We start from the raw sequence: 60948 nt of genomic DNA, 5'->3' as shown, positions 1-60948 counted from the left end.
CACACGCGCACCCCCAAGCTGGTGTATCGTCTTGCCTGCAAGGATGGCTTCCCAAAGCTGGAGGGTATATAGACGCATGCAGACATATATATATATATATATATATATATAAAAAGAGAGAAAGAACATAAAATACATACACACTCACGCATGTGTATAGGCTTATAAGCGACTCCGGAGCCGGATGGCAGTGGGAGGGCACCCCCCACCCCCCCCATCCCTCCACCCGCAGCTGAAGGATCCTGCCCAGCCCTTGCTGACCTTCTCCAAAGCCTGGGGAGGGAGGGAGGGAGGGAGGGAGACGAGCGACTGCTTTTTTCATAGCACCAGGGGCTGAGATGCTTTTAGGCAAAGCTTTGGAAAGCACTTGGTTAATTTTTTTTTTTTATTTCCCCCTAGCAATAAACGGCTGGAAAGGCGCCAGCAGCAGTCCTCATGCGTCCTGCCTCTGTGCTTGCAACAGCCATAAGGAAAAATTGGTTGAGCATGAAGGGCGGGGGGGGGGGAAATAGATCTGCAAAATTTGGTCTCTTTGGGGCCATGGGAGGGCTGGCAGTGCCAGCATTGCCCTGGACTCGTGGAGCCCCAAGCACCCAACCTGATACCTGCACTGGGATTTCGGCTCTCTGGGGTAGCCCTGCACCCCAGCCAGGCCCCCCCGGGACAGCCAAGATGTGAATCAGCCCAAAACTCTGACATTAACAACTCCCATTCAAGGCGAGGATGGTAGCAATGGGGAAAAAAAAAATAAATCAGATTTTCCCCCCCCACCCATTTTATCCAATGGATGATACAATTTTATACAATTTTGCAGCACGCCTTCCTCCGGGCTCACAAAGACCGACCCTCTCTCCCCCACCCCCCAGCTGCGTGTCCCACCCCACAGCATCCCTTTAAAACCAGGCTGCAAAATCCTGCATCCCACAATAAATAAGTGGAGGAAAAAGTCTGAGCCCCCCCACCCCGGTCCTCCTCTGCTGCATCCCAGAGGGGTGTGAGCATCGCCCCCCCGGTACCCAGCCGAGCCGTGGAAGTGGGCTAGCACAGAATGGCAGGGGAGGCTAAGCAATATTGGTTTGTTTTTTTTTTTTAAATACTGTATTTTTAATCCTTAAAAAATACTAGGACAGTATTTAACAAACTTCATTACACATCCGGCGGACATATGCTTTCTTTTTTTTTTTTTTTCATCCATAAAATTATTATTAGCATAAATAATTCTATTATGCAAAAAGAAAGATTTTTGTCAAACAGCACCGATCATCCGGTTTCGCGTGACACCGAGTATGTACAATTATAATACACGTGCGGACCCTTCTGGACACAAGCTCTTCCAAACTGCTCAGTTTGTAGAAAACACTCCAAACTGGGTTTTGATTTATTTTTTTTTTTTAAATTTTTTTTGAATGTTTTTTTTTCTCCTTTGCTTAAACAGGTAAATATTTTTAAAATAAGTATGTACAGCTGGACACTGGAGATTTGCATTAAGGTGCTTTAATTTGCTATCATTTGTATTCAGTGCATTAAGAAGGCGGCAAATTAAAATCTCCACCCAATTGCTCCGGTTAACGAATGCAACGCAGTTTGAGAGCCGGGGCCAGCAGAGCCCGGGGGTTTGCTACAGCTCAGCCTTTTTTGTTTGTTTTTTTTTTTTTTTTTTAAAGGATATTATTTTTAAAAGATTTTTGCAGCCCCGTAGTTTGCTCCAAGTTACTTGGGGGATGCTTCGGTGGCCGCTCCGTCCCCGCGCCACGGCCACCTCCTGCAAACCCAGCGTGAAGCTCCTCTCGCTGTGGCACGGGGCCGCGAGGAGGGGGCTGGGGATTTTTTGGTATGTGTAGGGGTATTTTATTTATTTTTTTGTCGTGCGTGTGTGTGTGTGTGTGTGTGTACTCTCAGCTCGATGCAAACCCGAGCTCAGCACCCGAATCCCTTGGCATGGAGGCGAACCTCTGCTCCGTGACGGGCGAGGGGCTGGGAGGGGGTGAGGTTTTGGGGGGGGGATGACCTGGTGGCCCCCCGGCAGCATCACTCCAGCCCCTGGGTGCTCCGCTCCCGCTCCGCCGCTCGCCGGCGGCTCCCGCTTTTAAAAAATCCAAGCTGTAGGGATTAAAGAGAAACATAAGAAAAAATAAAACAACCCCACGCCGTTACTTCGGCTCATTGCTGGGACCTGCCTGTCTTTTAGTGGGATCTTGCCGGGAGGTTTGGACCCTGAATAGAAATAATACGGAAGTGGAGGTTAGAGGAGCTTTTTGTGATGCCTGGTGGTGTTGAGGGGCTCGTGGGGCTGTGGACACGGAGCTGGGGAGGCCGGGGGGGTCTCTCCACACCTGAGGGTCTCCACCGAGCCCCCAACGCGTGTGGCTTAAGGGCTGCTCACCTTCCAGAGCGCGAGGACGAGCAGGGCCAGGAGCAGGAGGCCTCCTAACGTGCTCCCCAGGATGATCCAGATGGGGATCTGCGACTCCTCCGGCTTGGAGATTTCAAACGTTATCTGCAAGGGAAGAGCATCCAAATACGCGGCTGCCGCTGGGTGCAAGAACCAGGTGGGCAGGAGCGGGGGCGGGGGGGCGGCGCGGTGGTGGGGATGCTGAGCATCCCTCTGGGAGGATGCTGGAGCTGCTGGGAAGAACGCCCACCCCACGCACCAGTGATTGGGCTCAGGTTTTCCCTGTGGAATCCGGTGGTGCTGGGCCCAGAGCTGCTTGGCTCCAGCCACAACTGCACCGAGTCGCTCCGGGCTCTGCAGAGCTGGGTGCCTGGGGCAGGATGGTTCTTCTGCGGGCTGCAAGGTTTTTCCCGCTGGGGTCAGAGCAGGGTTTTGCTGCGTCCCCGGAGCTGCCAGGTCCGTGTGTGACCGTCCTGCCTGGGGGCTCACCTGGCGGCTGGGGTCCTCCTCGCGGAAGATGAAGGGGCTCCCAAAGCGTCGCTGGAGTGCGGCGTTCATGGTGAGCTTCAGTGACTTGAACTTCAGCTGCACAAAGAAATGCTGGGTGTGAGTGTCGGCCACAGGAGAGGACCCAGCACCCCGGCTGGGTGTCGTGGCTCCCCCCCAGCTTAGCATCCCTGCTGGGGATGCTGTGTGCTGCATCCGGGGCGGGGGACGGACGGACAATGCAGATCAAACAGGGAACGTGGCTAAATTGCAGCAAAAAGGACTGCTCAAGATGAAATTCCCCTTAATGAGGTGCTGTGCGGGATGTTGGATGCGCACACCAATAGAATATGTGGGATTTGAAAGCAAAAATCACCCCCCACGCCCCCAGGCTTCCTGGGAGGGAAGGCAATCACAGGAGAGGGGAAAAAAAAACCACAAAAACCCAACATGATTTCATGGTGCAAGGGCCTCTTGGGGGTATTTCTCCTCGAAAGCCATGCACCTGCTTCAGGAGGACTTACTGCTTTCAGAGACTTCATCCACAGATTGCCACGCAAGTGAAAGTTCATCTCCTCGTTGGGGGCTAATTTCACATTGCAGTCGATGGAAACGATGTCAGAGTTGCTGTGGTTCTGCAAGGGCAGAAGTTTGTGCTGTGGGAGCATCGCCGCCGAGCAGGGGACAGAAACCCCGGCACTCACTGAGGGCAGTGAGATCCAAACCCTGGTGGAGTGGCCACACATCCTCCCCCGTGGCCGTGGGGCATCCCCATGCCTGGAGCTTTCTCTCTGGTTTGGTGGCTGCCTGGGGCGGCAGGGCTGAGCCCAGGGCCAGGATCAGGCCCACGAAGGCACCTACCAGGTGGGGGGTGCGGGAGAGGTCCTCCTCGGCAGGCGTCCTCCGGTAGTCGGTGGTGTTTCCCCAGATGTTGCAGGTCGTGTTCTCCTGCAGGAGAAGCTGATGGGCTCCGAGCATGGGGACGGGGACCATGGTGGCTGCCTCCCCGCGTCCTGCCCCGTGCTCAGCACCCATCCTGGTGAGTGGAGGGGATGGGGAAGAAGGACAGGGAACTGCTGGAGAGGGGACAGCAAAGGGCCACCAAGATGCTGAGGGGTCTGGGACACCTCTCTGATGAAGAAAGTCTGAGGGATTTGGGTCTCTTCAGTCTGGAAAAAAGACGGCTGAGGGGGGACCTTATCAACGCTTATCAATACTGAAAGGGGGGTGTCAGGAGGATGGGGCCAGGCTCTTCTCAGTGGTGCCCAGCGACAGGACAAGGGGTAACGGGCACAAACTTGCCCATGGGAAGTTCCATCTCAACACGAGGAGGAACTTCTTTGCTGTGAGGGTGGCAGAGCCCTGGCACAGGCTGCCCAGAGAGGTGGGGGAGTCTCCGTCTCTGGAGACATCCCAACCCCACCTGGAGGCGTTCCTGTGCCACCTGCTGTGGGTGACCCTGCTCTGGCAGGGGGTGGGACTGGGTGATCTCCAGAGGGCCCTTCCCACCCCCACCGCTCTGGGATTGTGTGATTCTGGCACCCCCCGGGCTTTGCCGGTGCTGGTGGCTGAGCCTCTCCCCAGCCTGGCAGAGAGCCCTATCCCGGATGCCAGCCACGTGCCCCGGGGTGTCACAGGTGACACAGGGGCTTGGCCAGCGCTGGCAATACAAAATGCCTCCACCGAGGCCAAACCCATCTGTAAACATGCTGGCTCCTGTGCCGGGCTCTTTCTATCACTGGCACGAGAGCCCCGCGGGGCGGCAGGAGGCTCGGGATGCCCCAGGCTCTGCTCCCAGCCCTCTCACCACCCTACGGGCACTCAAGCCTGCGGTTGACCCCAGGCACCGCTAACGCTTTCAAGACCCTCAAGAATTCATTGCATACTGGAGGGAGGTCTGGCTCGGAGAAATACTTGGACTAAACCCTTTGGCCGCTACCATTTATCATGTTTCCAGCCATGCGAATGCAAAAGGCAGAAGTCCAGGCACGAGCCAAGACCGTCCGTGCAGGTGTGAGCACAGGGGGGGGTTTGCAAAAGGATGGGGTGACCCCGCTGTGGGGTGTCCCTCCCTGGTGCAGAAGGGACCCAGACGTGCGTAACGGGGATGAACCCCCCCTCCTACCTGGTCCACCACAAATTCCTTCAGGAGCAGGAGGCGGTTGCCCGCCCGGGTGGCCACAGGGGCGGTGAGCTTGATGGTCAACCCCTCCACGGGGAAGAAGCCCAGATTCTGCAGCTGCGAGGGCAGAGGACAGAGATGTGTCCCAAGGGATGGGGATGAGCAGGGGGATCCTGGCACATCCCATTTCCGGGATGGTGCTTTGGGGGGAAGGTCCCTCGGCCGGTTTAACACCCCCTCCATACCTTGAAGGTGCAATGAAAGGGGGGGCCAATGCTGTCGTATCTCTCCAGGGAGCTGTTGGACCTGATTTCATAGTAGTCCAGGCTCGACGCCCTGTTGCGACAAAGGATGACAAGTCACGAGGTGGGCTCGGCCCAAACAGCCCCTCCGCAGGCAGGTTCCTCAAGGAGAGGACTTGAGGTCTGTCTGGCCCCATTTCGGACAGAAACTATGGCCTGGCTCCACTTTGTGCAAAAAAACCGGGGGATTTTCAGGCTATTCTGCTTCTGCAGCATTTTCCCTTTTGTCGTAGAATTTTTCTTGCTTTTTTAATATAACAGAGCCATCCAAGGCCCCGGTCGGCAGTTTGAATGTCCCGTATGAATCTCGGGAGGTCAATCACATCTCTGTCTCGCAGCTGGGAAGGGAGGGAAGGAGCCAGGACCGTGTGACGGGTGCTCCTGGGACCAGCCGGGAGCGCCTGTGGGGGGGATGCACGCTCGCCACTGTCACGTCATGGGGCACGTGGCCCAAACCCCCCCCAAACTCTTTGAAATGATTTCCCCTTTCTTTCCCACCCCCCCACGGTACCCACATTTTAATTTTTTTTGTGCTGTTGCTTTTCCTCCAAATTCTCCCTTCTCCCGTAAGAGCGGTTCTGATATTGGTTAAATTGAGAATCCCCTGATTCCCATAAATTGTAAGTATTAAAGTGATTTTATTTTCAGTGCCCCACTGCCTTTAGTGTAAAATAAAAAAAAAATAAATGACTGAAGGTCTCAAAAATCTGCTAAGAATTACAGCAAGCAGTGCCAGGGAATGTGTTCTGGGATCCACAGTTTTTTTTTTTTTTTGTAATCAGGTTAATAAATTATCGTCTGTGCCTTAGCTCCCGGCTCTCCTTGGACCGAGGATGCTCTCTGCTTTAGTTACGGTTGATGCCCAAACCCTTCCATGCACATCCCTCAGCCGAGCTTCTGGTGAGACGATTTTTTTTAGTGGGCTGGCTACCAGCCCAGGCACTGGCTAGTAACACATGTTATGAACATTATTACCTACAATAAGTACTTTTTCCCCTTGAAAGAAAAATGGCCCTCACGCCTATTTAATAACACGTGCGCATTTAAACATTGTGCGAGCGCAGCAGCTTGTTGCTTCTCGCTGTTGATTTTTCCAAGGACCCGCTGAGCGGGATGCCCCTGATTTTATGGTTCCTTCAGCCCCTTTTCTAGGTAAATTCCACAAATTAAAGCTCAGTTTGCACTGGGCTCTGTTTGAACACAGCTCTCACGGGGCCAGCACTGGTTTTCCCGAAGGATGCGTGTGTGTGTGGTTCCCCCCCCGCCCCAGCAATGAGTTGCATCCCCTTCGGAAACAGGCACCTGGTGAAGAGCAGGTCGGCTTCGTACTTCAGGTGAAAATTCAGGTGGGCGAAGTTGTCCTCCTTGGTGCTCTCCTTCTCCTCGCTGTCACTGAAATGGGCGAGCAGGGGTGAGGTGGGAGCTGGGTCCCTTCTCATTTTTTTTTTTTTTTGGGGGGGGGATGGGTCGTAGGAAGCAGGTGGGGAAAGGCTGAACTTTCGCTTTTTGGCCAAAGTGTAAAGAAGAAGCAATTTTATTCGGTAACTTTTATTAGCCCAAGGCCATAAAAGTAGCTCATTTGGAGACAGGTTTCACGCCCAGCAGCCGTAAAGCAGTGCAGCAGCCCCGGCAGAGCGAATCCTCGGCTGCGCTAATAATTGATGAAAATGAAAAAAAAAAACAAACCCAAAAAAACCCCCACCAAACCCTAACGAGATTTCCTTCGGCTGTCAGAAAACTTCAGCTGTGCGGGGGCAAGTGGGTGAGGAGAATTTCGCAAAGCTGCCAGGAGATATTTTTCCTGGGAGTGTTTGCAGTTGTGAAGGTGGGTAAGAAAGCGGCGGTGGCCGGAGCCCCTCTCTGCTTGGCGCAGACCCCAGCAGTGGCTGCACGGCCTCCAGATACACAGAAAAAATGATGGATATAAATATATAGATAAATAAAAACAGCCTGGTTTGCGAGTACTGGGCTGCACGCTCTAACAATCCATGGCAATCAGTTTTCCTTGTGGTTATTCCCCGAGTAAAGCCTCTAGCATCACCTATGGCAATGGGAGAAGGAAACCCAACCCAAGCCGGCGGCATCCCGACGACCTCGCAGACACATGCAAGGGAGAAAGCAACCATTAACCTGTTGGCGATCAAGTAGATCTCCATGCTTTGAAGGAAAATCGACTTGCTGAATTCAAAATCCAGACGAAAAGCTACCTGCGGAGGTTGGAAACAGATTGGAGAAAATATTAAGGGAAAAACCCCACAGCTGAGTGCCGGCCAGGAGCTCTGTGGGTGCGAGCATCCCCCTGCTCCCATCGGGAGATGCTGCCGGGCTTTGGGCAGAGCCTCGGCTTTCCAGGGAGAGAAGAGGCCCCGCTGGGGATTTGCAGGGTTTGCTCTCAGCCCCGCACTCTGCATTTTTTTATTATTTTTTTTTTTTGCTCGGAGATTGGGGAAGCAAGCAACCCCCCCCCAGCCTCTGGATGAGAAACCCTCCGGGGGACCTGCAGCGAGAGGCCGCTCGGTCCCATCTGCGGCACGGGGTCGGCTGGCGGGGGAAGGCAGCCGGAGAGAGGCCAACAACAATAAAATGTGATAAATGTCACATCTGCAAGAGCTGTGGCAATGACCTCAAACTGTCTGGGACTGCACAGCTGAGTATAATATTAAAGCTCCTGCTGCTCCCCGGCCAAATTTCCATTTCCAGCTTGTCTTTGTTTTGGCAGGACCTGGACTACCTGATGCCACGCAGATGCATTCTCAGCCCCCATAGGTCATGGGGAGTCAGGCTGCTGCGCTCTCGTGTACAGCCACAGGCATCTGAGAGGGCTTTTTTGGGAGCTTTAAAGCCTTAGAGAGGTGCCTGGAGCTCGTCCGTCATTTTCAAGCTTCTGACAAGGAAAGGCTTCAGACGGATGCGGCGGTTGGAAAGATTTTTCTCTTTAGATCCTGCTTGTCTTGTCCCGTTTTCCCGCGGCGGGGGCAGGACAGGCAGGTGGGATTTCACAAGGTGCCTGCAGAGAGTGGCCCCGGCGAGCAAGCTCCTGCATCTCCTCGCTTTCCCTTAATGCTGCACGTGACGTTTCCAAAGGGTTTTACGGCATTTAAAACACGGTGTTTGCTGGACCTGGGCTTATGCCCAGCGCTGGCAACCTCTGTGAGCTGCGGTCTGCAGGATGCCACCAGCCCGTGGGGGCTTGGGCAGGCTCGGAGGAGGGTCTGGATGGACCCCGGGTGCTCAGAGCATGGAAAATCTCTCAGAAGAGGGTACTTCATCCTGCGAGGAAGGAGCTCGAGGAAGTCACCAGAATGGTTTGAAGCCAACATTAAATTGCTCCAAAGGACTGGAGTCAAATCCTTTGGCTTGGAGGAGCCGGGCGACCTCCGAGCATCAAGGCAGCACGCTAACCATCCCCGGCTCCCAGACAAGCCTTTCAACCACCGGCAGCGGACAGAGAAAGGGAAGAACCCAAAATTTTATCTTTAAAAAAATCCTGTTCTAAGAGGGACGGCTGCGGCCCTGCGGCCGTGCTGGGGGCAGGGGCCTCCTGTCCCGTGGGTGAAGCCTCACTGGGGCAGGAGGGAATAGCTTTACCTTGGCCTTGGCTCGGAAGAAGGGGTAGCTCACATTGCACACTTTCTTGTTGGGGTGCTTGTCTTCAGTCATGCAGTCAATGTTGATGTCCGTGTCATCCTAAAATGGGACGCGAAGTGTCCATGGCACCGGGCACGAGCCCTGTGACCTGGCTCTTTATGAAAGCAGCAAACACACACACACACACACACACACACACACACACACACACGGCTCAAAACAGGCTTTAACTTTTGGAAAAAACCAACCAACCCAACCAACCAACCCACCCACCCCGGTTGTTGCAGGCTGGTAATCCTTCCCAAGCAGCAGAATTTCTAGGGTCGTTCCTGGAGAGGGCATTTCCAGCAAGCAACTTCCAGCTTTCCGATTTAAATCCCCTTAAGAAATTTAACTACAGCAGTGAATGAATGAACCCGAATATTCTTGGCACTGTAATTGGGAAGAAGAATATTTTCCTGTGTTGGAGTCACAGGGAAGCATCAAGAGATAATACGAGCTGTTGTTCTGCATGGCCACCAGCTAAGCAGTAATATTCAACTCCCCCATCCCGACGACCAGGTTCCTGCTGCTCACCCCCAGGCGGGCGAAGCTCCTGCCCATCGCAAAGCCCAAGCACAGGCTGGGGTGGGATGGGATGGGACACCAGAAGAGGTTGTAGCCTAGTTGCATGCAGGTGTCTGTCCCCACCGTGAGACAATGAGCTCTTCCAGTTTTCGGCACTGTGTTAGACCCCGTAAGGGTCTTGGTTTGAGCTCCGGCCAGTAGACAAGTCCTAGCCAGGAGCTGAAGCTACAAGGAAAATGCCTTGACAGCCATCAGCAACGGCCTGGAGCTTTCTCTCACTCATCTGCTGAGATTATAGACTTTCTGGGGGCCACAGATACTTTTTATTTGTGTCTCTATACAGCCCCTGACGCAAACATTCAGCCCCTCTGGTTGGCAATTTGCTTATTTAAAAGCAGCAGCTGGCAATTTGCTTATTTATAAGCAGCAGCAAGGAGCCCGTTAGCGGACTGATGCTACAAATATTTCCTGCAACCGCCGCTGCGTGCTGCTTTCCGTTACCGGGCATCGCAGGGTTCCCCCCTGCCACCTCACTTAATTTGTAGTAATCTCTCCGAAAAAATGCGTTCGTCTTATTTTGTGGGCAGCCTGCCCCACAATTTTCCCTTGGCACGGCTCATAGAAAAACAGAGGCCGGACATGGGATCTGCGGGCGGGTATGAAGTCACTGGTGGTGGTGGTGGGGGGGGTGAGCGAGGAGGGCTCAGCAGCATCAGCAAATTTCCCAAACCTCGCGGGGGAAAAGGGAGGAGTCGCACTGAGATGAGCATGTGGCGGGGGTGGAATATTGGGGAGGGCACCCAGGGCCTGGGGATGGGCTCACCCAGGGGACGAGCCGTAGAGAAGTGGCATCGCCCGGCTCGATGCTGAGCTCGCGTTATCAGCCCGTATTTCCAGGAGTTATATCTCAGCTGCAAAAATTCATCCCTGACGGGACCTTGGCCACGCGCAGCAAGTATTTTTAAACTATTGGAGCAGAAAAATAAAGAGGGAAATAATTTCATCTGCCTTTGACCTTCTTTCAGGCTCTTAAAATTCAAACGTTTTTGTATTTCCAAAATAAAGAGCTGAAAGGGCTGTAAGTGCTTAGAAACGACGCCAATAAACACGTCTGATTTATGAGGAATGGAGACGTTTTTGGGCTCTGGTTTAGGACACAGCTTTCTCATCCGGCCGGGATTAGGAGCGCCTCTGGAAAGCCCCGGATATCCCCCGGCAGCCTCACCTTGGGGATTAAGCTGGCGAACTGGAGGTTCCTGGAGAAGGAGATGTTGAGGACTGTGCTGTAGGCGTTTTCGCCTCGGTTCTCCAGCGCCGCCTCCACGGCCACCCTCCTCCTGCCGCTCTCGATGACGAAGATGGAGGCGTCGAAGGAGAGGCTGAAGGCCGAGCAGTCCGGCGGTGCCCTCCGCAGAGCCCGCCGGCAGAACTCCCTGCGAGAGGAGGGCAGCGCTGCGGGCAAGGCCTGCCGAGCACCCCCCGGGGACCCGGCCCCAGGAATTCCATGTGCACGGCGTGTAGGATAGTGCAAGGAAATCCCCGCTCTTCCTCTGTTGTGCTGCTACGGAAAGAGGAATCACGAATTCCTCCCACGGGCCATCATTTTGCTGGTGATTTTTGGCTAATGCTGCCTCGCTCTCTCAGATGCTGAGGGCACTGGGACACCTCTCTGATGAAGAAAGTCTGAGGGATTTGGGTCTCTTCAGTCTGGAAAAAAGACGGCTGAGGGGGGATCTTATCAACGCTTATCAACACTGAAAGGGGGGGTGTCAGGAGGATGGGGCCAGGCTCTTCTCAGTGGTGCCCAGCGACAGGACAAGGGGTAACGGGCACAAACTTGCCCATGGGAAGTTCCATCTCAACACGAGGAGGAACTTCTTTGCTGTGAGGGTGGCAGAGCCCTGGCACAGGCTGCCCAGAGAGGTGGGGGAGTCTCCGTCTCTGGAGACATCCCAACCCCGCCTGGAGGCGTTCCTGTGCCACCTGCTGTGGGTGACCCTGCTCTGGCAGGGGGTGGGACTGGGTCATCTCCAGAGGGCCCTTCCCACCCCCACCGCTCTGGGATTCTCTGTGACCCAGTTAGGAGCTTTGAGTGCCGTTGGGATGTAAAGAAAAAAATAAATCCCACACCATTAGCAAAGGGTAGGGCTGGCACCGAGTTTCAGGCTGGCTGAGCTCTACCTCCCAGTAAGATTACTGGCACAAACTGCAATGGCAGCGTCTGCTTTTACAGACTTGGCGGGTGTTTGCGCATTGATTTTCTTTACGCAGAATAAGAAAAGGAAAAGAAAATATAGGATGGTGCCACCTTCAGAGCCCCACGGCGGGGCAGCGAGGGTGCCAGTTTGAAGGAATAGCTCTATTCCAACAAGACACCTCAAAAGTGGTTTTCTCAGCAGAAATCACCTCCGCACCGGCTGCTCTTGCAGGGCACGATCCAGCGCCCGCTGATGCCGTTGGGAAAACTCCACAGGCTTCAGGAGGAACCGGACTAGAGGTCTTGCACCCTGGTAGACCATGGTGTTTGCCCATGGTTATTCGTAGGACTCCAGCCGCTAAATTCCGGAAATCATCCCCTTCCCGCAGCTCGCTGCAACCTCCCGCAGCACAGCCCAGCCAGAACCAGTCATGCCCTGGGTCGCAGCCCCAGGGACCGAGAGCTTTACGGAGCTTTACAATAAATGCTGAATTATGGGATACAAGTAATCCCCAGGTAGCGGTGCTGGCCAGGAGCTTGGTCCAGAGCCCGCTGCCATCGATGGGAGGTGGAGGTTTGGACTCCTGTGCTCCTAGATAACCTTTAAAGCTCTTTAAGTGATCAGATGTAGTGTATAATTATTTCTGCTGCGTGAGTCAAGCCTGTAATTGCCAAGTGGGTAATGCCAGCCTTGCACTTATTCCCCCCTATTATTTTCTGATTTGTCTCCCTGGGGCTCATCACCATGGCATCAAATATTAGTTGTTTTGTGGATTCCCTGAAAAACCACTGATTCGTTCCAGGCAGGGAGCAGGCAGAGTCTCAGAGACCCACTGCGAGCCGAGGTGCCGAGGAGAACCTCGTGGTGGTGCTGGAGGAACCTTATGGTGGTGTTGGATGAAGGACCAGCTGCGATGGCAGAATCTAGGGAGCATGGGTTGGGGGGGCGCCTTTTGGACCCCCTCCAGTTTGTGATACTGGTTGGGAGGATGCTCTGAGCGACCTACTCACATGGCACTGGGCACATCGCTTCTGGCATCCAGGACCAGGTCAGGGACGCAGTGCTCATCTTCATTGCACCCGTTCCAGAAAGGGACCTGAGAGGGATGACAAGAGCAGCTTGGTGACACTTTGAGCCCCAGTTTGTGCTCCAAGGAGAAGGGACACAGGCAGCGATCCCAGGCTGCAAACACATTCCTATCACGGGAGGGAGCAACCCGAAGATAAAGAAGCAAATGTTCCATTGGGCAACAAATCTGCTGACCAAGCACCCAATAAGAGGCACCCTGGGAGGTCGGTGCTGCTACCTACCGAGACCTTGAGCGAGGTGGGCCAGCTATCGTCCAGCATGGGGCCGTTCTCAGGGTGCTCCAGCTCGTAGTCGATGGAGAACGTCACCGGCTTCACGTAGTCAGCTGTGTCCTGCGGCGGACAGAAAGCATCCTTGAGAAGGACAGGGCTCCTGCTCGTGGAGGGGCAGCATCAGAGAGCGAGGTAAGGCAGAACTGCAGGCAGGTGTGATTATTTTATGAAATAAAAGCTTTGCAATCTTGTATGCTTGGTGTGTAATCATCCTGCCTCTCCAGCTAGCCCCTACCGAGGGACAGGGACAACCCGAGCTCGGCGGTGCTACTCAACACCCATCTGACGGTGCGGGAAATGCTGCACCCTGGGGACGCTGCCTCCAAAAGACGGATGCTCTGGGATCACTGACCCTGAGCCAGGCTCCCAGGGGACGCAGGACTGTCCTACAACCCTGACCTGGGCCTTCTCCGGCCGGTAGCGACGCTGCACTTTTCCTGCAGCTCTGTGAGCTTTTCCCATGCATTGCCCTGGCCGCACGGGGTGCAGTTAGATGCTCTGAAGCGAGATGCTTCTTGGGCTAAATCACAAGCTCCATCTCGAGCTCCAGACTCAAATTTCCCAGAAGTTCACGGCAGTTCAGGCCAGGGCTTGGGGCCGGGCCAGTCTGGCAGCTCGACCCTCCCTGGCCTCGGCAATGTTCTCATCATTCACTGGGAATGTTTGATTTTGGCCAGGTTTGTGCATCAGCTGTTCCCCACCAGCAATGCAGAGGGTTTCGGTGGCTCCTGCACCCAGGGAGGGGGACCCTGATGGCCAGAGGGGTGCAGAGGGTGAGAGCACTGGGGACTGTCAGGGAGGCATTTGGTTCCCTAACGGAAAAAAAAGAGTTTTCTCTGATTTTGGAGCAGGGGGACCAGCCTGACCTGCGCATCATGAGTGCACGCCCTCCCTGAGGGCACGGCTAGCGGCTCGTGGACAGCGCGAGCTGGGGCTGCAATGAAGTCAGTGCTTGGGGACCCCGCGGCAGCTGCGTGCCAGCAGCTCCATCCCTGACCACATCAAACCCAGCGAAGAAATCCAGGATGGAGGATGAGGCTGGTTTCCAGCCATTATGGCTCCTCCAACCACGTCCCAGCACATCGTTGCTTTGCACATGGTGGAGAGCATCTTTGCCGGGGCGGCTGCCTCTCCTCCGGGGGCTGGCCAAGGAGGAGACCCCAGCCTTGTCCCCTTTTGCACTCACCAGGACGTGGAACTGGAGCCTGTCACAGTGCTCCTGCCCAGCGAGCAGCACCAGCCCCTTCTGCGTGTGCCGCTCTCCGCTCTCATCCAGGTGAGCCCGTGGCGTGTACCTGCGCTCGTCGATGGTGGCGTTGTACCGCAGCGCTGGAAGGAGAGCAGCGCCGTCAGGGCTTCTCCCCGGGGTTACCACCCTCACTATACAGTGACGCCGGGGCAAAAATGGGCTTTTGCACACTCAAGCCCCTGTCACCCCACTGGGAGGAGCGTGGCAGGGAGCGCGCTAAGGGAAAACTGGGAAAGTTGGGCTAGAGTTGTTATTGCCTGCTTCTAACAGACGTTTCTTTTGGGCAAAGCATCCGCTCTCCAGGTCAAATAAGGAACTTGAAAAATGCATTATCCAAAGACGCTGTGTAAAATCTGCGCGGGATATACACTTATTTGCCTCTTATAAATGCACATGCTGGCCTGTACCAGTTCTGGAGCTATTGTACCCCAGAGCACTCTCCTCTCCCAGATGCTTCACTGGAAGATCAGTTGCTTCCTGCAGCGCTGTCGAAAAGAAACCGAAGGTCCTCGACCCGGTGCCAAGCCAGGGTGGGGGTGGGGTGCACAAAACGTGGGTAAGCAAAGAGCAGCCATCAGCCCCCAGCACACACCGTCCACCAAGTGGCTCTTCTGGGTAGAAATCAGTGTAAAGGTAAATAAATGAAGGAAACCCCACTCAGTTTTTTTTTTTGTCCTGCAAGCTCTGCAATGATAGCCGTTAGGAGGAAAACACTGGATTTAATAGTGCAACTCAAAATTCTTGCTCTAGGGGATGGGAGCTTTTCCTTTGGCTTTACTCGGGACCCAGGTTCCCTCTGACAGCGTTTGCTGCCGGGTTGCAGGGGACGGAGCCTCCACCGATTCCCCCGGCTCCAGCTGAGTCACTGGCATCCGCCGGGCAGGCTCGGGGTCACAGCGACATGCGAGGGTTTAAAAGCAGAGCTGGCCAATAACTTCACGGAGGTTCCCCGGGATATTAGGGAAACGTGCACATATGGTCAGCAGCTGCGTCCTGCCGCGGCAGCGGGGAGGATGAATGAACTCCACGGGACACGGTCCGGGCACGTCCTCTCCTGTCCCGCTGCCCGGTGAGGCGGTGGTGACACACCCGTCGCACGCACCGCAGCAAGGCAAGCTGCGGGAGAGCTTGGCGCCAGGGCGTAGGTGAGAGAAAAGGCTAAACACTGGCAGGGTGGAGTTCTTGGGGTGTTTCTTGGCACTGCTTAACGGCAGAGCCACCGTCCCTGCTGCACCGGCCAGCACAGGGACAAATTTGTGGGTAAAAAGGGATGTGGCAGATGGCAACGCGCACTCCTCCAGACATGCCAAGCTCCTGGACGGTTTCCCTTGGCAGAAGCCAAGTGCTCCTTCGGGGCTGGAAACCTAAACGACGCATGAATTGGGTTTTTTGTCGCGCGAGCAGCCGTGCCGCTTACCCAGGCTGGCCGTCTGGAAGTGAGCCGAGAGGAAGACAGCGGTGAAGCAGACGAAGGCCGACATGCAGGTGGCATCCTTCCCGTTCCGCTTGCAGTCCTTGGTGAAGATGTTGATTTTGGAGGGCTCGAAGCGGATGCTGGCGTTGATCTGGACCACGCTGCGGGACCTGTGGGGCGAGCAAGGGACGGGAGATGTGCTGGGGCACGGGACACCCGCAGACATCTGCAGCAGCTTCCAAAAGCCTCCAGATTCATCCTTTTCACACTTTTTCACCCCTTTTCCCAACATCGAGAAAGTGCTGAGGAAGACGAAAGGCCACCACAGTGTGCCGATCTTCTCTCAGCTCATCTATGCAGGATTTGAAGAATAAAATCTCTTGCACGTATTTGCCTCCCTGCTTATGACAGTGAAGCGGCTCAGCACCGAGAGCAGGATTTGGCACGCAGCACTTCCAAAGGCAGACCTCAGGGTGGCCCATCTCTGCTGGGCACAGCTACCCTCCATCCTAACAGCTTCAAGGGACTTTCCAAACATTAATCTATCTTTGCAAATATTAAATTCTTCTTATTCAATAAGAGCAGAGGGAGCCTGGGCAAATCACCGCAAATGGTTTGAAACTTTTGGGGACCTAATAACGAAATTCAATGCAAAACCAACTCTGATGTCCTTCAAGGGTCCAAGCGCATTGAAATGCCATGGCCCTCCTGGGCGGGGGGTCATTATTGTAGAAAGACGGGTCAGATTTTTGGGGCATCCGTTTCCCCCCCCTCCAAATGTCAATATATTGCAATGAGCTTTGGGCCGAGGAGAGTGCCAAATGAGATGCAGCTAACCACAGCAGCACGGCGTTCCCCAGAGAGCCGACGGCCAAGTCAACGAGCCCGTCTTCGTTCAGGTCCAGCTGTCCGTGGATGCTGCATCCAAAATACATCAGGCCTGGCGCGAGGTCCGCAGCTGCTATCCGCTGAAAAGCAAAGGGGAGAATCCAGGCTGGTTTCCAGCCGGAGCATCCCTGCCTGCGAAGGAGGGGTTTGCCACGCCGACCTCTCCACCTTGCTACTGAAGATGCCCCTTTCCAAACGATTGCACCAAACATAATTTTCCAGGGAATGACACCATCCAGAGATTTCTACTGATTTACTCTGCATGTTTACTGTGTCTCTCACAAGTGTGAGAAATATTTTATCTATAGTAATCCATTGCACAGATTGCTAAGCATTGCCCCTAATTTCAAGCATGTTTTCCATCCCCTACGTTTGCTTTGTCTTGGACCCCTCACAAGAGAAAATATCCAGCAATAATAATGAACAACACGGTACTGCATGTGACTTGATTGTGCTCTATCAGTCTTTAAAATGGGCACAAATGACATTTATTCTGATGAAGGATGGGCACGACGGAAGCACCCGAGGGCTGTACCTGCTTGTACTTCTTCAGGACGGTGTCTTTGAAGCCGAGGAAGATGTATATGGCTCCTTGGTGCTCGTCCTCCAAAGGCGCCCCGACGACAAGGTCGTTGTAGGAGTCCTGGTTGAGGTCGGGCACGGCGGCAATGCAGGAGCCGAAGCGGGAATTCTGGTAGCTCTGCAGATCTACAAGGGCACCGCTGGAAACGAAGCGGTTCTGCCGGGCCAGCCAAAGAGAAAAGGCAAAAAAAACCCCAACCCCAAACCCATCAGCAGCAAGCCTGGCAAGAGGAGAAAGTCCTCAACGGCAAGCAAATATGATGCAATTTCTCTAAGGAAGGAGGTTAGAGCCCTCCTGGCGCTGTGGGACTTTCTGCTCAGCATGTCCTTGGGGACAGACGAGCCCCATGCCAGCCCCACGCCTGCTTTGCCTTTCTTTTATAGCAACCTGCATAAATAGTTGCATAAAAAAATTGTGCCTTAGATACGGGGACTCCCGCTGCTCTGGGCAGGCTCTGCAGCCTTGGATACCGAGCGTGACCTGCTCGCTGCCCCAGATGCCCCCGGAGCCTGATGGATTTGGCTCTGAAACTGCATTTTGAGCCAGCTTTGAAGGCAGCAGGAAAGCTGGTCCTGCCCCAGAGCGCTGGTGCGTGCCAGGGAAGGGGACAGGGGTGGCACATGTCCTGCCTGTGCCCTGAAGCGACGGTGGAGGGACCGACCTTGCTCCCAGCCATGACCCTGGGCAGGAGGGTGCGCTTGGAGGGAACGGTTTTGGGGGAGGCAAAGTGGATGGAGACTGTTTGTCCAGAGAGACACCCACGTCGCAAAGACCCCACCACGCACCCCGTGCATCGCCTCCTCAGGGCCGGGGAACTCGCCTGGCCGGGAGCAGCGAAGCCTCGAGACGAGGTGGCTCCACTCCAGCAGAGGCTGGACGCCCTTCGCTGGCAGCGAACAAACCCCCCGAGACTGTTTATAAACAAGGAAAACAAGACAAATCCTCCCCGAGCCTCGCGGCAGCCACAACAGCGAGGCGCTGCCAAGCTCCACTGCCTTCGCACCGTGCCGCCGTGCCCTGCGAGGTTTGGTGGGAGCTGGCGGGTGCGCGCTGCCCAGAGCCACCCCGGGGAGGTGACACGAGGGGACACAGTTCCCGTGTTAATGCCTTGTCCCCTGCAATGTCCCCATCTCGCCCTGTGGTGCTGCCACGTACCTCCCGCAGGGTGTAGACATAGACCTTCCCCCTCTCCCTGCCCTCGCTGAAGTACATGGGGGCTCCCACCAGCAAAACATCGGTGACGCCGTCGCCGTTGACGTCGAGGGAATTGATCTCGCTGCCGTAGTAGGAGCCGATCTGGAGGAGACAGAGGAGGGGATGGGAGCAGTGCTCCTGGTGGCTAGGGGCACTGCCACCCCCCCGGTGGGGACCGCAGGGACGTTCTGAGCCCCATCCCTGCTACAGCCACGTGGTTTGGAGCTGTGGGTACAGAGACAGCCAGGACGTCCCCAGCTGCCCATGGACGCATTACACTGCTGAGCCGTTTAAACAGAACTATTTGCAAAATGAAGGCGGGGGGGAGGATTTATGGAGGAGCCTGCGTGCCAGGTGGAAAAACCTGCGCAGCATCCTTGGCAGCGTGCGCCCCGACGTTACCTGCTCGCCCTTCAGCGCCTGGTGGATGGTGAGGTTTCGGTTGTTGTGCATGCTGAAAATGATGACTTTCCCGGTGTGGTTGAACCTGGGTGCTCCCGCGACGTAAATCCGCTCGTGGTCGGTGGATATGACGGAGGAGACGGTGTAACCTGGAAGGGGGGCGGGCGGGGGGTGAGGATCTGCCTGCCTGCTCCCAGCCGCTGCCCGGTGATCTGCTTTCCATTAGCCCCCAGCTGCTGACATAACTCTGGCTGCCTCCCAGATCGGGAAGCTGGAAACCCAGATTACTTCAAAGATAAAGTCATTCAAACAAAACCCAGCGCCCTGACCCTGGGCTTTGAGCCGCCTGCTCGGGTCCTACCTACACCCCGGGCAGCGCAGCTGCACCAAGAGTTTTGGCACCGCTGAACACAGCCGGTGAACCCCGTGAAAAATCCTTCTCTCATCGAAGTCAAGTCCAATTCCCGACCTGATTAAGTGTTTTATTTCATGGCTTGCATCAAGTTAAAGAAATGCTAGCAAGGTGTGTGCACGCTGGGAGCCTGCGGCACCCGCTGCACGGAGTCTTCGAGACCCTGGCAGCTCCGCATCTGAAACCAGGCGTGAAAGACTTTGCTGATGCTTGACATTAACATTCACAGTCCAATAAAAGCCACGAAGCCATTGAGACCGATGCTCACAAGTCCTTATGGAAATAACCCTGTGCGAGCGAATGACCCCGAGCAATCCCCCTTTCCCACCCAGGAGGGTTATTTTCTGTGCCAGGATAACTGACCCCACACATCGCATGCCGGGCTGCGGCACTTACTATAGAATTATAGAATCAGAGAATCTTCATGGTTGAAAGGAACCTTTGAGATCATCGAGTCCAACCATACACACACAAAAAAACCCTACAATCTCTGTCACTAGAGCATGCCCTGAAGTGCCACATCTAGACGTTTCTTAAACACCCCTAGGGATGGTGCCTCAGCCCCCTCCCTGGGCAGGCTGGTCCAGTGCCTGACCACTCTGTCAGTAAAGTCATTCTTTCTAATAGCTAATCTAAACCTCCCCTGCCGCAGCTTCAGACCGTTTCCTCTGGTCCTGTCATTATTCCTGTGGGAGAAGAGGCCAACACCCACCTCTCTACACCCTCCTTTCAGGGAGATGTAGAGGGCACCACTTCCCCATGTGCGTGGCACTCAAAGCATGGCCAACCATGAAGCTGGAGAAGATCACTTGGGGTCACATCCTATTGAATTTTTGAGTGTCTCCAGGGATTATCAGGGTTTATGGACCCCTTTCCCTGGGTACTGGCCTTACCTGGGGTCTCTGTCTACCTAAATATTCCCTTCCTGGGGGGATGTTCCTAAACCAAGGTTGATGGTTGGACTAGATGATCTGAAAGGTCCCTTCCAACCTGGGCAATTCTATGACTCTATCAGCTTGGAAAGCCCCAGGTCCTGGCGCTGGGTGAGCTGGGCTGCTCTGCAGCAGGAGGGACTGGCATTTCCTTAATATTTCTGGATTTCTTACTCCAGAAAACAGGAAAGAAAGATCCTAGCCGAGCTCCCACGTGCGGTCACGGGTACCCCTTGCACAGCCACAGCCGTCCCCGCTCCAGGTGCCTGCAGCCGAGCCCCGGGGACACTCTGCTGTCGCCCCAAGAGATAAGCCGCGTGTCCCAGGGCCTGCTTGTGTCCCCAGCGGAGGGAAGAGCCCCGACACGCCGGCGAGCAGCCCCACAGCATCCCGCCCCGCTCCCTGCCACGGGGCAGCCCGGCCTGGCACGCACCCCTCTGAAGAGAGGCTTCATTTTGCAAACCAGGCTGATGTTTTTACTCCAGGCCTTCAACAGCCGCACATGGAACGGATTAACCCAGCAGGTATTTCCTCCCTTAGGCATGAGATTTCATCAGTGCTTTTTTAAACCATTCCCGTAAGCGCTGTAGGTGACCTGGGCTGGCCGGTGTCTGAGATACTTTGGCATTTAAATGGCTTTTGTGCTGCATGCCGTGGTGGACGCTGGAGTCTTCCCAGGCGAGGATGCTCACACACGCTGCATCCCTGAGCGAGGGGCAAGACAGGTCTCACGCCAACCGGAGCTCGCAAACAGCCCGGCATGGCACCACCTACGCTGGGAGCGCTGGCTGCTATTACTCATTGGAGAAATACGTTGTGCTTCCTATCGTTAAGTGTAAAATCATGAATTCGGCCCTGGCAGGAGAGCCTCATTCAGTTTTCTTACCTAGATACGCTCCGTGATTTTTCAGCTCCTCCGGGAACTCCTGGAGATAAGATTCCCGCAGGGGGATGACCTTCCCGCTGCTGGTTTCCTTCAGGACGGCTCCATTCCAGTCGTAGGCACCCACTGCCCCCAGCAAGATCCCGTCCTGTGGGAGAGCAGGAGTAGTTTGAGGGTATTTCTTGCCAAGTGGAGGCAATTCTCCCCCACGCTGCCCATACGGGCAAAGCCGATTCACGCTGAGATGGATGAGGGGACCTGATGGGAGAACACGTAGGGGGGTCCCTCAGAGCCCAAATCCTTGACTGTATACTTATTGGAGGCTGCAGAGTGCAGAAAAGAAAACCAGAAAACAGTCCCTCCCAGAAACTGCATGTTTTACAGAAAAGGGGAGAAATCTCACCAATGGAAAAGAAAAAAAAATCAATACAAATAATAATAATAATAATAAAAAAAACCCAAGCAAACCATTCTCCAAAGCACACCTGGAAAGATGGAGATATTTAAACACGCCGCAATGACATTTCACACCCTCTTCTTATCTTTTCAGCGTGCTCTTCCTCCCCGGGAAAAGCCCAAGCAGAAATTCCTCCTGGCTTTTCGCTCGGACCCGCCAGCCCACAGAGCCCGGGGGTGGGAAGGACCATCCCCTGCATCCCACCACCGACACGCGCCTTCCCCCGTGGGGGGACCCTGCCGCAGGCTGGTCCTAAGGCAGGCACTGGTCTCCCAGCAGCTCCCTTCCCCACGGGATAAACCAGCAGCAACAGCGTTTTCTTCCCGTTCTTCACGTTAGCAATTTAGCTTCGTGATTAATAACTTGCCCAAAGCACCCGTCTCCCCACCTGCAGCTGCCAGCGATGATAAAAAGCACAGGGCCCCCTCTTGCACAGGCAGGAGCCAAAAAAAAAAAAGCCCCACGTTTACTCTCTTACTTCCACAACGTGTGATGAAAATCCAGTCTGGGACATTTCCAGTCCAAAGGAGATTTCATTCTTGTTGGTTCCTTAAAAAAAAAAAAAAAAAAAAAAAAAGGAATTTGTATTTGATGAAGAGCTTTGCTTTCCTGGAGGGGCTGAGCCTCGGTGGGTCGGGGTGGGATGAGCGCCCACCTCCACCCCACCTGGGGCACAAAGGGCCTCGGTTGCCATAAATGTGCTTTTCTCCCTAAATCACCACAATTACACAAACTTGTGGTGTTAATAGGTACTGGGAGCTCTGCCCCGGTGCAGTTCTCTCCTTCTGAGACCCACAAAAATGTGGGTTTAGAGGATTTTGCTTCATAAGTGCAACTGGGTGAAGCTTCTCACCCCAGGGAAGCTTTCTTCCACTGAGAAGCATCGGGCTGGCCGGACCGGCATAACTGGCAAACTGGTGGGGAGTTTTTGAGCTGGTTTGACCAAAATTCCCCCAAACCCCAAGATGTTTAATTTCCAGTGAAAGCCCTCCATCTTCTGTCTCAATTGTTCGTCCTGGGATGTGCTTTTCCTGTGAAATTTAGACAAATTTAGTTTTGGAGACTGACAAACTTGTCACAAGGCGGACAGAAGCGCCGTCACTTTGAACAAAAATATTTCTTGATATTTAATTTCAGCCAATAAAACCCAAACCTCACATTATTCCCATAACCCCGCAATGCCTAACATTCCAGGGAGTCCCTGGCCATCGGTGTGTGGGGTTTTTTGCCCGCTTATAGCCCAGCTGGGTTTGAATGGAATTTGATGGGTGAGAAAGACACTGACACCAGACACTGACACCCAGATGACCCGCCCTGTGCCAAATTTCAAAGGTTTGCTGTAAATGACAGGGCCATCACAGCTCTGCGAATAACTGTTGCAAGAATGAGGGGGTCACCTTTTGAGGAGAAGCCGTCTGTGCTCCTGATGTTTTGAGGGATGCAAACCACTCCAAATAGAGACATCAAGGCCAGGCTGGGTGAAGCTTTGAGCAGCCTGGGCTGGTGGGAGGTGTCCCTGCCCAGGGCAGGGGGTGGAATGAGATGATCTTTAAGGTCCCTTCCAACCCCAACCGTTCTTTCTATGATTCTATGATATAAGAAGATATTCAAAGTGTGACTTTAGGTTCTGGATCAAAGCCTGGCAGGGAGGACTGGTGTGGGTGGGAGAGAAGAACCGGCAACGCCACGGCCAGCGTGGGCAGGATCTCGGGAGCAAGGACCACACGCTTCTCCAGCCAGGTTTTGTGAGGGCTGACGCTGCCTCGGGGCAGGGGGCTGCGCTAGACGCTCCTCCAGCGGCTGTTTTCTGCAAGTGGTTGTACTGATTCTGGGCAGTGGAAATTCACGTTTCCACGAGGTCACCAGAAAGGCGCCTGTTTTAAAATGTTTGCATCTCTCCTCATTAGTTCTCTTACTTATACGCGAGAAGAAGAAAAACAAAGTGAAGGAAAAAAGTCACTTTCTCCCTCCAAAAGGGCTTTCTCTAAGTGGGGCCAGACAAAATCTCTTTGGTCGCCCCTGTTAGTAGAATGTCCCCCCGTTGCCCTCAGCCGAAGCTGCTGCTGCTGCATTTTCATGCATTTGGGATGTCTGTATGTCATCCCAAACATGGTGATGCGCTGAGGATACTAAACCAGGGAAAAAGGGACAGCCTGTCCCTTGGAAAGCAGAGCCCTGAGAGGTGGGCAGCGCAACCTGAGCAATCAGGCTAGACTTTCCTAAACACGCTCCAGGAGCTAGCCCGGGATGGGGACTACTGGGGGGTTGGATGCAGCCACCTAATTCTGAAGGGTGGGAGAACGAGGCTCAATATCACCTATTTTACTAGTCAAGGTGCTCAGAGAGCTCCGAAAGTCTAAGTGCTCAAAGTGGGGGCTGGTGGGTTGGTTATTATGCATGAGCATCTTGCAGGAGCAACGGTACATTGCATTGAATAAGCTTTTAATCTGCTAAAGGAATGGAGATGGGGAGGTTCAGATGGTAAATTAGGCTACTCATTCTTAACAGGGAAGAGAAAAACATGGCCAGACCATGAAAACATCGTCTGGAAGCAATGAGCTGCCCGGCTTTCACAGCAGCAGTATAGGGAAGCAGCTCTGGGGGCAGTTGGAAGAGGACAGGTGCCTTCATCCCTCTTGGTGGTTGCAGATCAAAGCCAGAGTCACCTCTGCAGCAGACACCTTAACAGAAAAATGTCTGATTCAGTGTGAACTGGATAAAACGCAGCGGGAGTGGGTGCTGCTGCAGAGGGAGGCCGTGCCCTAACAGGCTGCCCAGGGAAGCGGCAGAATCGTCATCCCTGGAGGGATTTAAAAGATGGGTAGACAGAGTGCTTAGCGACAGGGTCTAGTGATGGTTTTGTCAGTGTTGGGTTGATGGTTGGACTCGATGATCTGAAAGGTCCCTTCCAACCCAGGCAGTTCTATGATTCTATGATTCTATCAAACAGATATCAGGGAAACCATGGCACAAATTCAGCAAACCGAGGACCGACAGCACATCTGAAGTAACCTGCTGCAGCCCGACCGGCCGGGATGTGTCAGGGAGCAGCAGCACTCACCTTCCAAGCTAAATATCCTCTCCCCCAGCGCGTCCACTATGTCTTTGAGTGCTGCTTCATCTGTGACATTAAAGAAATGCTTGTCATCTGGGTCGCTCGCTATAAATTTTATCTCGTTCAAAAAGGCTTCGGGATTGATTCCTCTTCTGTTATAATAACCCAAGACCTACGTTTGAAAGAGAAATGCAAGACTCAGGGGTTTTCATGCGATGGGTAGAGCCATCCCAAAGCACCTGAGGGGTGTCCATATGGAAGGAGCCTGACAGTCTTGGCATCTCCCATTGTCGGAGCAAACCAGGATTTGCTGTAATTCCTCCAGGCAGCTCCACCTGTGCTCCCCTCATGGAACTGGGGTGCCCGGTGCAATGCAGGGTCCTGCCTGTCCCCGGCCACAGCTCCTGCTACAGAGCTGAGCATCCCACCACCTCCTGCAAAAGCAGGACCAGCAGCAAGGAGCCCTGCGACCGCGCTGGGAGCGGCGGAGGTGGGCTGCACTGCCGGCCCTGGCGCACTGGGGTGCATGGGGCACCGCCGAGCTCTGCACGGCTTCTGCAGCCGTTCAGCGCCGAAAGGTCCCCCCTCCACCACTTACCGCCACCGCGTATCTGGTGACATTGTCCTTCTCGCTGTCCTCAATCACCTTCTCCAGGTCTGGGCTGTCGTGCGACTCTCCATCTGTGATTACAATCATTACTCTCTTTGCCCCTTTCCGGCCACCTTTCTGAAACGCTTCCGAGCTGCAAGTGAAGAGATGCCCTGGGCTGCTCAGCCTCGCCAGGGGGGTCCCGGCCCGGCTCCCACCGCCGTGTGTCCTCCCAAACCCCCCCGGCTCCCACCGCCACGCACCCACCGAAACCCCCGTCTCCCACTGCGGCACACCCCATTGCCCGCACCGTACGGCACCGAGCGGCGTCGGGTGGGCTGCCAGCCCCTGTGGAGGTGCAACGGGATGCAGAACCCTGGGGAAACATTTTAGGACTTTAAAAGGGGATTTTTCCACCAAGGGAGCTGGCTTCTTGCAGGAGAGGAGCCTTGAATTCAGCAAAATGCCCTAAATCCGCAGCAGGTCGGGCTGCTGTAAAAATGCACGGGAGCAGGGATTTGTCCCAGATAAGGGAGGAGCTGGAGGTGTGGGTCGGGGCTTTCTGAGCTCCCTGGGCTGTGGCAGCCTGGGGTAGGTGGCATTTGGGGTGGCTTTTGGGGCCTGAGAGCTCTTCCAGAATGAAGATTCATTTTCCGAGCCTGTCTCTGTGCCCTCCTTCTGGTCCGGCTGTGGCCAAGGACTAAGCGGTTTTGCAAAGCATCGTTTGTAAAGCATCAGTTAAAGACCAAGCGGTTTTGCAAAAGCATTTTTAGCCTGGCGGTATCCCCTGCTTTCTAAGCAGCGAGGAAAAGTGAAGGGGGAGAGAGGGAAGGGAAAAAAAAACCCCAGTGATTTTAAACTTGTTATCGAGAGGAACAGGAAGGTGAGGGATTTTTACCGAGCAAACTCTATCCCATAGGCAGTCCTGGTTTCTGTACCTCCTCTTTGCTCTATGTGACTGGCAGCCGCTACCACGTCTTTTACAGACCTGTAGTCATTTAAATGAAACTCATGGACGACGTCTTCTCCATACTGAACAACTCCGACCTAGGGATTAAAGAAATATCACCAAGGACACCAACAACCCGCTGCATGGTGAGTGCCTGCGACACAACTAGCACGTTTCGCCGATCGCATGAAATAGCATCATTAAAAATCAATCACTCTGTCCCAATTTGCTCCAGTTTTCCCAATTGCTCCCAAACGCTCAATTTTGATTCTATTTTCACCCCTGCGTGGCTGCCCCTGCCCTCCTATAAAGGTTTTGGGGTGATGCCGATGTGCTGTATCCACAGCATCTCTGGATGGGACCCAGTGGGAGATATTTGTGCAAATTGTTGAGGATATCTCTGCCCAAATCCATGCCCAAATCAGCCCACGATCGCTAACAGGGAGAGGATGGAAAGCTCTTCACAGCTGCAACAAGCTGCTTCGGAAGAGGGCAATACTTCCACATTTCCACATGATTTCATCCTCCCCATGCCCGGTCAGGGTGTGGGATGCCGCTCTCTCCATCGCTCATTTAGGGACATTAATGTGAGCGTTGTTTCCATGGGCTCAGCTTTAAAAATCCATACATTGGAAGTTTATTATGAAAAAGCGTGGTGCCAAATTACAGCGTATTGGCAGAAAAGGGACGTTGAAAACGGCCTCGTGAGTGTGGCCAGGAGACTCTGCCCGACACGGGGGGATGCAGGGGCTTACTTGTATCTGGCCGGGGCCAATATAAAATTTTTTCAAGATGTTTATCAGGAATTGCTGAACTTCAACCCAAGGATATATGCTGTTTGATCCATCCAGAACTATGATTATGTCCATGTACGTCTGGCATCCTGTGAAAAATACGCAGTATGTTATTGAAAGATCTTGGCAACGCTTGTAAAGGGGAGATTTATGGCTTCATTCCTCACAGTCAGGTACATGCTCTTATGATTTCTTTGAAAAAAAATCTAATTTCAATCATTCAGAAAGACCTTTGGTCTTCAACAAGGTAGAGAGAAGCCACAAGCATCCTCTCTGCCGTGAGAAGACCGGATAACTTTCTAAGAATAACACTCAGCGAGACCTTTTCTGATTCAGATATGGACCTTTATCCGGCCTAATACAGTTGCATACTTCAAAGAGCGGCCCGCTGCAGGCAGGATCCGGCCTCCGTTCCTCCCGCAGAGCGATGCCTTACCCCTGAGTCACTCCCCAGCCCTGCCTGTACTCGCCGTACAACGCCAGTCGGGCATTTCCTCCCCTTCCCGTTAAATCCTCAGCGACGAGGCAGCCAAGAACCCCAGCGAGGACCCCAGGACTCGGCTCCGCGGTACGAGCCACGAAGGATTTAGGCAGTCGACTGGTTTTCCGCACTGAAAATTGCTCAGCATCATCCCCCTAGCTTGTTCATATTTTATAACATAATTTAGAAAAGTTGCAGAAAACCGGAAGATGCTGAATTTTCCAGTGACACATATTAAAGGTTCATTATATTTAAAGGTTTCCACCTATTATAGTCATTTATGGGTTAGTGTGCCACCACCTCGATCCCCCGCTCACCCCGGGACCCAGGGAGATGAGCCGACCTCCCGCATCTCTCTCAAAAAACCAATGACCCTTTGCAGCGAGGGCTAAAGGCATCTCCTGGCCATCAAGAGGGAAGCGATGCTGGGAATTCAGTGGTGGGCTCTGCCTTTACTGCCTCTGCCCCCCCAAAAGTCCCGTTTTCCCGTGCCCTGCTCTATGCGGTGAGAATTAATCAACACCAAAGGGGTGATGGAGCTGGGGCATCGCACCCCGTGCCCGGCTGGGGCAAGGAGCTTCTGTGAGCCCGGATGGGGCAGGAGAAGCTGCTGCAGTTTCTTACCACCTGCAGGAAAGCCAGGAAGCTGATTGAATCCCTCAAAATAAAATCACGTATCCAAATTTACAAATTTGGGCCAAAAATATTAAGCTTTCAGTCAATGAGCTCTTTGTTTCATGCGGACGAGGTCTGAATTCTTTCCCTATTTTGCCTTCCTAGCTGTGCTGATAAAATATTCTGGATACTTTTATTTCTGGTTTTGGAAGAATAAGGTATTTTTTGTCCTCCCTGGGTGTCAGTCAAAAGGAAAATGTTTACCAGATGTCTGTGTACGTAACCCCCTTTGAATCACTTCCCTGCAACCATTTCCTCTGCTCTCTTGCCTCCGCTTAAACACTGACATCGCTTTGTTTTCTCAATGGGACTGAAGCGATTAGAGAACAGAAATTCCCTCTGACTTCAAAGGTGGGGTTAGAGCTGCAGGGCAGATTGTTTCTCGTACTCTGCAGAGCTGGAGCCACCGTCTTGGAGAACCTGAAGTTGGAGTTGACCCGGGAGCACATGCCCGTGGTGTAGTAGGAGCTCCCGCACTCGTGGGACCAGAGAGGGCTGCAGGCCTGGGGAGGGGGGGTGGAAAATCAAGCATTAGGGACGAGTTTAAAATTGCCACTTTTTAATTGCTGCTTTGCAAGGCTGTCCTCTCCTTTGGCATCTTTTTCCCCATGGAAGGTAAGGGTTCTGAGCCCCACGGTGCAGACAGCATGTATATATAAATATATATATATAAAGGCATTTGCATGCCTTTACACGCTGTGTACACGCACCCTGCAGCGACCTCCCCGGCCGAAACCCCCGTTCCTCACCAGAAAGCTGTTGTCCTTGGGGTTGGTAGCCAGGCTGAGGCCGAGGCGCATGTTGTCCTTCCTCTCGGAGACGTTGGAGAGCGTTACCCGTCCTTGGGGGAGAGGATGCGGTTAGGGACGGCCGCCAGGCGGGGATGCCCGCCACCCAGCCCATGGCCCCCTCAGCATCTCTGGAGCAAGAGGGAACCCAGCTGAACGCTGGAGGAGAGCCATTTCGGCCTGCTTACACTGCAGACTTTGTGCTTTTGGGTTTTTTTTGGAAACAGTTGTCAAGATTTTGGGGTTTTTTTTCTTACCAACCAACAACTGGTTTCGTTCTCTCAACCAACAAAGAGAAAAGTCTGCTAGGGAATGAAGCTGTGAGTCAGAGACAGCATCTTCTACGCAGCCAATATTTAGGAAGAAACCCCTCTGAGCAGGTACAGCATCTCGTCTTTTATTGCCAGGCCAGCAGGCGTTTGGTGGCTGATTTATCTTAGTGCATTTTTTGCTCTCGTTTCCCATGTCAGCCCAGGAACCAGGAACGGCCCCCAGGGCAGCCCTGGCTCTCCACTAACGTTAATATGGTTTAGCTGTGACACAAACGCTGCCGAACCTCGTCGCTCCTCCAGCTCAGCTCCAGGAGGGCATCCAAGCTGCCTCTGCCCAGCCGTGCCAGCTGCCGGCCACCCTCTCCCCACTTCAGGGCTCTGGGCAACGCAGCTCCCCGTGACCCAGGGCTCCCCTTTTGCTGTTCTGCCCAAGAAGCAAACTGAGAAGGGGGGACATCGGGCAATTCATGGTAAAACTGGGGTGTGGGGTTTCTTTGCCTATGGCCTTGGGAAGTTTCTTGCTGAGGTTTAAACTGAGGGCGGGCTCAGACCCCAAATGCAAACCGGGATCCACCACCCGGAGCTCGAGGGAGCTCAGCCCGATGCTGAGGAGCCTCCGGCAACCCCTCGCTTCTCCCCTTCGGACCTGACGGCTGCAGTCCCCCCCCGACCCACGCACCCTGAGCTTCCTCCGACCCGCTGTCTGCACGCATGCCGCAGCAGAGCCAGAGAAAAAGGGGCTTTAGCCCGGGTTGTAGATCCTCCAGGATGCCGGCTGCAGATGCTGACACCCCGCTGTCCTGCTCTGGTACCCAGGGAGGCTACAGCTTGCAATCACGGCTCTGCGCTGGGGAGCAGGATGCTCCCTGCCAGCTCCTGCATCCGCTGCCCGCTTGGCATGGGGAGGGCAGAGCCCCGGTCCCATGGCAGCTCCTGCTTCTCCACGCTACGGCTGTCCCTGCTGCACGCTCGCTGTCAGCTTGGCATCGCCTGCTCCAGCTGAACCTGCTCTGGCAGGGGGTTGGACAAGATGATCTCCAGAGACCCCCTCCAACCCCCTCCATTCTATGTTTCTGTGATCCCCCCAGGGCAGCTCCGCGCCTGGTTTTACTCAAATGGCCTCAGTGGATGTGCTAACTAGACAAGTTAATGGTGGTGGTGGTGGGGGAAATTAAAAAAAAAATAAAAAATCACGGAACCAATCTTTTCATCTGAAACTCGTTTCCAATGGAAAAAAAGATTGCTTTTTAGCAAGATTCAAATATAAACACACAAGAGATTTATTTCCTTGAAGAATCTCAAGGTTCTCAGAGCAAATAACAAAAAAAAAAAAAAAAGAGGAAAAAAGAATGCAATGTTTTTTTTTAAAAAGAAAGATATGGAGCCAATCAATCAAATATTGTGGATGATCCAAAGTTCCTCCTCTCTTATCAGCTCTGGTAGAAACCCAGGACAGTTCAGATACATAATGATGAAAAATAAAGTGACAACGGCCGCTCTAGATGCTCCAGTGTTAAAAAATTCTAGACCTTGCCCCCAGATCCCAGCAACGCTCTTCAGGACCATGAGAAAGTCCTCATCTCTCACGTTCCCTGCCGAGACAGGGACATGCCCCTCGGGCATCCCACTTTGGGCAGCAAAGGGGACTTGTCCCGCTGTGCTTTGCGGTACCCCAGCCCAGGGAGGGCATGTCCTGGTATCGCAATACCGTGCTCTTGGCATGGTAGGTGGTGGACCAGCCCGAGAAACCCCGAGAAAGAGCCCAATCTCTCCATCTGGGGAGATGGGATTGAGAAGTCCGCCGGCCTGGAGCACCCCCAGGGTCTCTCCTCCTGCGGTGGCAGTGATGGGGCCGGGGGCTGGTGGGGCTGGGGGATAGTTCCCCAAATACCACAGCTGTGGGGGCAGGCTGGGTGCTGGGAGCAAAGCTTGCCTGAGCCCAGGGAACCTTCTGTGGTGGGCACGTCGTCCAAGCATCCCCCGGAGAGGGAATACAGACACGGCCATGTGCAGTCAGGTATTTGCTAGTGGGACCATTATCTGCCGATAAGTTTATCCTGGTCATTTAATAAACCAGTTTAAGCTATATCAAAATACATAACCTTTTAATTTATTCTGATTTGCTTGGTTTACCCTAACGTTGCTTAAAGCTCCGCACCAGAAGTAACGTGAACACCTGAAATAATTCCCTATCTAAAAATCCTCCCAAAACACGCAGTCCCTATGTTTTTGGGGACGACCTGGACAACGCGACAGGGTGCATCTTTACAGACTGAAGCAGTGATAAAAAGCACGATGTTAAAACCGCCCAGTGCCCCACGGGTGTGCGGTACCTAGGTTGAGTTTGGTGCAGTTGCTGTGGGTGTCGCTGGTCACTGGGCACTTGTAGACGTCTCCCGTCTTCTGCTGGCCGTTGGTTTCGTAGGGAGCTCCCACCACCAGCCTGCGGGAAAGAGGGGTCTGTCAGCGCCCGGAGGCTGGATGGGAAGCGTGGAAGCAAACCCACAGCCACTGCCAGAGGGGAATAAAACGATTCCCAGCCCAAGCCCCTGGTACGTGGGTCAGGAGGTGTCAGGAGAGGCTCTCTTGCTGTGGGGATGCCATCATTCCTCTGACCTGACTCAGTGCAAGCAGCAAAACCACTGGTTTGACTTCCCCTTCCCATGACAGCAGGCAGCAATAGGCCAGAGACGATGACTCACTGCTGCTTGGAGGTAATGGCCATCAGATGCAACGGGGGCGAATGAATGCCTGGCAGCGAGCGAGGTCTGCAAAACCATCTGGCAGCGCGGGGAGGAGCAGGGGACCCTTGCCACCACCTCGCCTCGTGGCCGGCACCAGCACCAGGATGGCACCGAAACCCTCAGCATCCATCTGAGGTCCCCACAGCTGGCCCTGGGAAGCGGGGGACAGAGGTGTCCCTTCTCACTGCTGCTTAAGGGAGGAACCTTTTCGTGCTAGGAGTGTCTTCAGGACATGGATGCGTATGAAGGGGTCCCGCCTAGCAATACCCAAAGGAATACCAAGGAGCTGGCATAGCAGCAACCGCGAATCACACTGGGATCCACCAGGGCTTTTCCCCACTAAAAGGCTGAAAAAGTGAATTTCCAGATTTTTTGCTCCAACCTGGGTTGTTCACGTACGAGCAGCCTGGAGTCATACGTTTGGATCCCCAGCTCAGCAGTGAGTGAAGGTGTTGGGCATCTATCTTCTCTTTAAAATAAGAGCAGCTGATAAAAAAACCCCCACATACACCCACCAAGGGTGCGGGCCACCGGTTGGGATGCATCTGGGACATCGCAAGCATTTTTCTCACTTTTTCTTGTGGACTTGACCAGAATAGTACAAAACAGCAAACCAAAGGAGGAAGGGAGCAGGACCTGAGGAATTTGACCGTTCCTTCCAGGCTAGTTCAAAAATACTCCGAACCACGGGTTGTTGGCATCTTCTGCTCCCAATGCGTTAGCCCAAAATAAAATCTGCACCGTTGCTTTTCTGCTTTCAAAATCCTATCGGTGGATACAACCGTCTAAGTCCGGATCGGCAGATAAACAGGACCTCTTTTGTTCTCCACCGCCCTACCCAGCAGCTGGCAAAGCGACCGTCCCCGGCACAGATGTTCCCTGTTAGACCAGAAATGGTAATTTTTTAATTTTTTTTTTTTTAAATGCTGCTTCTACAAAGACACTGAACACTCATTCTTTTATTCCATCGCTATAAAGTGGAATTGCTCACCAAATTAAAAACCTCCAAAATCTAAGCGGCATTTAAGGATTCTCATGGAAATACTTCCTGTCTTACAGCTTCATTGCTAACAAGGAGATTAATTAGGGGAAAATAATAACCATCTGGAACTGTCCTCAATAGCATCCAGGAGCTCAGGGGAATCTCGTACCTTCTCCCTGACCTGTACAAGAAGTTTGCTCGTGTCCCTCAGCCTCTGCCGTGCTACCGATGCCCATTTGCTTGTGGTCGGGGACGGGGGGGAAGGCGGAAGATGTGAAATGTGGTGAAAGGGCGCGGGAGGGGGAGAGAAAAAGACCTTGCGGATGAAAAGAAATAAAGGTTGCGGCAGCTCCGGGGGCAACGTTCTCATTTTTAAATTCTTCAATTCCAATAGAAGAATTTAACACAGACAGAATTTAACATGAAATTCTCACAGCAGCTCCACTTTGATCCCCCCCACACACACCTTGATTACCCCCCCAGCAGGAAAAACCCAGCTGAGACTTTCCCATTGATTAGTACTCACATATTAATACTATCACGCTAGCCATTAATAAATATTCCCCGACACCAGTGGTCCTTAGGTCGAAGCATCGCTTTCAAAGGCGAGACGATGACGAGGGCAAACCATCCATCCCCCGACTCCCCAGCCCGACGTCAGGGCTGGAAGCTCAAAGAAAGCCCAAATATTTACAGACGCTGCCACGAAGGCAGAGGAGTTGTGAAGCTCATGAAAACAGAATTTTTTGTTTCCCCAAAGACAATGGCATTGTTTTCCCTTTTCGGTTAAATCTAAACGATTCATTAGCTGAGGCTGTCAAATTCTCATGGAAACTTGGCAGCGGGGGAAAAGCCTTTTCCAGCTGTTTGAAAGGTGCCGGTTGCAGGGACGCGCGAAGTGTTCCCTGAAGCCGGCTCTCGGAGGTGCTGCCCGACTCACAGGTTGCTTACAAACCTCTTCCTTTGCGGTTTGCAAACCTGCGCTCTAAATGTTGTTGTTTTTTTTATCTTTAAAAAAAAAAAAAAAATAAAATGCCAACCCAAATCACCCAAATCCAATCGGAGCATCCTGCTGCCGCAGGGAGCCATCCTTTGCTCCGTCCCGGCTTTCCCCCTCCCCACGCACCCTTGGGGCACCCCAAATCTCCCCCCCTTGCCCTCCCTGGAGGGGTGCAATCCCCCCCCGCCCCCGGCCCCAGCCTGATGCTAAACAAGCAAAGCCCTCTGCAAAGAGGGAAGCGGCAGGCCCTCGCGTCACGGCTTGGCTAATAAATGAAGCTTTAAAAGAAAATAAGAACCAAACAAGCCCGCCCTCGCCTTCCTTTTCATGTGCTCCTTATGGGCAAAACAAAAGCAAAGCAAAGGGAAAAGCGCAGACTGCTCAGAGCGACATGTCTGAGGACATATTTTTAACTTTCATCCTGGGAAAAAAACAAAAAAAAATGGAAAAAAGAAAAAAAAAAAAAAAAAAAAAGGAAACCCAAGCTGTTGGTGGAAATACCCGAGGAGCCTCCGCTCTGCCTGTGCGGCGAGGGGAGTGGAAAGCCAATCTCTGCTTTGCCAGCAAAGCCGGCATCCGCATCTGTGCTGGGTCCTGCTTCCCGGTGTGCCGCCCAGGCTGGGGACGGGACGGCTGCCTCCGTCACTGCAGCCCGGGCAAGTCTCACAGCAAACATCAAATCGATGTGTCAAGCTCCATTTGCATGGTTTTTGTGCTATTTTAAATGATTTCATTACAGCACACGGTGCTTCTAGCACGACAGGGCAACATAAAGCCTGGAGCGCTGCCGTGCTCCAGTGTCTGAAACAGTCACAGATGCTCGGTACCGATATTGGGGTATTTTTTCTTTCCCATAGTCAAAACACTATCCGGCGAAATTCCCTGTGTCACAGAAATGAATTCCTGCCAGTTGTCTCGCTACTAAACCCAAGAAATGATGTTTGGCTGGAGCACTTCTCCCGGAAAAACCTCCATCCCTGATTTGAAGGCATCAGGCGGTGGAGGAGCCAGCATTTCCCTGGGAAATTTGTCACAGAGTTCAACACTTAAAAATTCGTGGCCATTTGGATGTACCTGCCAGCTCCTGCCCTGAACGAAGGGGACGTGCCCGTCCCCAGCATCCCCTCCCGGAGGAGCGTACCACCGCCATCAAACCTCCGACAGACCTGGCTCTGCTTCTGTTTCATTTACTTGACCCCTTTTTAACTTCATTTATTATTCGCTATTGCATAATTTTTAAATTCTGCCTATTGCCCCTAAAGCTCTGTTGGTTTTTACCTGCGCTTTCCCCTGCCAGGGCTGCATTAACCATCATCGTCACCCGGACGCCGCTCAGCCCCTTGCCCCATACACACGATGATCCCACACCCCTGAGACCCCTCAGGTTTTTTTTTTTTGCATCCAGCAAATTCCTGACTTTTTAAGGGAATAACCCTCCCCGGCACAGCAGGCTCCCTGGGTACGTTGCGGAGAGGTTGCAAAGCTCATTTTGGGCCTTAAGATATTTTGGTTAAATGGAAAGAAATCAGGAAAGGAAGGTATGTCTAGCTGGTGATCCGGGAATGTGGGGATTAGGGAGGAATGGAGAAGCAACTATGCTTTTCACAGGATTTTTCAATCAATGGGACACTTAATCTCCTGCAAGGCAAATTCACTTGCAGTTAATTTATTCAAGATGGAACTGGATGAAGAAGCGATTAAGGAGGTTCAGGAAAGGGAAAGTTCAGCTGTGGAAAACTTTAAATGGGACTGGGGCTCCTTGGAGGGAGCGTGGCAGAGGAATGGACTTTGAAATGTTTTTCTCCGCATTGGCAACGGTGGAAAAAAATACCTAGTGGGAGTCCAAGGAGAGGCAGAAACGGCAGAGGAGTCAAAGAGATGGTGGCACAGGAGGATGTGGGACCTGAAAATGGGTCTTTGGTCTGACAGCAGCTTTCTGTGGTGATTTTTGCATCTTTAAATACGAGGCAGCTCCGCTGAGGAGCACAGGCGCTGCAGGACGGCTCCAGTGATGGTGATGACCCCATCACACTGCATGGGCAGCAGCGGGCAGACTGCTGTCCCGGCCAGTTCTGCTCCCCATGAGTGGACAAGACCCATGTGTTGGTGACCAAAGGCCACCACGAAAACACACCTGGGACAAAGAGCTGTGGCCGGGTGACCTCCAGCACGGTCTCACTGAGGGAGCTGGAGTTGATGACAATTGCATTATTGAACCCAGATCCACCCCTTAGCACTGCCCGAAGCCTGGGGAGGTGCAGCAGAGACGTCAGAAGATGATGAAGCGATGCTTTGGGTCTCTCCATGGGGCAGCCCCGTGGGCTGGGGACAGCCAGGGGGGGAGCTTGGGGTGCCTGGGAGAGGAGCACAGGCTGGCGGCGAGGAGAGGCATCGGGTCTGGGAGCACCAACAGGCCACCCCGATGTGCGAGGGGGTAGCGGCGTGTTAAATGAGATCAACTGGGGACATTCGGAAAGCAGTGTTGAAGAAGCACGGCGCACCGAGGCAGGAGCAAAGTATTTACAGGGGGAATTTACAGTATATACAGCAGGGAAGTATTTACATCGTTTGCATCAGGTTTCCATTGCCCTTGGCGAGGGATCATCCCATGGGTGCTGCCACCCAGGAGAGGATACTCCTCCCGGCTGTGGCGGTTTCACCCACATCCTTCTCTCCTGCATGGAACACCATCTCGCCCCGATCCGTTCCTGACCACCTGCAGCCCCAGTGCTGCTGCTGGGCCCACGTCCTCCACACAGCTCTGGAGGGGCTCTTCTCCAGCACCCGGCTCGGGGCCGGCTCGTTACCAACCAGCCATTCGGGCTCGTTATTTAGCAGCGATTGCGGGGGGGCGCTACACCCTTTGCAAGACTGTTTTGCCCGCTGAATACCTGATAAATCATCTCTCAGGATGATAAATCATTCCTGGTGGAGGCATTAGACCCTCTCGCTGACTCCCGAGTCTCCCCATGTCACCCTAATTAACAGACAACCGGCTAACGACAGAGCAGTCGCAGTGCTCCATCCCCACGTTTGGTGTGTTTTAGGGGATTTCTCACGAGACATAGTGCATCCTTGTTTTGAGCTTTGGGTCCCACTGACGCCACAGTGCCCAGCACAGGTGACCAGGTCCAGGCTCAGACCCGCTCCTGGGCATGAGCTTCGTCCCCATCCCTGTCCCCTCCTGCTCCAGGAGTGCCTGCGGGATGCTGTCTGTCTCCCACTGACGCGCACAAGCACCTTCGGCTGTTGTGTTTTTGTTTTTTTTTTTTTTTTTAAAGGCTGATCAATGTTCTCTCTGCTTTATGACAAACCCTCTCATTGCAAAACGAAACATAAACACAACCGTAATTTACCCAGCTGTTCCGCGCGTCGGGTCCAGCCGGGAATGGATGCTCCTAATTACACAGCCCGTTCCCACAGCGCGTCTGCAAACCCCTCCCGAGGGCCGGGCAGGGCCCCGCGGGTCATCTCCCCCCCACGCCGAGCGGCCACGTCACGGGAACAGCCCCGAGGGGACCCGGGACTCGGAGACGGAGGCAAGCCGGGTCCGAGCGCCGCATGCTGCTGCAGCCATCACACAGCCACCCCCGTAGGCAAAATTACCGGCACTCTTCCTTAAAATAGCAGCTGAGGGGCGTGTTGCAAAACATGTCTGAGGAACTTGCAGAATATTGTGGTCAACAGTAATGATACTTTCTTATTTTTCCTGGTGTAATTTTTTCCCTTTTACTTAGGGATATTGTAATAAAGAGGTGTTTACAGCCCAGGCCCGTCAGCGACTCTTGGCCCGGCCAGGGGTTTCCACTGCCGCGTTTGGAGCTGCCGGCCGATGCTCTCTGCCGGCTGCACGTGTCCAGCAGGACTCGTGTGATCTCTGGCTTTCTTCTGGAGGTTTCCAAAGCAAACGTTGATCTGTGACTCTGGTTCTCACCAGGTGCCTCTTGCTTTCCCCAGACACCCATCATCACCAGCCAACAGCATCTGGGGGAGGTTCCCTACCCATGCATGTCTGCGTTGGAGGCACCATTGAGCCACCAGCTCCAATATCACAGCTGCCTTTCGGTGCTCTGAGACCAGGGCACCAAGCCCCTAACCCTAAATAATGAAGATGTGATTGCAAAGGCCTTTATTTGAGTGAGCAACTTGGGATGGGAAGGAGCAAGACCCCCTTCCTCCGTAGAGATCTTCATAAATGAGGCTATAGGTGTTTTGCAGCACACACGTAGTGTGGTGGCACAGGCAGGACTTGGTGTCCGTCCACCTCCAGCCTGCCCCGGGCTCACTGTGGGAGGGGTGCTGGGGTCTTAGTGCTGCACCCAAATGCTAACGCTATCATGCAATGAGGATGCTTTAAAAAAAAAAACAAAACAAACAAAAAAACCCCACAACACAAACACCGAGGAGACAATTTTCCTCTATACGACAAGGGCCTGGCTGCGAAAGCTCGTGCTTGATGGACCTCTTCTGTATCTTCCTAAAATTCCTGGTGCAGCTCAGAGAGGGAAGCCCGCCCGTGCATCATGGCAAGCAAAGGTAGGTAAGGGAATGCTGCTCCTGCCACAGCAGTTTGGAAAGCCCTGGGTAAACCTGCAGGGTTGGGGCAGAGGGAGTTTTCAGGCTGTCAAGGCGGGGAAGGCAAGACGGAGATGCGGGGATGCTCAGGAGGCCAGAAGCTGTGGGGCATCCGCTGGCCGGTTTGTCGTGCAGCCCAAATCCCCATTCCTGCACGTGCCTCCCGTTGGTTCCCTCGTGGAAAAAAATACCAAGTGCAGTTTTGCCTTTTTTTTTCCCCCCCTGCTGGACAGGGCAGCAGATGTTTTCCTTCCTCTTTTTGTTTGGTAGCAGGCTGAAAGAGCGTGTCAGTGGAACACAGCCCAGGTCTGTCTGCGAGGGGACGTCCTCCCACGAGCCCCTCTCTTCTGCGAGCCCTACAGCGAGTAACACGAGACCACATCTCCTTTTCCGATTAGACCAACTGCTTTTTAAAAAAAAAATAAAATAAAGAAATGAAAGGGCCTAACCTTGCAGCTGATGCAAACTGACGCTGCCGTCTGTGATAACCACAGTGCTTCATGGCAGAGAAGATCTGGCCCAGGGCTATCAGCTGTCCCGTGTCCTCCAAGGCGCCTGGGGAAGGTGCCAGGCAGGGATAGACCAAACTGCGGAGCAGCCCCAAGGAGCCCAGCGATGCTAACAACAGAGCCTATGGGATTTTCTGGGGGAAAAAAGAAGCCATAATGTGCCAAAAAAGGAACAACCCCTGAACACGGGAGATAGGGTGGGCCGCTACAGCACCCCGCACCCTGCGGCCAGCCCATGCCTGCAGCCCCGGCGCGGTGGGAGGGAGAGCTGGGAGCAGACATTATCCCCGCGCCGGAGGAATGCTTTGCAGTTATGTACCCTTTCACCAAAATAATTCCAAGAGCTCGGGTACTGGCCAAACCACAGGAGAATTGCAGCCAAGAAAGCCTCTCGCAGTAGTAGGGAAATAGCAAACCCTTTAACTGTTTTTCCAGATCAGCACAATTATAGCTTTAAATCCACCAAGCAGATTTTTCTCTCTTCCCCCTCCTCCTTTTCCCTTTGGCCGCGCTCAGACTGGAAACGTCATGTCTGTGCCTGGAGCAGCCACGGGGATGGGGGCTCAGGGCTGCCCCCCTCCAGGCACCCTTGGGAGGGGGGGACCTTGCAAGGACGAGCCCTTGGAGGACGGTGGGGAACTGTGCGCAGGGGAGCCCAAAGGGGCCAAACCCTGCACCGAGGCTTCACAGCATCCCTTTGGTGCAAAGCAGGGCAGGGACAGTGTGAGACATGAGTTCAAGAGGGAGAGAGCATCCAGCACCCCAAATACTAGACCCACAGCCCTTGAAGCCCATCTGGCCGCGGACCCACTCCCCAGCCCTGCCACCTTGCCAGCAGCATCAGCGAAGCCCTGGCCTCAGCCAGCTTGGGAATGCTATATTTATTATTTTTATGGCTTCTGAAGGCTAATGGATGTTTATTCCCAGCGCTTTCCTTCCACAGCCAGTTCTACTCAAGCTTCATTTTTTGCATAGCTGGAAGCTTTCAATCCGCAGACAGAAGCCGGCGTGGGGCAGCAATCCCGGCACTCGCTGCATGGAGCGTCACGGCTGCTGCCATCTGCTCCATGGGGGCACAACCCACCCCCCGGGCCCCTTTCCTTCTCCTGCTTCTGTACTGGGGTGTCTGGTGGCAATGGAAAGTGAAGGGCGGTGGTTGGTGTGTCCTCCCATGTACACGTGGGAGGAGGGAATGGGTCCTCCTGCCCTTCCCTAGGGAATGGCACAGCTCCTGCTCATGGGATGATGGGCGGCAATCAGGAAAAGCAATTGGGAGAGGTGAGATGAAAGATGGAGGAAACTTTTTTCCCCATTTTTTACCCAATTTTGGATCCCTAAAGATATTTTGTTCCCAAGCTCAAGGTAATTCCAGTTTGTGTTCACCACAAACTTCCATGTGCAGTATGAGGAGAGCGCACACGGGGATGGGAGCTTCCATGTCTGAGGGACATAACTCCCACGTGCATTTGTGAAAACTCTTTCCACATTTGAACACAAGTATTCTGCCCAAATAAATCCATCCACAGCAACAAATGTGCCTGAACTCACACAATTCATACCTTAAATACCGCCAGAACGGCATGAACCGAAGTATGACCTTGAGGCAGAGGAACAGCTCCAAGCCAAGCCACCCCTTCAGGCCACCACCACAATCACCTCTGCACGTACAGTAGCTCCTCTCCTTCTACCGAAGCTCCTGCCGTGCCACTTTATCCCGAGCACTGTATCCCCTGTTTTACCTGAGATGCCCAGTCCTGGGGACTGGGGATGCTCAGATCCCGTAACGCCGGGCACCGCTTGCCCTGCCCGCACCAGGAAGGCTGCCCGGCTGCTGAGGTATAAAACTACGTCACGCTTTAAGGGTGAGTTTCGGGAACCTGCTGTCATTTTTTCCATTCGCAGACTTGGAGAAGGCACTTGGGTTGCACCTGCAGCTTGATGAAAAAAGTGGGGGAAAGCGTTGAGAGGGAGTTCTGAAAGCCATTCCCTGCTCAGGAAGACGGTGAGCAGAGAAGAGCCACCCCACAAATAGATGAGCTTTTCGAGCAGTATATACCCAAGCGTTGTTCCCCACCCCCCCCCACCCCCCCCGGAGTTTAATAATCTGAATTCTTTCCTCACAGATTTTCCACTATCAGGGTTGCAGTTACAGCCCCCATGTGCAAGTGATCTGTCTCCCTCCCTGAAAGGTTCGAAAAAGAGAAATAGTCACAACTAAAAATATACCTAGAGAATGTTATATATGTTTGTTTACGCTCAAATACGCCTCTACACACACACATATATATAAAAGCTGCTTTGAAACCCTTCTAAAACCATCCACATGAGCCAAAAGCAGCATTAGAAGACTCAGACTGAAGGATAGGTGCCAAAGTCCTCAGATTCCACATTCAGTATTTGGCAGCCGGGTCTCTGCACGTTGTTATAACCATCGCTCCTGTACGAGCCCTGTTTCTGAGATAACCATTTAGTTTCTCTGAACTCTCCTGCATTTCAGTGGATTTTTTGTTGAACTCCTCTGGGATCGTATTGAAGGATACTCATCTGGCTTCTGCCTTACCAGCAACTGGTTTCATCTTAGCATCTCCATTTCTTCTGCCTCCTGCCAGCTCCTGGGGTTGGCCGAGGCTCGGCACAGTTATTATCCTGCTCTCTCCGTACGTCCTTGGGTTATACTATAGATGTTTTGTTTGTTCAGTCATTTATCCTTTAACCAGAGTGAGTCATGGTGGCTTCATTTTTAACTGTGTACGCATATTTAATAGACATTTTATACTACATAATTGCATATTCAAATACACGCTGTACTTATGTATATATGTACACTCATTCTGTGCAGATAACATCCATTTTTTTCATGCAGAGGAACCGACAGAGGAGAAAACTACAGCTGTGTCCTGCCTAATGTTGGCAGGAGAGATGTGAGAAGGGCCAGAATGAGCCAGAGCTGGTCTTTGGCCCAATGTCCTGCTGGGAAAGGAGGCAAAATTCTCCCTTCCCTGGTCCCCAGGGAAGCCAGCCCTTGACCACCCCATCAGTGATGGTGGCAGCTCAAAGATATGAGAAAAAAGCCTAAGAGGCTCCAAATAGCATTGAAATTGCAGTTCCTCTGCCAGGGTGCAGCCAGGATCATGCCTAAAACAGCGTCTATAGCTACACAGCAAAACAGCATCTACTGGGCTGAAAAATGTATTTAAAAAAAAAAAAAAGTGTTTTCCACCAATGTCTGCAGGGCCTCTCCCTCTGAGAGCTTACTTTGGGCAGAAATCTCTGCAGATCAGCAAAACCAGCCCAGGCAGGCACTGAACACCCAACGGTTTAGCTACTCCTGCCCTCCCTGCCTGGCAGGGAATCCAAATCCCGAGGGGCAGGGGGGGAATCGCACATGTGTATCAATGCCTTGGCCAGGACCTCTGCAGGATGGGCCGGGCTCGGCCACATCCATGTCCCGCATCTCCTGCCCAGGGATAGGCGAGGAGGGTCCTTCCCTGGAGCAAGGCTCAGCCGTGGCTCCAGGAGGGCTTCCTGTCGCCTGCACCTACTGATGCCATTTTGTCATTTAAGGAGCATGGTGGAGCAAGGCCATTCGTACCTGGTTACAGTAGTGTCCTCCAAGGGGAGATTTTTGGCATGTTTAGGATGAAATGAGATAAGGAAAAGGGATACTATCCAGAAGCAGAGGCAGGGAGGAATGTGATGGCAGAGACACTCGGTTCCTGCTCTTTATCCCCTTCGGAGAATCACTATCTCCGAACAGCCTTTCCTGAGCTTAGCCCTGACCTGGTAGGCACCTCTGCGGAGCCACAGCCTCTTACAGGGCCCAGCACACATCACCACATTTTTGGTGTTTTGGATCCATTCCTGGTATAAAATATTTCACAGCAGAGGTCTGGGCAAATGAAAAGCTCACTTGTTTTGAAGCATCAGGTCAACCACCCTGCAGAGCATGGCCCCCATCCCACCATCTCACAGACCTGCCCGTGAGCAGGTAAAGGATGGAGACGCTGGGCCAGGCTCATATTCCCTTAGAAGTTAAGCACATGGTGCTGCCCAGCATCACCTGGAGGGATATGAGGATGAAAGACTTCATGCCAAGCAAAGCAACTTCATCTGTTAACATCAGCCATCCCCACCCAGGTCTTGAGCAGGGGACGTTGCAGGAATTTGCTGGAACTACTCAACAGCCGTGTTTATGCTGTGCTCCAGTAGCTTTGGCCAGAAGCAACTGTGCTGTCAGGCTGCCCAAAATTCTTTACCCCCCAAAAAATCATTTCTTTGGGTAAATATCCGCACGTTCTCAAGCAAAGAAAGGGTGGCGGGCTGTGTCCCATGCCAGAGATTTCTGGCTTGTTAACTATAAGCTGTCTGGTTGGGAAACAATCCCATAGCACAGGTTCATGGACAACGAGGATGAAAAGGATCCCAAGAGACCACCCGGTCCCTGACACGGCGAGTTAGCTCTGGGAGAAAGCTCCACCGCTGCTGCATGCAAACCTGCTCATGGACCACGGGGATGTGAGGATGCTCTGGTACCAGGCACGGTCACGCTGCTGGGGAGACTCAGCCCGACCGCGAGCAGCCCAGCACTTGGTCTTGAGCTGAAGCAGTGGAAAAGCTCATTACCACCACGCAGGTGTGAGTCTCTGAACTTCAGCAGGGATACTGGCTGCTAAAATATCTGCTCAGGACCCATCTCTGTGATGGGGCAGAGGCGGCTTCACGGGCTGCACCCCAGGCAACCCCCCTCCCTTCCCAGCCTGTCTCAGAGCACACACTTCCAGCGGAAACCTGAACCTTATCCCACCACTCAAAGTTTTACTAATATTAACTTGGGTCTCTGCTGGACAGCAGAAGGAAACGGTGACCCAGTGAGTGGAACCATCCCCGGGATGCCGCTGGGAGCACCAGAGCCCCGATACAGCACAGGGACCACAGCATCTGCATCACCCCACTAACTGGGGGCACAGTACTCTTTGGGAAAAGCAGGCAATCCTGTGGGAAACCAGGGCCTGGAGCCAGCAGAAAGGTTCACCACAGCGTGCCTGGGCGGCTGGCCCCGACCCTCGACTAAACAGAAGGGAAGCGGGGAGGTTTCAGGCCATGCTGATGGCAGCTGGGGAGACCAAGGGTAAAGCCAAACCACGCTGTTCCTCCTTGCAGTGAAACATCAGCTTGGCTTGAGGGCACAGGACGGGGTCTGACCCCACACTACCGTCCAGCACCAGCAAAGATCATGCAAAGGCAGCACAGGCCCAAATTTTGAATTTCAAAGGTATCCATCTGCATTATTTATACCTGTGCTTGCTGCCTTAAGCCTGGCCATCATCCACCCGTGGGGCAGATCCTTCAGCTCTGCAGTAATCAAGGTTTAGGGAGTTCAGTGGGCTTTTGAGCTTCCCAGCATCCAGATGTGCTCCTAGGGAGCACCAAGGGTCTCTGCCAACATCTGTGTGGGATCCCCAGCAGGGATCAGCCCTGGCGAGGAGCAAAACCTGCTGCGAAACCCAAAACCCGAACAAAGCCCATCCGAGTCTCATCTTGCACTCGTGACAGACGCAGGCAGGTCTGAGCGCTTCTGCAGACCACGGCTCTTTGGTGGAAACTTTATAAAATAGGATGGCCTCAGTCCAAAACTCAGATGGGTTTCCAGCAAGCGTCGGAGGCTGAGGGGCCCCAGGGAACCGTGAACCTGCCTGGAGCAAAGCCCCATGCACGGCACCTGCCACCGCGAGGCAGCCGGGCAGGACCCAGGAGCACAGCACTGTCAACACGCACACGCTTGTCAAATACAAAATACACACTTATCCCTCATGTCAAACTCCTTGTTTTGAAGGGAAGAGGGTTTCTACTCTCTACTTTGCCCAGGATGGCTTTGCACCAGAGTTTCATCTTGGCATCACCAAGAACAAACTTGGTTTCCCTTCAAGCTGGAGCACTGCCCACCCCAAACTTGCGGTTGTATGGAGCAGGAGAAGACATTCAGGGTTTTGGGTAGGCTGTGTTAGATCCCTTCCTTTTCAGAGTCTGGTACGGAGGTCACTTACCATTTCTTCCCCCCGATGTCATGCTGCTGCACTGTGTAGCCAAAATAGGCTTCCTTAGAGCCAGCTATGATTTTGGGCCTCTTGGTGTCAATGTTGAAGGTGTCACTGAACCCTGGGAAGAGAAAAGAAGGATCCCATCAGCCAAGGTGCTGGATGGTAGGAGAAAAGACCTTTTTTTTTTTACTGTGAGGGTGGTCAAACACTGAACAGGCCACCCCAACAGGCTGTGCAGTCTCCACCCATGGAAATATTCAAACCCCAACTAGACACAGTCCAGGACAACCCGCTCCAGGTGACCCTGCTTGAGCAGGGCTCAGACTAGATGATCTCCAGAGGTGCCTCCAACCTCAACCGTTCTGGGAATGCTGCTCCCCCAAAACACACAGCCTGCCCAGGAGGGCCCTAGGCAAGACAGGGGTGGTTTTGCCCCATCCCAGCAGCTCTGTGGCACAGCATCCCCATAGCCAGCCGTGGTGGACAGGAGGCTGTGAGACCCAAAGCCCACCAGCCCCACCTCACCTGCAGCCACCCAGCTCTCCTCTCTCCAGCACCGAGCCCACAAGGAGCAGCTAGCCCCAGGGCTGCAGCTTTAAGCAGGTTCAATCAGGGTTGAGAGGCCACAGCTGCACAAGCCCTGGAGGGCAGCCCACTTCCCCAGCACACCTGCGAAGGGCCTTCACCCTGGTAGGCACCAACATGCTCCTTGGAGCTGCTGACCTGGTGCCCACTGCTGCTACCAAAGCAAAAGTGTGTTTATGGGTCAGAAAGGAAAAAGTATTTTTCCTCTCGGCCACTGTAAGAGTGAATCAGCTGAAGGCTGGGCTACCAGAACGGGCATGGGGAGGGAAGACCACTGTCCTCCCCTCTGACATCTCCTCAAGCCCCCTGGGATGGGTGACGCTGCTCTGCAACACTTTGCTCCTCCAGCTGTGGAGCAGCAGCTGCTTGTGGTGGAGATAGCCACCACCATGTCACCACGCACACCAGCAGGGACCACGGGCTGCGGGTACATAGGAAATGTGTGGCCATACCAGATGTGCCCGGTCAGGAGCCAGTCACCCACCCCAGCTGTCCTCACGGGCCACCCCCTGAGGGTTTTACAGTACCAAAGAACCAAAGTTGGGGTTCACTTTTCCCCTGCAAGCAAAAACCGGTGTCACCGGGGGGTTTGCAAGGGAGAAGTGGCTCTGGAGAGGCATGTCCCAAAGGATGGATTCTCAGACCCGGATGGGGTGACTTTTGGGCTTAGTCCTCTCCCCAGGGTTGCTCTGGAGGGTGTCCCTTGCCGCAGGACAGCGGGAGCAGGATCCTTGTCCACAACATCCCAGCTCCGGGGAGCCTGGTGCTTGCAGTCCACGGGGGTCAACCTTCAAGAGCAGGTTGATCGCCGGGGAACAAATCCTGGGGGATGGGTCTGGCAGCTCCCCGCTCTGCCAGGAGCTGGACCCAGCAGCAGGGTGTGCAGACAGGGGCGTCAAGTCAGTCTCCCCAGGACTGGTCTGTCTCAGGGCTGCTGGAGAAACCCCTTTGCCTATCCATGGCTGTGGGAGCTGCCACGAATTGTGCCCACATCCCCCCCGCGTGCATTCGATGGAGAAATTGGCTGGGGGCAAAGACCACCCCCAGGCAGGGGGGAAGAGCGCTACCTGTGCCGAGGGGCTCCGGCACTGCGTTACCTCTATTAATGGTGGCCAAAAAAAGCTGCAGCCACCCATGTCCCACGTCCCGTGGTCCATGCCCCATAGCCAGCAGGTATCAGCCCCCAACACCTAGTGCATACCTTTATTCAGAGGCACGTACGCTTTGCCTCGGAGCAGCACCACTTTCAAACCCTCCATGGGTGCAACAGCTTGTTTTTAATTTACGCTATTATTTTCCCCATGGATTTGCTTAAGCACAGAGGGACACTGCCCGGGTCCCAGCAAGGAGCAACTGCACGGGAGACTGTACTGTAGGGAAGGATATGCAATAGCCGGGATATCCCAGCTCTTTGTTCGTCTTCGGGCAGAAAGTGGCTGCGGTTGCAAATAAAAGATCCTGGCGTTCCTAGTAAGGATCGCTTTAAAAGCAGCAGAAGGGTCACGTTTGGTATTTATAGGAGTATAAAGGCATTGTCAACAGGAGGTGCTGGGAATGCCACTTCCCAGGCAGAAAAACTCAGGGTGGAAAGTGTTTCCATAGGTAGGAATGTTAGGGATAAACCTGATTTTTTTCAGTCAAAGGAGCAAATCTGCAATGTTGGCTCCCTAAGCAAAGAACTGGAGAGTCTCGCCAAGGAGAGCTGAGGTAAGGAGCTTTAAGATCCTACAAAAAGAAATTCTAGAAAGCAGGGGGGGAAAAAAAGGAGATGGGGAGGATGAGAGCCAGCACATTTTGTGGTAGATTGACCTTATTTAACATTACAAAACAAATTAAAACCTCCTCTGAGTTAACTATTACCCAGTGGAGAAACGGAGGCCAGGACCGGCCACTGAGAGGAGCGATGGGCACGGGGAGGAGGGGAGGTTGTGGGGGGCTGGGAGCACCCTGGGGTGTCACGTCACTGCCACCGGCGAGTCGGGGTGACACCCCGCACCTCGCTGGAAGAGGCGGGGAGGTCTTTTGGAGAGGGGGTTTTTGAAGTATTTCAAGGAAGGTTCAATTGCAGGTAATGCAGAGGCATCCTCATCACTTGAGCGCAGAGCAAGCGTCAGAGAAGATGTGACGGGTTTTCCTCTGATTTTTTTTGCATTCAGCAGAGTTTTCTCTGATTTTGCACTGCGGAACTGCAAGCAGGGGTTTTTGGGGAGCGGGAACGCTGGGACAAGTTGGGGATCCCCATCCCATGGCTCCTTGCTTTAAGACCCCGTTGTGCAGCTGTAGCCTCCTGCAAAAGGCAGCCAGGCCGGTCGCGAAAAGCAACATAACCCCCCAAATAAATAGCACGAATTCTTCATTAAGTGCAAAGTCTCTGAACTGGGAGAAGTGCTGCGAGCTGCTCGTGCCGCTCACCGGTGCCGGAGCATCCCACTTGTGGCAGGTAGCGGCAACCGGGGGAGGCGATGGGGCTGGAAAAACAAAATGATCTGGAAAAAAAAGTTTCCAGGCAATGGATGGCAGAGGGGAGGAATTTCAGAAAGCCGACAGATGTGGGTGCATTCGAGGCAGAAAGAAAAAACATAAAAAAAATTGGAGAATATTTAAACTGGCATAAACTAATGGGAGCTTTTTGAGAGGCTGTCAGGAGATTTAGCAATCCGAAGAACTGAGTCTCATTTTCTTGTCAGGAGTGACATCACTGTCATAAATAAGTGGCCGAAAGCCACATGTTTTGCTTGCGATGCAGCCAAGGCAGGAAGCCTCAAATACCTCCTTTCCGAACTGGAGCTTCTGTCGAGTCCAAAATTTTGATTCTTGTCAGATCAAATATTGAAAAGAAAAAAAACACCCAAAGCACATTTGGGGAACAATACTGGGAATAAAACCCACCTTTTCTGCCAAAAAGAATAAAAATAAGTCCTCCCTGTAAGGGAAACCTTCGGGAGGGGGATGCTCCCGGGGCCTCAGCACCGTGCTCCTGCCCGTACCTCTGTCCGTGCCTCCTGCCTGCATCCTCCAGGCGGGCAGCAGGATTCACTGCCGGCAAAGGGACCCCGGGAAGGTGCCGTAACGCAGCATGTCAGTGCTTGCCGTGATGCCCCAAGGCTGCTTCTTGCTGCCATGAGAGGTTTGGGGCTTTAACTCCTTACCTTTGCTCCAGACCCTTACAATTTCAGGAGATGCAAGCCGGGCAGTGGAGCTGCCGGAAGAATTTCCTTTTTTTTCCATTTTTTTTTTTTGACTGTGAGGAAAATACAGTCAATGTTTCTGACTGCATCACGCAAACCCAGGCTGTTTCGCTGGCTCCTGGCACTCCCACAGCTCGGGACAGTGTTTTTAGAAAGAGGCCGAGCTGCCACGCTGCAGGACACGGGTGGGAGAAGCATCTCAAAGGCTGTGGCTGAATCGGGCCCATGGGAACCTATGTCCGGATCCGCACTGGCTCTTCTACACAATTCCCAAGGGCAAAGGCAGTTTGCCTGCTGCTGGGCTGCTGCGGGTCCCCAGGGGCAGCGCGGGAAGAGATATGGGATTTGGGGGCACTGCAGGTGACCTGAGGAAAAGGGTACGGATGGGACATGAGAAGAGCATGCGCCGCGATGGGCTCCTGCTCTCTTGCAGGGACGAGCGAGCTGCTCGCTGGAGGAGCCCCGGAGCGCGTGGCCAGGGGAAAGCTCACATCTGCCAAAAACCTGGAGTGTGCCGGGGTCAAGCAGCTTGGTCTGGCATTTTGAAACTTGCCTTGCTGTTCTCACTCCCTCTTCCTCTCTCGTCACAGGAGCCCATGCAGGAGAGGTGACGTCTGTGACGGGGCAGCGGGTCCGTGGACCATCGTCACTGCAACCCCTGCATCCTCAGCATCCCTGGGGATGCCACTGGCCACCCAACGCTGGGCTCTGGGCTTCGGTGCCATTGGATGCTCCTCTGCAACCCATCTGCCATGCACATTACTTTTTCTTTTCTTAGGATTGAAATATTTACCTTACCTAGAAAACTTTAAGCTTGATATAGGGCATTTGGGCAAAAGCTAGCAGGCCCCGAGAAGGAGCAGGGTGGGCTACATGTCCTTGCGCTTCCTTCTAGCTTTAACTCCCACCAAGCGCTCTTTGCCAAATGAGATGTTGAAAGCACCAAATTCCTCTTCAGGTCGCTATCTCAAAGCCAGCGTTTGTCATCAGCTATTAGGAAACAACCCGGGGTTTGGTGGCTGCTGCAGCAGTGGATGGGGAGCCAGGGAATACTGAGGATGAACAGAGGATCAGTCATCGCCGGCTCGTGTCTTGTAACATTCCTGGTTACCCACAAAATCTCTGACAAACAGCCCCGGGGCGTTAGCTACACAAGTACCTTGTGCTTCCATAATTCCAGCATTCTGGCCCCCCAAAAGCCGGGGAGGAGCCGTTTGTTGGCCATGTTTTGCAGCCCTAAGGAATGTGTTGGTTCTTCTTTTGCAGTTCATTCGTTAGCCATAACGCAAACGGCATCAAGAATAAATAGTGGCAGGTCTCTGATTGCCCCTTTCCCATGGAGATGCCAGGAAAGTGATCAGCTTGGGGGGGGTATGGGGATTGTTGGCTTCTGAGGGCCCCATGAACCTCAGGGGGGGTTGTTGAATAGATCTGCCCTGACCAAGCCTTGGCCTGTGGATGGACAACTGGTAGGTGGGGAGGTGGGTTCCCTCAGCCCCACTGCTGGGGCTGTGCAGCCACCCAAAATTAAGTACCCACCATTGGATTGGATTGGAGGGTCCCTTGGGAACCCACCTGGACAATCTCAAAGATGCCCCATGGAGCAAGTTTTACCATTTGGTGCCCCTTTAGAGAGGGAAGGAGCTGACTGCCTTCTCTGGAAAACCAATCCAGTGAAGGAAAAGAGATGCATGGTCTGACACAAGGGAAAATATTGCATCTCAGCACATCCTCCCCGGATCCTTCTGGAAGTCGCAGATTCCCTGCCAGCACACAGTGTCAACGAGCACCCTACAATCCGTGGCTACTGAAAGCATTTATTTCAACAAGCCGTGGGCCAGCAGCCCTTGCCTGTGCTCTCCCCTTTTTGGCCCAGACCTGCTTGCGCCAAAGCCTTGGGGAAGAGGAGCTGGCCTGATCCGAAGTTTAGGGACACCTTGGGTTGTCCCCAGGATGGGCTGTGCCCAGAGGCATGGTGCTGGGGTCCCTGGCCCTGCAAGGTGACAGCTGGAAGGGGACTTGCTGCCAGGCATTGGCATTGCCTGCCTCCTCCATGGCTCTATTGCTGGTGGCAAGTAATAGCCAAGGAAGCGCCAGAGGTGCCACGGTGCCTTCGGGGACTCCCAACCTGTGGGACGATGCAAGAGCGGGGACAGAGGCCGAGTGCAGGAGGTTGCCCCGGGGCCGCTGGAGAAAGCCAGGAGGGGGGTTTCCCTCAGGCAAAGCACCTGAGGGCACGTACCAGGACAGCCAGCTCTGCCCACACGGCGAAGGGACGGTTCCCAAGGATGCACATCCCAACCCGGCATCCTCAGCTCAGCCCAGGGCCCTGCGCGTCCCACACATCGCACAAACTTGCTTTTGGTCCGGATGGCGAACAGCCAGCATCAGTCCTCAGCAAAATGTATCGACCAATAGCCACAACGCACCCCAGTCCCGAGACAACCATGGAGCGCTGGGAGCATTAACCCTTCCCGCTGGCACACGGCTCATGTTTGCTGCAGCAGCGCTGCCATCGCTGGCCCCTTCCAGGCGCAGACAGAAACCCCCATGGGCAGGAACCCTCATGGGCAGAAACCCCCGTGGGCAGAAACCCCTGTGGGCAGGGACATCATCCGTGGGCAGAGACACTCGTGGGCAGGGACACCCATGGGCAGAAACCCCCGTGGGCAGGGACACCCATGGTCAGGGAAAACCGGTAGGCAGGGACACCCATGGGCAGGGACACCCATGGAAAGAAACCCCCATGTGCAGGGACACTCATGGGGAGGGACACCCGTGGGCAGAAACCCTGGTGGGCAGGGACACCAAGGCACAGAAACCCCCGTGGGCAGGGACACCCATGGGCAAGGACACTGAGGCACAGAGACACCCGTGGGCAGGGACACCCATGGGCAGGGACACCCAGGGACAGAAACCCCCGTGGGCAGGGACACTGAGGGACAGAAACCCCCGTGGGCAGGGACACCCATGGAAAGAAACACCTGTGGGCAGGGACACCCATGGTCAGGGAAAACCGGTAGGCAGGGACACCCATGGAAAGAAACCCCCATGGGCAGGGACACCCAGGGACAGAAACCCCCGTGGGCAGGGACACCCATGGAAAGAAACACCTGTGGGCAGGGACACCCATGGTCAGGGAAAACCGGTAGGCAGGGACACCCATGGGCAGGGACACCCATGGAAAGAAACCCCCATGTACAGGGACACTCATGGGGAGGGACACCCGTGGGCAGAAACCCTGGTGGGCAGGGACACCAAGGCACAGAAACCCCCGTGGGCAGGGACACCCATGGGCAGGGACACCCATGGAAAGAAACCCCCATGGGCAGGGACACCCAGGGACAGAAACCCCCGTGGGCAGGGACACTGAGGCACAGAAACCCCCGTGGGCAGGGACACCCGTGGGCAGGGACACCCGGGTGGAGGATTTCTGTTCAGCCCGAGGCGGAGTTGCCGATTTGCCACATCCCCCAGCTACGCTCTGCAATACCCGACATAGCTCCACGAGGGCAGATGGCCCCCCGGGCTCGGTCGCCCACGTAGGCAGGGCCGGGGCCGCGGCCGCCGTCCCGGTGCCGGCGCGATGGGCCACGGCAGCTCCACGCAGGCAGCCCCGCGCCCCGCCGCCATGCAGGGAGCGGACACATGTTCCCTATTAAGCAAAGAAAGGCAGCTCCGCTGCGGCTGGCTTTAAAGGATCGAGCAACAGTGCAATTAGAAAGGGGAAAAAAACAAAACATAAAAGAAGTTAAAAAAAAAACAAAAACAAAACCAAACAAAACCCCCCCAACAAACTGAAACCCCAGCGTGCTTTTCTATCGGACTGTTTAGAAACGTTTGCAGTGGGAGAAGCGCTGCCGGCTGGCGGGGAGGCGTGAGCCGGTGGCAGCGCTTCTGGTAGCAAGGAAAAGCCCTTTTTTCCCCCATTTACAGCACGGAGCAGTCCCAGCCTGGCTGCTCCGAGCCTGGGCTGCGTGCGGGAGGATGCCAGATGTAACTGCCGCAAAACCGACCGCTGCCGGGGAGTCTCCTTCTGCGAGAAGCGAGCCCAAGCGCGCCGGCCAGGGGCCAGCAAGAGGCATAACCCCCCCCTGCCGCGCCAGTCCCCGGCTGGGCTCGTCCCGCAGGCACTGAGCCGTACGGGGGAAGCTGCAGGCTCGCCTCCTGAAACCAAACGCTTCCCTAAAACCTCTTCTAACTTATTTAACCCCAAGCAATTTTGTTTTGCGCAGCCCCCTGCGGTGCAACGGGACAAACCACCTGTGGGTCACAAAAGTTAACTCTAGGTAAAAGGGCCTGACTTTATTTTGGGAGGGCTTTTTTTTCCTTCCCCGCCATCTGGTGCTACAGTAAAGCACTAACTAATCCCGCCCCAAGTGCAGCCCAGCCGAGGAAGGGGGCCGGGAGCTCGCCGCGCTGCCCGCTCGTTCCTGGGAGCCCATCAAAGATCTCCATCCCTTTCAACTCCCCTTCGCCTGCCTCGGAGGCGCCGGCCTCGCTCCCTCCCTCCTGCTCCCTGGAAGACTTTTCCGGCAGCCTTATTAACCCTGGGCTTTCTCCAGCACCTTTCCCAGATAAGCAAAAGTTATTCCCGGTTCCTTTCCTCTCGCCTGGGGAATTGGGGTGGGCGCAGGAGGGGGAGCGGGCGCTTACCGGGCAGGAGGCAGAGGGAGCAGGCGAGGAGCATCCCGCTGGGGAGGTCCATGGGAGCGCCGGCTGCCCCGCTCCCCGGCCCCGAGCATCCGCGGGAGGCAGCCAGCCAGACTGGTAGCCTCGCTCGCAGAGCCCTTTCCTTATCCCCAGCCTTTCCCGGCTCCCTGACAGAAGGCGAGCATTGGGAGGGAGTGGGAGGGACGAGAGAAACTTGTAGGAGGTACAGCAGGACGGGAGAGGGGACAGCCTTCGCACGGCGGCGGCACCCTTTAGGGATCGGCTTCCCAGCGGGGCTGTGATGGCTGGGAACAACAACCCCACGGCAGAACCCTGGTCTTCTCCCTGCCACCCTGCTGGGGTCCCCTGGGGACACCCCTCCCTGATGGGGGCTTGGGGACGGAAGGTCTGCACGGCGTCACTGATGGTTGTGGGGTGCCATCTCTGGCCGTGGCTGCTCTGGTGGCAGGTCCACTCAGGTGCCACCTCTATTTGGTTGCCACCTCCCCCTGGGTGCCACTTCTATGCAAGTGCCACCTCTGCTTGGGCACTACCTCATCTCAGACGTCACCTAAGCTTGGGTGTTATGTCTGCTCAGCTGCCACCTCCAGCTGGGTACCACCACCTCTGCTCAGCTGCCACCCCTGCAGAGATGCCAGCCCCGGGGTGGTGGAGAGTGGGGCTGGTGCCCACAGCACGCAGGAGGCTGCTGTGATGCCACAGGGCACCAGCCAGTGCTGGGGCACCCGGTCACACCATTTAGCGTCCCCAGCACCTACCCAGGCACATCAGCGCTGGCATGGGCACCCAGGAGAGCCCAGCTGGAAAGCAAACAGCGAAGGTGCAGGAGGAAAACCACTAATGAGCGCTTTCTTCCCCTCTCTCAGGGTTGTCCTTGGGCACGATGGGGTGTACACAGCTCTTGGACCAGTATCTCCAATGCTCCTGCACCAGGCAGCACTGTCATTTAAGGCCCTGTCACCTCTGGGCTGGGCTATGTAGCCCAAAACACCCAAAGCATAGCAGCATCCCCAGGGTGGGGTCTTCTTCCTCCCCCCTCTTCCTCCCCAGGCTGGGGACACCCTTTGGAGGAGGTGCCCAGGAGGCAGCTCCAGCAGGAGCTCAGCTCCAATGGCGGCGACGCTTTGGGGCTGGGACGCAGCCCCGAGCACCCATGGGCCAGACCACGCAGCTCAAGCTGGGGCAGCTCCGCTGGGGAGGTAGGACACGCCACCGACTCGCTTCCCCTTTTCCAAGTGGAAAAGATAAATCCAGGCTTTGGTTTGCTTTCGGACAGTTGATGTGACCCTGGAAGTCCATCCCTACCTGCCCTCCAGCCCATGCCCTGTTTGCCAACAGGGGCATCTCCACATGTGGTTGCTGCCTGCAGCGATTGAGCTCCACGAGACCGTCCTCGCAGCCAGGAGAAAAGCAAAGCCAGAGGGGTCTGCCCGCTGCGGCCACCGCCGTGGTGCCAGCATCCTCACCTCAAAGCAGAGGAGAAAGCAAAGGTCTTGGACGGGGTTTTTGTCTCCCTTCCCAACCAGCCGAGAGCAAAGACCTTTTGAGATGGTTCGAAACACCCGTGTCTCTGCCTACTGAGTGTCTGTCAGACAGTTTGGGGTCTGCAGGAGGGACATAAGCTCCGCTGGAGACACTCTTGGATGAAACAGAGTGTCTGGGAGATCCAGTTTCTTTTCATTCTCCCCTCTTCCCTCCTGAAAATGTACGTTTGGGGTCTGCAGGCAGGAGAGGACACATGTCTGGGACGGAGATCAAAGCAGCTGTAGGATCCAAAACGGCGCAGAGACACGGATGCTCTTGAGCTTGTTTGTACAGTGCTCCTTCCACCAGCAAAACGCTGCCTGACAGACATTTTCAGGTCTTAACTGCGTCTCCCAGCTGGTTTTCCCCCTTTATAACTCTGGAGGAAACAGCAGAATTTCAGGGGACGGCAACAGCTGAAAAGAACAAAATGCATTTCTGGCTTGGTGAAGGTTAAAAAGGAGTTTTTAGGGAATAAAAGGGAATACTAAAAAGCTTGGGCAGGAAGCGCAGATGAGATTCAAGACAGAGTAAGCGGAGAGAGCACAGAGGGAGGGATCCCTGAGAAGTGGATGCTCCGAGTGGGAGTCGCAGCCTCGCTGCTCCTGCTGCCGGCCCGGGGCCGCCGATGGGGCACGCGAGGGGAAATCCCTCGCTGGGAACTGAACTCTCCCATGCACTTGGAAGCCAAGCCAGTTTTTCATAAAAAAAAAAAAAAAAAAAAAACAAACAATTACAAAAGGCCTATATAACCTTGAAATTTGCATCTTGATTCAGTTTTCAAAGAGGTTGTTTGGAAGCAGAGCACTGGAACCAGCTGGCTTGAAGGGGTTTGGAGGAAAGACGGGGAAAATAATACCAGAGAGAGGATCCTGGGCCTCGTGTTCTCCCTCCCTCCCTAATCAGAGCAAGCGGGGTCTAAAGCACAATATTTCAGAAGTTAAAAAACTCTACGGAAAACCAAACAAAAGCAGCTGCCTCTTGCCTCAAACTCCCCGACCTGGAAACCAACGGAAAGCCGGATTTACAGGGATCCGCTGTTCCGCTCCAGCCAAAGGACTGGCCGTGAGAGGTTTCCCTGCAGCAAAGCAAAAGGAGAAACTCCGGGAGCCGCTTTGGGTTCCTGAGCGATGTCCATCGGACCCCTCCTGATTCATCTCTCTTTACCTGCAAGCAGCTTGCAGATCCCTGGGGGTTTCTCGTTAGTCTAAATTGGACCCGACCAGGGTCTTATTCGACTGATCTTCTGCAAAACTGGTTTGAACTATACAGCGTGGCCGCGTTGCCCTGCAGACCCCTCCTCTGCCGAGTTATCGGTCGTCCCCCCCGCCCCGGACCGAGCTTCTTTGCATGAGCAAGAAATGCCAAGAGTTCAAAGGAGAAGCGCTGTGCTGCGATAATATTGATGTAATACTTCCAAAATGTAAACAGCTGTCAGGGGAAACGATGGATGGGAAAGCAAAAAACCAAGGAAATAATACTATTTCAACCCCTTGCAAAAAGTTGTTATGAGGACATCCCATGACATCCAGCAGAAAACTCAGCAGCAGGGCTCCTTAATGTCTAAAAAGCCCAGAGAAGATAATTTTCATGTATTCATCACATGATATTAATCCTGTAAAAAGAAAAAAAAAAAAAAAAGCTGGGTGCATATTAAGGGCTGCCTTCCCACTTCGTTTTTGGATCCCCCTCCGATTTCTGTGCTGTTTCATCCAGCCCGCGCAGCACTTTCCAAAAAACTCTCTGCCTGCAGCGGCGCGGAGCCAGGAGCAGCCGGGGAGACCCACACGTGCTGCCACGGGGCGAAACACAAACTCAGGCAGCTGAAGGAGGGTTATTTTTTTTTTTTTTTGTAATTTTTTTTTTGTCCCCCCCCCCCCATCTCCCAGCTGCTGACCGCAAGGTAAGCAGCAGCGAGGGGGGCGGTTTCAGGCGTGAGCATCACTGGGGACGCGGAGCAGCCGGCAGCGCCACTTCCTCGCAGGGCCGACATCTCCAACAGAGATCGGTGTTGCTGCAAACAAACAGCCGGTCCCCGCGCAGGCGCTTGGAAAGGCGGTAGGAAAAGATTTGCTGTGAGCTCTGCCTGGCTCTCAGCGAGCCCTTGGGATGGTTTTCTTTGTGCTGGGTTTTGCTGTCCGGAGCAGGGGATGCTCAGAGCCAGGATGCTGCGCTTCGCAGGTTCCACCCCCGAGAACGTCCCACCGTGCTGCAAAACCAACGCGATGAGAGTGGCATCAACCCCTCCAGGAATAAATTGGTGGGAAAAGCAAGAAACAAAACGATTGCATCCTGAAAACAGAGCAAAGCAACAGCTTTTGATGGGGAAGGGTAACCTTCAGCTTCCGACCCTGAAAAAGTCTGGCTCCTGAGAAAAGTTCCTGCTCGTGGCTCAGATGCCAGAAGGTTGTGACCAAAAGAACCTCATATTTTCTCTGCGAGCCTGACAGGTTCCAAGAAAAGCATCAAGGTGCAAACTAAGGCTTGTGCACATTGGAGATCATCCGTGCTCTGCGGCCAAACACCGCTGGGCTTAAACCACCCCCTCGCTTCAACCTCGGAGCTGAACTCTGCACCCGAGTCCTGGGCAAAGTTTTTACCTTCCCGACCATCAGCTTTTTCTGCAAGTGCCAGTGCAAGTGGGAAAAAAGCAAGGAGAGAGCAGGCAGGGACGGTTTCAGCCCAGGCAGCAAGTTCATCTGGCTACAGATCTGGTCAGAGAATTACACAAGCCATTCCTGAGCTGTTCCCAAAGGGAAGATCTCGTGTCTTCCCCAAATTGAGATCCTTGGATGCGCTTCTTATAAAATCTGGATAAGGAGAATATTGCACTGACCTTGCCCTTGCAGCTTGCGTGAGGATGACCCCAAACTGCTCGGCGGAACCAGGCAAGCCTTTGTACTTGCAAGACAAAAAACTATGAGTAACTTTAACTTCCAGCCATGCATCCATGTCCCAGCTCAAGCTCTTGCCCCGACACCTCCAGAGCCGAAAAACGAACCCTACGTGAGCTTGTGCTACCGACTCGCCAGCCGCCTGACCTTCCTCCCCGACGTTTTGAAGTCATCCCAGCAATTCACTGCAGGTTTTCCCACGTGTGGTCATTTTTTCCAAAATTCAGCCTTTCCCCGCAGCAGATGCCTCCTTGTGCCTGACCTTTGGGAGGGTGTCATGTATTGGATGCTGTTGCTTCTGGAGTTTTGGAAGAATTAAGCTAGGATACAAGGAATGTAAACAGAGGCCAGGAATGAAAACAAAATCCCTAATTCACTAATATAAACGGAGGAAGGGCTGACGGTGTCGTGCAGGCATATAATAAAACCTGCCCCGGGGTGATGGGTCTGGGATGCACCCAGTGCTCCCAGGGGTGCTTCTCCCGGAGTTTCGGGGGAAGGATGGGTGCAGGTTGGATGCTCAGGTTACACATATCCCCCAGCTCAGGAGCACCAAACGCTGCTCAGCACCTGGGTCTGGGGTCAGGATGACACCCGCAAGCAGCTCTGGCCTGGCAGGAAGGGAAAAGGGAAAATGAAGCCGCACAACCAGCGGCTCGACATGCTCAGACCCCTGGGTGGGCATAGTCAGGTGGAAGCAGATTTGTCACAGATTTGTCACCCTTGGGTGACGGGGAGCAGCTCAGAGCCATCTGCCGAGGGCGAGCGCGGGCCAGCAGAGCACGTGGTGCCGTCATGCCTGGCCGTCACACAGCCCCGCTGAGCTCAGGGCTCTGGAGACTCGGTTGTCCAAAACAAAAGCTGATGTAAACAGAAAGCCGGCCTCTGCTGGAGATCATCAGCTTTGTGCGAACCCAGGACACGTTACGTCTTTACAGAGCACAAAGCAAGGAAGGTGAGAGTCCCCCCTGCCCTGCCATCACAGCGCCCGGCGGCAGCGATCTGGAGGCGTCCCGCTTTGGGATGCTCCAGGGGTATTTCTGTGCCTCAGGGTCTCCCGAACCCCAAGGACAAGAGCAATGTCCCAGCTGGGATCACCCTGAGCACGGCCTGCTCCAGGGGAGCGGAGGGAGACCTGAGCCTGGGAAAGGAGGGAAGATGTTGAGCCAGGACCCAGGGCACCCACAGGGGTGTTGCCTATGGGAGCAGGAAAATCCTGAGTTATGCTAAAAGATCGATATTCATCGATCCTCCTTGCCAGCGAAGTTTGGGGTTCCTGCTCTCAGCGTCCCGCGGCAGCCGCAGGGCCCTTCCACCTGCGGTCGCCCTCCCTGGTGGGACAGACCCCCAGCCACCCCGTTGTCTGGAGGAAGGAGGCAGCCATGAGCGACACCCAGCTCCAGAAGCAACATCAGGGGATAAAATACACACCGACCCAGGAGAAACCCATCCAGCAAAGCAGTGCCGCAGAGATCCATTGGATTTTTTTTTTTTTTTTTAAAGAGGAAAGTAATTTAACCTCTGTAAAGCAGAGACTTGGCACCCCCGCCGTGTTTGGAAGAACTTTGGCCCTTAGCTCCCAGCACTCAATTAGCGTAAGCTGTATTTATTAGCCCTCGCCAAAACGCTTCTCTCCTCTCCTTCCATGCCACCAAGCTCCTGCTGGGGCCAAACGCTTTTGTAGCGGGACCAGGGCTCATCAGGGCTCAGGGGCGCTGGGCTGAGGGAGGCAGCAAAGCCCTGGCCAACAACATTTTTTTGAAAATATAGACAAAAATCCAATAGCTGAGGCGTTCCTTGTCGGGTGTTTCTTAACGTCTTGGCAATCGCCGCCCAGCTATAAACATCCACCTCCAAACAGATGACTTTACGCTTTGACAGCCGCTTTCTGAAGTGTGCTAAAACCCCTCTGAAAGGGTCGCCGGAGCCCCAGGATCCGATGAAGATGGCAGGGAGCTGGGAGAGCCGCAGCCTGCCCGGGGGAGGGGGTGTGTGTGAGGAAGCAGCTGTGGGGATGGGGTCCCCCATATATTTAAGGTCACCCCTCTCCCAGCTGGACGCCAGGTCTGAGGTTCCCCAGGTGCCTGGCGCTGCCGGAGTGACTTCATGATTCAAGCAGCTTTCCCAATGCCCTATTTCCAGACTGCTAACCGTAAAAGAAGTGTTTGCTACCGAGGAATTTCTTTGTTTACTTAGATAGCGTTATTTTTTTTCTATTTATTTAGCCTCTCCCTGTTTATTTCTGACTTTGAACGAACAAACATCCATTCTGCCTGGACAATGAATTATTGGGATGAATCCCCTGGGGCAGAGCTCCTGCTGAGTAACTGTGGTCCGAATTCCCCGCCTGACCCGTGGCGTACGCTGTCTAGACGAGTTCCCAGGTACCCCAGCTTGGATCCTGCTCACATCTCTTCCATACATACACAAAAAAAAGTCATATTTGGGGTTTTTTTTCCCCTTCCCTATAAGGAAGGGTCGAGTGTCCAGGGTTGGCTGGACCCCTGTGCATCTCCAGCACATCACCCCAGAGCGGTCCTGGGAAAGCCCTCGCATCCCAAGCACTTTACCCCCTCTCAAACTAAAGGAGGAAATTAAATACCTCCCTGATCAAAACAGATTCTTTTCCCTTGGAAATTTACCATTGCAGAATTAAAAACCCTCTTAAGTAACTATTCCGAACTAACTATTACGAATATTATCTTATCTCCTGTCCCACAGCGGAGCTATTCACAGCTGCCGGTTTCTGCTCCCTCCATTTGCCCATCTGCAGCAATTCTTCCCTGTCTGGAGGCAGTTGCTGTGCAGTAGGAATTCTGTTTGGGTTTTTTTTTTTTTTTTTCTTTTTTCCAGTTTAATTCTACTGAAGCGACACATGCAGCTAAGCCCTAAATACAAATGGTAAAGCCATTAAAACCTTGGTTTGTCAGAGAAGATGCCAAACTGGCTGCGTGCAGTTGGCAGTCCATAAAAATCACAACATCAGAGGAAAGCTTGATTAATACACTGCTGAACCTCCTGGAGGGGAAAATATGCAACGGTAAAAGTAACTCTGGGCACAAAATTATTTGCAAAGGAGGAAGGGAAAAAAAAAAAAAAGGAAAAAAAAAAAGCTTTTCAAACCTGCTTTGCTCTGTGCTGTGTGGAAAAGCGGGGGGACAGCCAGGAGAAGGGTCCGGCCTCCATCGTCTGCGCTGCCTCC

At 54.0% G+C, this 60948-nt stretch overlaps 1 protein-coding gene across 2 annotated transcripts; it reads right to left on the bottom strand.

Annotated features, from left to right (window-relative positions):
* Positions 1-1418: 1418 nt before the first annotated feature.
* ITGA11 (integrin subunit alpha 11) lies at positions 1419-53480 on the bottom strand. Of its 2 annotated transcripts, XM_074601201.1 has the most exons (30): positions 53311-53480; positions 44888-44999; positions 31367-31476; positions 28723-28814; positions 28362-28476; positions 26779-26906; positions 25973-26121; positions 25084-25228; positions 24492-24657; positions 21909-21979; positions 20977-21121; positions 18747-18895; positions 18306-18446; positions 17103-17306; positions 16517-16647; positions 15683-15849; positions 14203-14345; positions 12966-13076; positions 12666-12751; positions 10683-10890; positions 8891-8989; positions 7433-7509; positions 6605-6694; positions 5246-5336; positions 5004-5117; positions 3740-3826; positions 3403-3513; positions 2882-2977; positions 2384-2497; positions 1419-2100 (listed from the first exon to the last, which is right to left on the bottom strand). In XM_074601201.1, exons 1-30 carry the CDS (start codon positions 53360-53362, stop codon positions 2029-2031), a joined length of 3576 nt encoding a protein of 1191 aa, XP_074457302.1. In that variant the 5' UTR covers positions 53363-53480; the 3' UTR covers positions 1419-2028. The 2 variants fall into 2 exon arrangements, with proteins under 2 accessions (XP_074457302.1, XP_074457304.1); XM_074601203.1 differs by lacking the exons at positions 44888-44999; positions 53311-53480 and adding an exon at positions 32414-32656.
* Positions 53481-60948: the final 7468 nt, after the last annotated feature.

The sequence above is a fragment of the Larus michahellis genome, chromosome 9 (assembly GCF_964199755.1).
Source record: "Larus michahellis chromosome 9, bLarMic1.1, whole genome shotgun sequence".
Taxonomy (NCBI): Eukaryota; Metazoa; Chordata; class Aves; order Charadriiformes; family Laridae; genus Larus; species Larus michahellis.
This window is presented reverse-complemented; position numbering and strand designations above follow the sequence as displayed.

Coding starts and splice junctions, on each gene's coding strand:
- ITGA11 (XM_074601201.1), bottom strand. CDS start 53,362: ATGGACCTCCCCAGCGGGATGCTCCTCGCCTGCTCCCTCTGCCTCCTG. Junction 17,307..18,305: donor ATGTCTACACCCTGCGGGAG/GTACGTGGCAGC, acceptor CTGGCCCGGCAG/AACCGCTTCGTTTCCAGCGG. Junction 6,695..7,432: donor ATCTACTTGATCGCCAACAG/GTTAATGGTTGC, acceptor CGCCCATTTCAG/TGACAGCGAGGAGAAGGAGA.